Source organism: Acomys minous (genome assembly GCF_964271855.1).
Source record: "Acomys minous genome assembly, chromosome: 18".
Classification (NCBI taxonomy): domain Eukaryota; kingdom Metazoa; phylum Chordata; class Mammalia; order Rodentia; family Muridae; genus Acomys; species Acomys minous.
The window spans coordinates 21,692,078-21,764,166 of NC_140501.1; the positions used below are offsets into that span (position 1 = coordinate 21,692,078).

The window sequence follows — 72,089 nt, forward strand, 5'->3', positions numbered from 1 at the left end:
CTTCGATAGGAAAAGTCTCAACTATGCCACACTGGCTTTGTGTTAAGATTTTGGCAGAATGTTTCTATCAGAAGATTGCAGAAAGCCTAAGAGGAAAGCTTTTGGCACTCCAGAGTGGTCAAACCAGAGCAACTCATTAGTCAAAGGACAATGAGCTATCTCTTAATTCTAGACAAAGCTTATGTTCATGCTGTGCTTGGAACAGATGGAACACATGCAGGCTTTCAGGATGAAAATCAGAGGACACATTCTCGCAGCGACACCCCAGCAGAGTGAGGTGGGCTGAGGCAAGGAAAGATCCTGAGAGATGGAACTTTGAATTCTGTCCAGATTTCTTGGTGGCCCCTGATTCATGCGTGAGTGGAGACTGTAAGTATCAGAGGCATGAAGAGAAGGGCAGATATGTTAGTTAGCTCCTCCATGGGAGATGGTGTTGCCAGTGTGAGTCTCCCTAACCTGCCACTGACAATAAATGAAGGCAGAAAGCAGGCTTATTAAAGCAATACAATAATGCCCAGAGCCTCTATATGAAACATTCATATATTCACTATGCAATTCAAAAGAACTAAAAATATGAAGAAGCCAGGTAATACAACTCATCTTTAAGAGAAAAGGCAGCTTGTAATAAGTAACAGCAAAGAAAAATCTCAGTGGAAATACAGATGCTATAGAAACAAGCCTGAATTTACTGAGACAGTTGCCTGAGATTTTAAAATCTACTGCATGGCCTTAAGAGAAAAATGAAGATGGAAGACTTGTCGGTGAACTTGAAGATAGCCCCACAAACGTTTCCTAACCTAAAACCCCAAAGGAAAATGATTAGAAGAAAGTGATAAGAATGTCGGATGCCTATAGAGTAAGGGCAACAGCTAGACTCTGCGTAGAGCCACAGTATCAGCAGAAGATGCAAACAGAGCAGAGATGGTTATTTGGATAAACAGTGATCCAATTCCACCTTAATTGTGTAAAAGGTACAAATTTATGATTATAGAAGTTTGGTGAAATTCAACAAAGATAAATGCACGTGTAATCAAATTTAGTCTTCCTAGAGTTAAATGCTGAGGGAAAGAAAGAGAAAACCTTTTGAGGCCACTAGCAAAACCCTGGTACATTTCCTACCAAGAAACAGCAGTTCAAAGGACCTCATATTTAAGTCAGGACAGTAGAGGCCAGAAAATAATACAACAGAATCTTTAAAATGCCAAAAAGGCTTTTAGGAAAAGGAGGTACAGAGATGCATAGAGCCATAGAGCTTGTCAACCAAGAAACCAATCAGGCATTCATGAATCTAGGCAAAAATAAATATCTTTTCAAATAAAAGTCAACTGAAAACCACTGTGCAATAACTTGTCATTTGTGGTGAAATTAAAGGTAAGCTCTGTGCACACTGAGGCTGAGAGGGGACGGTGGTGGTAGGAAAGTCAGAAAACTGGCATATCCTGGACTTACAATTAGTCTTGCCAGGAAAATATTACAAGAAAAGTATACAGTCATGGAAGAGTTAGATGATTTAAATGCAAAAGTGGAAGATGCAGAAGGAGGAGGAACAAGAGAAGGAGAAAGATGCAGAGCAAAAGGAGGAGGAAGAAGTGAGGAAGAGATGGAAGAGGAAGAAAGGGAAGAAGAAGAGGGTAAAGGGGAGGAAGAAGAGGAGGAAAGGAGGGAAGATAAAAGCCTAGGAACTGAAGAACTTGGAAACCTAAACAACTACCTGGGGTTTGTTTGATTTATAAATTTATAAAATTGTTTTATTAACCCACAGAGATTTTGAGTTTTTACTCTTAAGAGCTCCATTTATCATAATTAATACAACAATTATGACTTTCTTTTGATGAGTATCTGCCTATGTGCATGTGTCACCTAGGATAAGGGGCCTGCTTATGCCATGCAATTCTGTTGTACAGTTTTGTGGGTGCTCAGTATATTGAGAATTGGGATAATAATTAGATAGTTTCCTTTTCACATTTATCTTGTCAACCCAATCATCTGTATGGAAATATGGAACTAAAATATGCCATTGATACAATATAACAAAGTGAAATGAAAATGTATTATATCTAAAACAGTCATCTCAAAAGTGGATTTTTTTTTCATTATCATCATTACCAAGATGCTACTTTTTATATTTACTTTTTGGTCTAAAGATTATAGGAGTAAAAATAAAGCTTCAAGCTTCTGAAATACCACAAAGAGTTATGTGGAAAGTGGGGTGGCTTTTGAGTACAACAAATTCTTTCTTCAAAAGTCTATAATATTTATTCTTGAGTACAGAGAAAATCATTTCTGTTTCTATCAGTCATATTGTCTACTACATATTCCAAAGGCATTACATTTTTGCCTTTTTTAAAGAAAAAGATCATTTTAGGCTCTGTAAAGCGATGTATGTAAATCAAGTTTAGTCTGTCCTTACAAACTAGTCAGTGGCATGTATAAGTCACGGAAGTTTACTCACCCATTTGGTTTCATGAAAGAGGAGAAATCCAATCTTATCACTAAATATAACTTAAATATTGTCAGTTGAATTAAAAGTTGAAATCTCTGACAGAAATAAAATACGGATTTTTTAATGACTAACTCCCATCTCTTCCCAAGCAGCTATAGCTTTCCAGTCAGGACTACTATTAAGATCTTTCCTCTTGAAATAAGTTATACAAATTAAATGTTAATAGATTAAATCATGGTCATGTCAATTGCTAGACTACTCTTATCACAAGAATATCCATCTTAGGTACAGCAGATAGATATGACTATATAGAAAATAAGGAATGATAGGTAGACAAGATCTTCAAAAGCCCCAGAGACATGCAGAATATGGCATTTAAAATGTTTTTGTTACTTTAAAGATTCAATGACAATGCAACTCCTGGCAACACCCAACCTACCTCAAAGAGGATGATGAACATCAAAGAACCTCCTTATGAAGATGGCCTCAAATTTGACAAACTATCCACTGGGCAAAAGGTCCTCATTTTTAACCACAGACAGAATTCTGCCCCCCAAAAGGGCAAGCTTGGATGCAGGCCAGACTCCTAAGATAGGGTAAGCAAGTCCTCAATCGTTCCTCTCTCATAAATATGTTTGTCAGGTATATTGGGCCAGAAGACTGAAGATGATGCTAAAATGTTATAGAGAGTTTTGAGTGACTATTCAGGTAGAAAACTGTCTCTGTCATGTTTTCATTTAGAAAGCAACTAACTTGTATTCCCGGCATACTCAGATAATCAAGTTTATTCTTTCTCAAGTCTTTGAGGCAGTTGAAGACCAGGTAGCTTAGTTTTACAATGAAGCTTGGTTGTTTAGGGCCTAAGGTGTTTTTAGGTCTCAGTAGGTGTTTTAAGTTGACAATGACAGTATGCGATAGAGACTGATTTACATTCAGAAATTTAGACGCACAAAGATAGGAAAGATGTCTTCTTCAAGGCTGTCAAATAAAAATAGCCAAAACACTGTGAATGTAACATTTATATAATTAGTGATTGTGTCATGGTTCTTCTTGCTATAGGTAGTTTATTTTATAGATGTGTAATAATATAAATGTATATGTAAAAAATTTTTAAAGTTTAAAAAAAACAAAACAAAAAAAGATCTCTCCCCTCCCTTCCCTTCTTCTCTCTCCTCTCTCTTCTCTCTGCACCCTACCTGTGTGTGTGTGTGTGTGTGTGTGTGTGTGTGTGTGTGTGTGTGTTTACCAGTGTGGGAAATGAGTGAAGTCTTGGCCACAGGCAAGCCCTTTGATCAGAAGGCAGATCAGCAGGCCGTGTGTAAGGAAGAAGAATGGGTGAATCTTTTGCACAGATCTGACTGCAAAGGAAGGGAGAAAATGGCGATTCTGCCAGTAGAACCAGCTGCTGCTGAGTGTGGCAACAAATCACCATTTTAACTGAAGCTCAGTCGTTTGCAATAGTTTAATGCTTTTAATGGATTATAAATCATGCCCTATGTTTTCTCCTAAAGCTACATCAAAGCTATAAAGTAGAAAAAGCAAATTTTAAAAATATTTCTTGTAATAACCAACACATTCAAGAATAGAAATTCACAAAATGCTGCACACGGAATTTCACATTTATGTTATGATAATGCATTAGGAAAAGCCATCTGATGCAATAACCCAAAGATGTACCTTGCTGATGTGCTTACATGATAAGTATGCTCTTATTACCAATATGTACTATGCATATAAAATAGTTGATATGGTCACTAACAAATTGTATACTCTGTAATCAAATGCTTTCTTCTTTTATTCAATAAACTAATGTTTTTCTATTTATACAATGTTTTACTGAAGATAAAGCAACTCCTTTAAAAATCATCACTCCATTAATATATCAAAATCTGTAAGAAAGATCTTAACACTCCATTGTCCACAGAGATTACAAGTAACTACACAGAGTTACATATTCCAATAAAAAGTTTAAATTGAGATTTAAGATTATATCTTTTCACACAAATGTTTGATCCAATACTAGCATTTTATCCATTAAGTGAATTTAGCAGACTAGGCTACTTTAAAATTCATTTTAGACATTCTGACATCAAGTTAAGAGGCTATTCATAGAAATAGTTCCTTAAACTTGGGATTATCAAATAAATGTACTAAGTAGGAAGCCATCCAGTGTGGAATATTGTATCACGTTGAGTAAGTCAGAGCTGTGCCTCCAAGTTCACGACTCACCTGTTGTCTGAGGAGGTCCATCAAAATCCTGCCTCAATGGAAAGTGCATGGAACTCACAGATGTTAGACATGGAGATTAACCCTGGCATTGTTGTTACCATTTGTATACTTAGATTCATACTTAAAGACATCAATTATATAATTTGTAAAATGATGTTATAAAAATAATGATCATGATGATGATGATTGTATGAACTGTCTTGGTGTTTCAAGAGAGCCAGTTCAGCTGGTCCTGGGCTGCCCAAGAGAGCTTTACTTCCATATTTGACAATGGTGCCTTATAATTTTAACAAAATCTTCAACTTTAAATTCACTTATATTCCTCATAGCTTATCACAAACAGGAACTTAATCAAAGCCATTTCAGATCACCATCAGGCCATTGGGGCATAAGTAAAATGGAAGGAGCGGAAAAGTCCCAGGATAAAATGTATTCAGGTCTCTGTCCACCTTGTGTTGCTGATTTCTTAATAAAGAAAGCAAATTGCCAGATAGACTACAGTTGTCTTGAGTCAGTATGGGACATACTGTAATGCTGCTAAGATGTGGAAAGGTGGTATAAAGTCACCAGAAGATGTCTTTATAGTCTGCTTCATTTTTTTTTTTTTATCATCTTGGAACTCACAGCACAGAGCCAATTTGTAAGCCTGCTTTATAATTTAACACCTGTTTTATCTAATCCATTTCATTGATATGGGACATGTCTTAATTCTCTTAATCCTAATTCTATTTTCCAGCAAACAATATTGTCCAGAGATTGTGATATTTGCATATATCCTATGTCCCTACAGCTTGTTTCTGGGAAAACTGAAGACAACGTACTAACAACTGTCCTGCCAGGTTGTAGAAACAGGTAAATATGTACTGTGTCTCAACACACACACACACACACACACACACACACACACACACACACACACACACTGTCCCAGTGAGTGACTATCAAAGCATTTGTCTAATGCCTGTTGCCTGGGCAAATGCTGTGCCCTTCTGCTATTTGAGGAATGCTGCTGCTTACTGCCGACAGCAATTTTTGTTCATATGTAGTTGCCCTGCCCTTGACTGCTGTATGCTAGCATGGTTGCAGTAGTTCCTCAGTTCTGTCCTCTGATGGGTCATTACTGCAGGCTGGGAATTCAGCGAACACTTCAAACACATCCTCAGGCGCTCTTGCTCAATCAACACCCTTAGCTTAGCTTACTCTAAGCTACTTTTCAGTCACTTTATTCTTCCCTCATAATCTTTAAATGTGTGAGCCTAGCAAGGGTCAATTTTCAATATATATTTTAGAGCCTATCTGCTGAAAGCTTTACCAACTGAGTGTTCCAAGGAGCAGTTCATGAGAGACAAAAGCAGAGCTTCCCTAAGCAACTCAGTGGGGGTATTTACAGGTGCCCCGAGTCAGTCACTAAATAAGAACGGACGCATCCACGTCACAGGTTAAACACAATTAGAATGTATGGAGGTCCAGATCCAAATCAGCTATGCCTGGCCCAGGGATACGGTGACAAGAATTTCAGGTGAAATTTAAAATGTAAGATTACTAGTGTGCTGTGCATGATGCTGTTTTCTATAGCTTCATAGCAAATGTGGGTTTAAGTAAAAAATTGCCTCTTCCTAGAAGACTGCTGCATTATTTACGGTCTCCGAAGACAGCGATGATTTGTCCTCTTGTGTCGGTTTATTTAAAATTGTGAAACATTTTAGCCTGCACACAAAGCTAGGCTTTCACTGTTCTCAAAGTTGATTTGACTTCAGTTTCCTGGGTTGGTTTTTTTTTTTTTTTTTTTTTTTTTTTTTTTTACTACTGCCTAGTCTAGGAACACCTAAAATTGCTTTGAATCACAGGAGGTCAAAGCAAGAAAGACTAGTCACAATAACAATAGAAAGGAAAATAATTTGGGGTTAGTAGGCCTGTCAAGCAAGCTAGCATGACAAGTCATGTGCTCTTGCAGTAGCCACAGAAAGGTGAGCTCGCTCCATCTCACTGCCTGTCTCCTCTGCTGCACCTGGCCTATCACTGATGGATGCCATTTGTCTTTGCCTTCACTGTGTACAGTACACAGTGGCACAGAGTTTTACCATCAGTGCCATTTGCACCAATAAGATAGGTGCATCACAATATTGCCTGAGAATACACCTTTGAATGACACCCACACAGGTTGTCTTTGCTCTGGGCTTGTTTCTGCTAATTCATAGCTCCTCCCTTAATCCCTTTCCTGGGTACTGAACCACCTAATCTCTCAAAATCCTCAATATCATTTATTCTATAAAAGTCAGGGTACTCCTGAGCTAGTAGGACACTTAAGGCAGTGGGTGTCTGTCTCTCATTTCTAAATAGCATATGGATTAGCTTGTCGGCTCCTGGACCCTCGTGTACCTGGAAAGATAATCTGATGTTTTTTCCTCATTCTCTTGGCACTAATGCCTCAGACAGTTGTCTACATGGAAGTGCCTTGTGCATCTCCCATAATTATATTTCACTGGATGAAACTGTAAAATGGTTTTCATTGTTATTGTTTGTAACAATAAAATAAAACACCCTTAAGGCCCTATGTGCATGTTTCCTTGGACCATACCTCTAGATTCAGCTCTGCCTTTTCTCCCTCTTTATCCTGTTCTTTTTCCTTTACATCTCCTTACTCACCTTTCCCCTCCTCTTGTAATTTTCCCCTCTCTGCTATAATTCTTGTTTCCTACCTCTTATTTTCTCTACCATTTGGGGCATCTCTACAGGGATGTTCTTGCAGTCTCTCCCTTCTTTGTTTTGTGTATGTGAAGGGATGCAGGAGCTGGTGCAAGGGTGTGTCACAAAGAAACAGAGTAGGAGCAGAGATGGAGAGGGGACTCAACTGGAGCGGAATGTTTACTAGTTCATATATGTGAGAATATTTGAAAATCCTTCCCTAAAGTAATCCAGTGGATCTTCCTTAGCTACAGATACCGATGAGAAATCCCTTCAGCTTTAACGCAGAATCCTCAAACATTTCATGTACTTTTTATTTGTCCCTTCAAGGCTCTTAAATAGAGAATATTTCAGCTTATATGAAATGTATAATTTACTTAAGTAATGATTATTTAATTTTTTCCTGTAAGGTAGATTTTCAATGTCCTGCTCCCATTTTCCTTGTTCTCTTCATTTGGAAGCGGCTTTCCCTACCTGATCTGTCATGTGCATTTTCAATGAGGCTCCCTGAGGTGCTAACAGTGATGAATAAAGGATTCCTACATTTGTCCTACACAGCCCTCACTGATTTAATGAGAGCCTTGCCAGGCTCCTAAATCAAGCCTATCATTTCTGGATGGCTTTGATTTTTGTAAGCATTAATGTCAATTACCATGTTGGTGTCAGAAAGACAATGAAAGAGCCAGGATAATGTTGGTCAAAATTATATTTATGGAAGAGACAAGCATCGTGTGGATTCAGATGTCACATCAGCCTTCTCAATGGGGAAGGCTTTTTTTTTCTCCCAGAGAGAAAAAAGAAAGAAGAAAACAAACTTTAGCTTCCCAGAAAAAGGAAATGCAGCTATGCTTTGATTTTTCATATCATTCAACCTTGGTGGGACTCAGCAGGGCAGGTCTCCCGGCAAGTCTCCAGTTTCCTGGTCTGGTTTCCTGAAGCCTATTAAGCTTTCAGGAGCATCAGTCGGGAGGCAGAGAATTGATTTTTGGGATTTGAGGTAAGAACAGAAATTATCTTATTGCTTTTTCCACTTCCTGTGTGATTTCCTCTCCCGGCTTACTGCCTGCTGTGTTGTTGCTTCACTTGTCCTCCCTTCAGCTTTTCCAAGCATAGTACAGGCTGCTTAGCTCTAGGGTGCTATAGCGTTCTCTCACAGCAGGAGTCAACACTGAGCTTTCTACTTAGTTGCCAGGCCACCCATTCACTTACTCTGTCAGTCTCCACTTCTTTCACCAGCTAAGAATGAGTTTTGTTTTGGTTTTCGAGACAGGGTTTCTCTGTGTAGCCATGGCTGTCCTGGACTCACTCTGTAGACCAGGCTGGCCTCGAACTCGCAGTGATCCACCTGTCTCTGCCTCCCTAGTGCTGGAATTAAAGGTGTGCACCACCATGCTTAGCAAGATAGAGTTTTCTTACCTTGACTACTTTGATGTTTTGAGAGCAACACTAAGTACCAACGCCTTTTGGAATTTCAAGACAATCTTTTTTTGTTTTACTTCTATGAGATTTGATCAGGAAAAGGTCCTGCCTTAGTGTATAGTAACCACTATTTCAGCAATGGAACACCATGACCGAAACCAAACTATGGAGAAGAGGGTTTATTTCACTCACAGTTGGGTAACACCTCATCATCAAGAGCAGTAAGGACAGGAACTCAAGCAGGGCAGGAACCCGGAGGCAGGAGCTAATGCAGACGCCATGGAGGGCGCTGCTTGCTTGCTCATCGTGGCTTGCTCGGCCTGCTTTCTTATAGAACTCAAGACCACCAACCCAGGGATGGCACCAACCAGAGTGGGCTGGGCCCTCTCCCATCAATCACGAATTAAGGAAAGAATTTACAGCTGGATCTTATGGAGGCATTTTCTCAATGGGGGTTAACTCCTTTTCAGATAACTGCAGTTTGTGTTAACTTGACACAAAATTAACTAGCCGACTTTTATTTGGCACTACTTCAGTTCAGCTATGTGCTGTTGGTTGCCGTGAGCATTTTTTCCCCCAGAAATTTATGGAGTAGCCTGGGATTCTACAAAGTAGATAAGAGGCCACCCTGGTGAATAAGACAACAATTCAAAGCTCCTTCAAGCCTTAGTGATTTCCATGATTCCCCCTTCTATTACCTCCACTCCAGGATTGGAATGAAAGGCAGCCAGGTATGGACTGAGAGGCTTGAAACACTCTGCTGGTCTGGTGAGAAGAATAATAAAGAGGTCATGAGCAACAAAACAAAATAAAAAGTTTCCTTGTTTTGGTTATCCTTTGGCGCATCAGCCTGCAGACAGTCGAGTTGGGGCAGGGCTGCAGCTGAGGCTAGGTGTGAGCGTGAACTCCAACAGGAGAATCTACTCTACTTAAGAGTGGCTGTGGTCTGGAGGTCACGGGGGCATTCTCTTCCCTCCTATCATCTGCCCTCAGATCTGCAGACATTGTTGTATATGGTAAAAAGGGGAAGCTGTTCTCTGGCTTATTTTTTTTTTTAACCAAAAGGGGTAAAATGGGAACTCAAGGAATCAGAAAAGTGTCAAGGAGATCCTAGAAAGAATAATATTTAAAAGTCACCATATGGAATGGTACATACGTTTCCAGGCTCATCACTGCTTACATTAGATTCTCAATAAGAATGGAACGATAGGACAGAAAGCTTTCAATGGGTTGAATATAGGATGAATAGCAGTTCAAATGCTAAAATATGAAGTCATGAATGCATGTTGATACCACAAGACAGAAAACACTGGAATAAGAAAGAAAAAACTGAAGGGCTGGAGATATGGCTCAGTGAATAAAGCTTTGGGCATATAAGAATGAGAAAATGAGTTTTGGATTCCAAGCACTCACTTAAGTGCCAGACAGGAGAGACCAGCAGGTGAGATCAGTACTTAGAAGGGGGAAAGAGGGGACCTCCAAGGCAAACTAGGTAGCTAGACTTGCCAAATCAGTGAGCGTTGGGTTCAGAAAGACGCTCTTTCAATATATAGGGTGGGGAACCTAGTGGAAGACACTTCCTGATGGTAACTTTAGTCTCTCTCTCTCTCTCTCTCTCTCTCTCTCTCTCTCTCTCTCTCTCTCTTTCTCTTATACACACAAGACACACACACACAACTCACACATACACACACAACAAACACACACACACTGACATGTATATATGACATGCATGCATAGCACACACACATATAATAATAATAATAATAATAATAATAAGAATAAGAATAAGAATAAGAAGAAGAAGAAGAAGAAGAAGAAGAAGAAGAAAAAGAAGAAGAAAAGAGTATATATATAACCCAGAAGGGATATAGAGAATCTAACCAATACTTTCAACCAACAAGACCCATCTGACACTTAAAGAATATTTTATCCAACACTGAGTGAATATAATCTGCACTACCTTCAAGTAAGAACATATGATACTTATCAAAGTTAAATTTTATCACAAAAAATTAAAAATCTGAGACATTTTAAGGAATTTATGTCCTATAAAACAGTCTCTGAACATAATAAATCCAAACAAACAACAATAAAAAACCCAGAAGTTGTGTTGGTTAATTTTTTGTTTGCCTGACACACACTTGAGTCATCTGAAAAGAAGGAAACTTGACTGAGAAAATGCTCCTATCAGCTTGGCCTACAGGCCAGTCTGTGGAACGTTGTCTTGAATTGTTTCTTAAATCATGATTGATACTGAATGGCCCAGTCCACTAGTGTTGGTACTTCACCAAAACCTGGTGGTTTCAAGAAAGAAAACAGATTCAACCAAGAGGAGCAAGTCAGTAAGCAGCCTTCTTTCACAGTACCTGCTTAAGTTCCTGCCTCCAGGTTCCAGCCTTGAGTTTCTGCACTGATTTTTCCTACAACTGTAAGCTGAAATAAGCCTTCTCCTCCAAGGTTATTTATGGTTGTGATCTATATCACAGCAGTAGAGACTTACTTTGGATAGAAAGTTAACTACTATATTTGTAGACATTTAGAACTGAATAGCACAGACTCAAACAATCCATGGAACAAAGAGAGCGTCTCAAGAAAAACTACATTGCCATTCTCCCATGCTTCTCTCTAGATGAGAGAAGCATGGGAGAATGGCAAAGTAGAAGGATCCAGAGGGTCCTAGAAACCTACAAGTAGAACATTATGATAGGCAGATTTGGGCACAGGGGTCCCGCTCAAACTAAGGCACCAGCCAAGGACAATACATGCGGTAAACCTTAAACCTCTACCCAGATCTAGCCAATGGACAGAACAATCTCCACAGTAGAGTGGAGAGTGGGGTTTGACTTTCACACGTACTCTGGTGCCTCACCTTTGACCATGTTCCCTGGAGGGGGAGACCTGGTGGCATTCAGAGGAAGGACAGCAGGTTACCAAGAAGAGACTTGATACCCTATGATCATATAGAGGGGGAGGTAATCCCCCTCAGGAACAGTCATAGGGGAGGGTAATAAGGGGAAAATGGGAGGGAGGGAAGAATGGGAGGATACAAGGGATGGGATAACCATTGAGATGTAACAAGAATAAATTAATAAAGGAGAAAAAAAAAAGAAAAGAAAAACGACAACATTTTCTGAAGTGAATGAAATAAAAAATACTATATATCATATCGGTGATATAGAAATGAAGGAATGTGGAAAGGGAAAACAATAAAGAGAAATAACTGAAGGGTGGTTCTTTAAAAAGTGAATAATAAAAAAATAATAAAAAAGTGAATAATAATGATCAACATCTTACAAAACAAAAGTAGAAATATTGAGATAAAACACAAATTACCAGCTCTAAGAGAAAAAAGAGCTTTCTAGTAGATTATAAAAAACATTAGAATTATGATAATAGAATTTTAGAATTAGCACAAAAGTCATAAACTTGGATGATTATTTCTTTAAGCATGACACAAACCCAAAATTCATACTTTTACTGTACTCATGACAAAAATGAAATCAATAACTTAAGAAGGCCTTTGCTGTAGTAACTGAATTCTTAGTTTTAAATGATCTTTAAAAAACATCAATATAAGGCCCCAGTGAGTTCATTCAAAGAAATATTATTTATTATATATAGTTACTTTCAAAAAACAGAAAAGAATGGAAAGGCACTTTTAAAAAATTTTATGAGGTCACTGTGACTAGGGCAGCAAAATCAATACTTAAAAAAAGTAAAAAATATAACCAACAAAGTCCTATCAAAGTTAATCCAGAAACATTCAAAAAGAGTAACATGCAACAAGAAAATAACTTGTTCTAGGAATCTACAAATCTGCTCTATTTCTGAAGTAATGTGTGAATTCACACAGTGTAAAGTGACATACCGAGAGATTGTATTGGTTACTGTTCTGCTATTGCAATTAAGTAGCATGTCCCAAGCAATTAATAAAAGGAAGCTTTTATTTGGGCTTATGGTTCCAAAACAAAAGAAGTTCATCACTACTGCAACAGGAAAGGAGATCAGACGCCATGCCAGTGGCTGGAACAGGCATGAGTAAAGACAGAAAACTGAAAATGGGGCCAGGCTTTGAAACCATAAAGTCCATTTTCAGTGAAGTGCTCCCTCCAGCATGCCACACCACCAAACCTTCCAGACAGCACTGTCAACTAAGGATCAAGTGTTCAAATGTTTGAGGCTGTGGGGACCATCTCATTCAAACTACCACAGGCATGGAAAGAAGAAAAAGTCATGCAGATTGATTCAGAAATGTCACTAGGCAAAATTCAACATTCATTCTTAGTCAAACATTCTGAGAAACCAGGAGTTGGCTGTGCAGATCAATTACCGCTCTATTTAGAAGAATAAGGTAATTATGAACTTTGCGCCAGCAAGGTCGGCTTGCACTACATAGCAAGCTCAAGGCCAGCCTGGACAATTTTAAGAGACCCTGGACTAAAACATGAGTACTGAGGGTGTAGCTCACTGGGAACCTGTTTGCCTAGCATATACAATATTGGAGTTCAAGACCTGTTCCTTTTTTTAAAAGTAAAAAAAGAAAAGGGCGAAAGGGCGTGATTGTTTTCATTTATTTGTTTGTTTGTTTGTTTTGGTTTGTTTTGGTTTATAATGCAGCACAGTATGTCCATAAGTCATGGTGATCTTCCTGTCCTGGCTGGGATCATAAATGCTGGGGTCACAAACATGAGCTGCCTGTGGTCAGTTTTATCAATGAATTGTAATTTCATGAACACTACCCAGAAAAAAACTCAGAGCTAGCATCATAGCTGCAGAATATTGGCTAGTTTCCCTCACATCAGGAATGAAGCAAAACACATTACTCTACCCATTGCTATGCTACACAAAATAAGTGTTCCCCAAAGTTATCTATGGTCTAATCCAGAGACACTGTGACTATGCTGAGTCTTATAGAAAATGAGAATGAAGCCTACAAATGGTGACGATATTCTGAAATATCCATCCATCCTGTGAATCCTGTTTTCCCGGCAGGCCCAACACTATTATTCCAAAGGCAACACTAAGTGGAATAAGGAAGAGAATAAGTCAGTGCCAAAGAGAAGTGAAACATGTTTACTGGTCAGATATGTTTGACGTCTGACCAGTAAAGCTAAGATAGCAAGTTTGTTTTCTTTAGCAACTACAATCGATCATTTATTACATCAGCAATAGTAATTATCAACAAAGTGATCAAAGATCAAGATAGTGTAATGAGGCAACATTCAGTAGCTGTTTAAATGCAGATCTAAGTTGAAATAACAAAAATGTCTCTGGTTGCAGATGATATAATAGTCTGGGTAGCAAACCCAAAGATAATCCTAAGGACTCTGGACGAAACCTCCACAGAAACTAAGATGGAAAATTTCCCCAAATTCATGTACAGGCAATGTGATTTTGCATTCCTTTTAGAAGATAAAAATCTCAGCCAGGATTTTCTTTTTTATATAGACAAGTTGGTTTTAAAGTCAGTATGAACAGGCTAATAAAATCCAGGACAGTTTTGAGAAAAGAATGAGTGTGGAGAAATTTCATCTTCTGACTTTAAGACTTCTACAAAGCTGCAGAATCCAAGTCAATGGAATATTGTTTAAAGAGTTAGCACATATGTCACTCACACAAATCAGACCAGCTAGAGCCAGAGCTGCATAATCTATCAAAGGTCCACCACCCATGCCAAAGTGAAAGGATACAACAAACAGTCATGGAAAAGTATCTATCTGTGTCTGATCTCTGTTTGAGATGTCAAAACATCATGGGCTGGCTATCTTAAATAGCAGACATTTATTTCTCACTGCCCCTAAGACTGAGGAGTAGTATAGCAAAGGGTCAGCAAGCCCCAGGTCCTGGTGAAAGCCCCTTTCTTGGCTTTCTGAACGCTACCTTTCAACTGAGTCTAAAGGCACACCTTGAAAACGTCTCATTAAATGAGGGGATAACAATCAAGATGTAATCTGAATAAATTATCATACAAATGATCACTAAGAAAAAAAGGAATCTGTGCTTCCGCCTTGTCATGTTAGAATATTAACATGTTAAGTGTTTCTCTTTTAAGATCAGGTATTTATGTAAAATGAATTTGATTATATTCTTTATCCTAATAAACCATTAAATATAATATTAATATAAAAATCCAAATCCCCCAAGGAAAGAAAGTGCATCTCTGCCTGATGTAGGGTTGTTGTCACTTCGAGGGACTGAGTTCTGAGCTCCAATGAAGGTGGAGAAAGAGTGATGTCTTGAGAAGTGAGTGACTGAATGCCTTATCTAACAGGAGAGGTCAACTTAAATTTTGGTGATGAGAAGGCAGACCTCGTAAAAGCGAGGATCTAGTGGAAGCACACATGACGAAGAATGATATAGCCAAACATTCTTTTCCCCTACTGTGCTGCAGTGACTAGAGTAGGCTGTGTGCAGACACAAGATGGTGGATCCTTAGGCCTGGGAGACTACATGGAGCATAGACCTCACCCTCCCTGACAGCCCTCTTCAGGCATGTAGAGAGAGTAATGTCTTCAGTATTAGCTGTGTCCTAACTCATTCTGCTACTTTTCTGGTAAACCAATAATCATTTTGACCATTCAAGGAAGAAGAATAGCTAGCAAAGGTTGAAAACACTAGCAACATGAGGAAAAAACACTACCTAATGACCCTGGGACCACAATACACAGATATCCATTCAAAATGGCACCATAGTACACAACAGTAATTGTTTTTTATTTTTTTATGCTTCATTATTCTGAAATGTGGAAGACAACCTTATACACTGCAGTGGATTGATGAGAAATGTCATCCGTTGGCTCAGGTACTGAACAGTTGGTCCCCAGGTATTGAAGCTGTTTGGGGAGGCTGGAGGAATACACCATTGAAGGCAGGCTTTGATAGTCTGCCACCTCACCCCACTTCCTTCTCTGATTTGTATTTGCTGCCGCTGTGATCTCTCTCACCATCACGGACTACCTCTAGAACCATAACCATGGAAAGCTGATCCTGGCATTTCATCACAGCAACAGAAAGTAACTAATAATAAAGACAGCTCATTTCAGAAACATTGCCACTTCAGACTAGAAACGTGAGAGGAATGGTCATAAACCAGGACTACTATGGAGGAGTGACTCTATCTGATAAGTTACATGAGGAGAGTAATCTGGGGTGCAGGCCACTGTTCACTCACCTCATGAATGCTCCCCATTTTAACATTTAGGCTAAGTCCAATAATTATCAGCAAGTCTCTGATAATAGAAGTCTCTGCATTTTGCTTCTTTCGTTTGGGCTGAATGCTTTCTCAAGTGAATAGAGGCAGTGCTGGAGAAGGCTGGCAATCAATGCCTTTTGGGGCAGACATTAGTTTTTATGAGACTGGTGCAGAGAAATTTTTGTTTCATTTTTCTGCCTCTGCAACTGGGACTGGGTATTAGTTTCATTTTGATAGATGACAAAGAGATGTACAAACCACAAGATATATTTTTTTAGAACATAGTTGATAGAATCAGAGACCTTTTGCTCTTTTATATACTGCCTGGAAAAGTCAAATAAGACAAATATAATAATTTAGTTTCCCCAGACTTTGTTAAAGGAGCTAGGTTTGAGAGATGAAACTGTATCTGGTCCCTTTGTTCTCTGTTATGAAACACAAACGTAAGACAAATTTATAGATCAAAGTCTACACAAAAGATGACATATCTGGTTTCCCTTCATAACAGATTTCCTGCTATGGTATAGATAATGTATACAGTCAGCATGAAATACATAAAATCTTGACAAGTTAAGACAACAAAGCAGCATCCTCCAAAGATTTATTCTGTTTCCAAAAGTTTTCTCAGGAGCAGTAGCTCCTGTTGTTAAGGACTGAATTAAAAAAAAACAACAAAAACCTTTCGGAGAGTATATCTCAAAGCTTCTCTTTGCTCTCGCTGAGGTCCCAAATCAGAAAGCAGAGGTTTTTAGATGTGTGAAAATCTTCTGGCGTCCTAACCACAGCTTGTTGTTTGAAGGGCTGATGAAATTGTAATTATAGACATTGCAACTCCATGGTTGGGGAGCCGAGTAATGAAAGTCTTCTTCGCTACCTGCTTGCCATCAGGGTTTTAGCCCATACAAACATAACATAAAGCAATGCTTTACAAAAATAAGTGAAATAAAAACCAAAACGGAGTGTATCTAACGTTATTGAATAGGTCACTCGGAACACCAAGTATTGCTCATGCAATCCTTCAGCTTCAGTGGTGTTTAGATCCTCAACAGTCCTTCTGGCTGGAGTGATTCCAGGAAGCATTTCTAATGGAGCTTGAGGCCGGCCATCCTCAGTGAGTCAGGATGTGCTCTGTGCCACCATCTCTTGTTTATGCTCTCTATCTTGCACTATTTCCTCTTTGCATCTCTGTGTGTCCTAGAACATCAGTTACACACTTTCTGGATGTTTACCAGGTGAAAAACATTGTTTTATGTACTTCGTGTTAAATAATTTGAACCTTAGGAAATGCTAGTTCCACTACTGAAACACTGAAGTGGGAGCCTGGTATCTGTAGGAAATTGGCTCTCCAACTCCCACAGACACTGAAGGTCACAGAAGTCCACAGCATGATGGCTGGGAAAGTGGCTCAGTCAGTTAAATGTGTGAGGACTCAAGACCAATCTCCAAGACTTGATACCCTATGAGCATATACAGGGGGAGGAGGTCCCCCTCAGTCACAGTCATAGGGGAGAGGAGTAAGGGGAAAATGGGAGGGAGGGAAGAATGGAAGTATACAAGAGATGGAATAACAATTAAGATGTGATATGAATAAATTAATAAAATATATTTTAAAAAAAAGACCAATCTCCAAAACATCCAAGTCTGCTGGTGTTTATCTGTAATTCCAATCCTGGGATAATAAAGCCTGGAGGATTCCTAGAGTTTGTTGGTCAACAACACCATGGGAGTTGCTGAATTATAAGCCAGTGAAAGACCCTGCCTCATAATAGCAAGTCAGATAGCCCCAAGAAATGACTCCACAATCATGTGTGTGTTCGCACAAAGGCAGGTATCAGTGTACAAATGTGCACAAGTATACCTGCACACACACATAAAGCACATACACAAAATAACATTTTCCATGTAACCTATGCAATCCTCCCCTAAATTTTATATACATCTAAATTTCTTATAACTGGTATAATATAAATGTTATATAAGTAGTTATTGCATGATTTAGGAAAAGTGAGAAGTCAGCACATACTTAATACAGATGCTCTTAAAAAACAGATATAATATCCATTTGCAGCTGTTAAATCCATGCATAACAGAGCCCATATGCACAGTGGACTGACTCTTCTGTCAGATTGGTTGTCACCTAAGAAATAAGGTCATCAAATGCAGAGGCACACTTTTGCTGAGCTTGTAAAACTACCAAGTGACAAAACCAGTGTTTGGAGTCAGTGGCTTTACTCAGTGTTTGCATTCACCAGGACAGAAAGCTGCCCAAGATAAGTCAGTGTTATTAAGGGGTTCTTTCCCCTACAAAACAAACAGTAACAAGTCAGCACATACCACTCCAGGGAATAAGGAGACAGACATCTTTTTCTCTTATGTTCAGGCCTAAAAATCTTCTAAAATAAAATGTTGTTATTTTCCAAGCTTCTGAGGCAGAGGAGAAAAATAAGGAATAAAAGAGTTAGAGTAGAAACAAGCAAGATAGAGACTAGTTGGCCATAGGAGTCTGGAAATGCATCAGGGAGAATTTGGGAAAGTTAGAATTCAAATTAGTAAGAAAATCTTACTACTGGACCACCTCCGAATTCTCTGTTAAGAGATAGCTGCCTAACCTTCGGGAAAGACACCGAGTAGAGGTTGGGGAGGTTGAGAAATGCGTTATCTTGGGAACTTACAGGGAGAAAAAGAAAGAAAGAAAGAAAGAAAGAAAGAAAGAAAGAAAGAAAGAAAAACAGAGGAAAAGAAAGAAAAGAAAATGCCCACAGAGATGTCTGCCCCATGACTTAGTAGAGAGCTTTCTGCAATTCTCATGATGTGTTTTTCTTTCAGAGCCCCTGCTTCTGTGATGGTCCTGATGGAGTCTAACATGAGCATCTCTCTGTGAACTAAGGGGCTTAGTACTAGACACGAGTCTGTATTATGTGCAATTCTCTATGTATGGCCGTACTCTATTTCTTGCCCATGGTCTATGCATTTATTAATATAGTGTAGGTGGATTCAGTTATATTTGGGCTTCAGAGAGACATTACTTCACCATTTCCAACTAGTACTTACGGCTTTAAAAGAGTACATAGCTGCTTTATTGAGTGACTATCAAGCATTTGACTTGAGAAAGTTAGGCTTAAAAATCACAATTTTATACATAATCGGATCAAATTATAAAAAGACATTATCATATGAAACTGAATAGGACATTAGCTGATAGCTTCTAAAGTAGCATTTTAAATGGCATTAAGTTTTTCAAATGTATTAACTACATCTAAAACTTATATTGAGTTCTTAATTGCTTTCCAAAAGAATGAAAACTTTAAAACTTATCAAGTGACTATAACTACACATCAAATTAATTTACTTTTTGCTGTACTTGAGTGAGAAAGTGAAAACTGATTTATTCTCTTTTCTCAGAAAAGGTAGTCATACTCCATCACATCTGGACAATGTAAAGACAGTGAAAGACTCTGGAGCACTCAGCCCCAAATGAAATGTCTTCATCAGACCCATACCTTCAGTGCTCAGGGAGCTATGCTGAAGAGGAGGTGAAAAGAGCTTAAGAGGGAGTGATGACTCCAAGGCAAAAGTGCCTTCCAGACATAAAAGGGCTGATACACATGAACTCACTAAGACTATGATGGTTTCTAGAGGACCTGCCTAGGTTCAAAACTGACTAAATCTTGGCACTAATGAGGGGAAGTGGGACACAAAGTCCCACCCTTAAGCAAGAATCTATTTACAATTGATATCTTCTGGGCAAAGATAAAATCAGTTTTCTCCAAAGTGTCAGTAGTTTTATCACCATACTCCAGGGCAGGCCCCAAATACAGAACCTAAGTTTATTTGTACATTTTTTTGTTGTTTTCTTAGGGGATGATTTTCTTATCTCATTAGGTTTTTGTTAATTTGTTTTGAAAGAGAACATGAAGCTTAGCAGAACTTGAGAAGATCAAGAAGAAATTATAGGAGGGTAAGGGATATGATCAAACACTGTATACAAAATTTTTAAATAAAAATTTTAATTTTTTAAAAAAGAATCATATAGAAAAAGATTGATTATATATTTTGATACATATATATATCATTACTTTGGATATCAGCATCTATTTATTATTATATAGCTAAATTATTAAATATATATAAGATATACTAATATATAAATCTATATTATGGTATGTAGATTTAGATTATAGTATAATTATAGTATAAAAGTAATAAATTAGGACACTATTTGTTGGGTAGCTATGTTATTTTTATTGAAATATTCCCTCCTGAAAGGAGCAGAGAGGTCCATATGTCTCAGGAAGTTCATGAAAATTGCAAGGCTCAAGGAGTTTGTAAAGTTACAATTTTCTGAAGGCTCCTTCCCAAGGTTATAAAAGCAGTAAATAGTAGCTTATGGGTGGAGACTCTGGTGTAACTAACCACAAATTCATGGAGACAGCTTTTGTGAGACATTAATCATTCAAGGGTGGACTTTTCAAGACATAGTTGTTGTTGAGTTACCTTTGTTCTGGAAGCAACCATGGTAAGTGTATAATTCTTTCACTAAGCTAGCCTCATTCAGAATCTCTTCTTTAGTCTACAGTAGATGCTCTACACATGATGAACAGATGTTTGTTCTTGTCTCCCCCAGGAGACATCAGGGAGCAGTAGTTACTCAGTTTTCAGAGGGACTATTTTCTTTTTTCTTTTTCCTTTTTTTTTATTAATTTATTCTTGTTACATCTCAATGGTTATCCCATCCCTTGTATCCTCCCATTCTTCCCTCCCTCCCATTTTCCCCTTACTCCCCTCCCCTATGACTGTGACTGAGGGGGACCTCCTCCCCCTGTATATGCTCATAGGGTATCGAGAGGGACTATTTTCAAATGAGAATCCTTTAAAAACAAACTTCTTTATTTCTATTTCAGAAGAATTCTACCTTTTTCCTATTTTACAGCTTACTTTTTGAGGGCTTCCATCTCTAAGATGAAGAATATCAACAGACAATACATAAGTAATATATGTATTCCATAATTTTAGGAGAGAATATTTTAATTCAGATCACATAGCTATGAAACACAACAGTGCCTTGATAATGCATAAATGTAGGTCTCAGGGCAGGCAGCAATCCATGAAAAGGTAAGAATGAAAACATGGTTTGGATTGATTTTGTCAATCTGGATCAAACTTCAGGCAGTCTGATTCCAGGCAGTTATTGCCAGTATATTTAAGTACAATATAATTTTGTAAAAAGTTTCCTGGTGTAATACAATTCCAGTGTACAAGCAAGCATAATTACGCACACACTCAGACACCCACACAGCATATGTGTCATTTCTTCTAAGAAAATAAGTTCTGGAGAAAGGCTATCTATATTACCTTAAGGGCCTACGAAAGGGCCCAGTATGGTCTTGGGCATACAGATAGTGTAAGAGGTCATTTGGGCTATTAACCACCTCTGTTCTTATTTGTGGGAGCTTTGAGGAGCCTCTGCCTATATAATGTAAGGGTCATTTATATTATTAGGTATCACCAGTCCTAGTTGTGAAAGCATGGGGACATTCCCTGGATATACAGGTAATACTTTGGTCATTTAGGACACTAGCCACCTCTGGTCTTGGTTGTAGGAGCTTGAATGGCCTGGCCCAACAGATAACACAGATCACCAGACTATTAATCACCTCCAATTCCCAGCTTTCTGAAAGAAAAAAACAGGTTATATATCCTTCCCTTTGAAAAGATAATCCCAGGTGCTTAACATTCCTGGCTTCCCTGGAGATCTGTGGGCACAAGGGCTTTCATGCTCACAACATGTAAGTAATATAATAGTATGCAAAGGACACAGATAATAAAACAAAGCACTCTCCTGGTTTTATTACAAACAGACATACTTTCTTTCATGTTTTTATGTGTACACTGCATCCATGTTATTTTGTCTGAACTGATTTTGCATCTTAGCATCTAAATTTCAAAAGTAGAAATCTAAAAGATGACACACACACACACACACACACACACACACACACACTTTGTACGTATATGTGTATATCAGAATTTATACCTGTTGAAAAAAATACACCTTTCTTCATCTTTAATTGTAACTTGATATGTGGCCATTCAAAGGTGAAACACTGTGAATAAAGTCACCATTATATAATCTGTACTACAAGTGAAGGACAGAAGCTGACTGTCAAAGTCATTTGGGGCCATCAAAAATGAGTAGGGCTAATACACTTGCCACCTCTGTACGCACAAGAGAGTTTTGACAGAGCTACCAACAAAATGCTCTTAGGCTGTATCATCATCATCATAAGTCTTTCGAAAACACCAACTTTGGTTATTTACTTAGCACTCGTCTTCTGTATTACATTATATTATATATGTCTGTGTGTTTACTATGCTTTCTTTATGTAAAATTAAGTCACATCAGCTTTTAAAACAAACACACAGACTACTTGAAAGCATATACTTCAATGAAACACATTTCAAAGCAGATTTTTATAGCTATGAATCGAGTATCAAGGCCATTTAGCATTTTATATTTTCTCGTTCATTATCCTATAATTCATCATCATAGCCAATGTGTAAATTATGGAATGTTGACTTATATAATCCCTTTCTCTTTTTACAAGGTGAAATATTTAATTATTTATACATTGTTAACTTAATCCTCTGCTAATTTTTACATATGTACATTCATATAAAATTTCACAATGTCAACAACAAAGATCTTACTGGCTTGTACTGGTCTTTTAGGGAATGGGCACTAGGAAGTCAAATCTGTGGATGAGACCGTAAGATGGGATCCTGTAAAGCAGTTTTCATGAGAATGATAAATCACACTCAACAGGCTGAACATTTAACTGCATATTGTTTGCAGTTACTTTCTTTTACAGGGTTAACTAAAGCAGAATGTCTTGTGGGGTTGGCTCTGGCTGCCTGAGACCTTTATAATTGGTTGCTGTGGATCTCTTGTGTTTATTGAAAAACATTCTGGTGTTTATATTTCAATCTCATTATATGGTATTCACAGTGAAATTTCTCATTCTGGTTTGGTCTGATCTACTGAGCCCTAGTTCAGGAGTTTAACACAAACCAATGGCTTCCCATACATTTCATTTGACTGTATCTATATCTTTCTGTCCATCCACCCCACTACCTATTCATCTAGAAATCCAAATCTTTTGAAGAAAGATGATGTGCTTCTTTTACCCAACATGTACTTACTTACACATATAGGGAGCTTACTCTCTTTTATAAATATGGTTCTCTTTTCCCCTGATTCACATAGACAAAACTTCTAACGTAGGTATGCCAAAAAGAATACATTTTAGAAAATTGGATATCATAGGCACTGGCAAGATGTCTCCACTCGTAAAGGTGCTTCCGTGTGGGTCTTACAACCTCAGGTCTATCCACAACAAACACATGATGGAAAGAAAGAACTGAATGAACCCCTCAGACTGTCCTCTGACCTCTGCATGGGTTCTGTGACAAAAACATGCCCACATACATAACCCATGTACGCACAAAATAAATATATTAAGAAACAACTAAAAGTTATATCTTCAGAATTTGTATTCTTTTATCATTAAAACCTTAACATATACTTTGATGGTTTGAATAAGAGTGGCCTCCATATGCTCATCATATGGCTCCCCAATTGTGGAACTCTTTAAGAAGGATTAGGGGGTATGGCCTTATTGGAAGAAGTTGGCCATTGGGAGTGGGCTTTGAAGTTTCAAGAGCCCACATCCTTCCCAGTTTGTTCTCTCTTTCTCTGCCTTGTGCTTGTGGTCCAGGTATAAGCTCTTGGCTACTTCTCCAACAGCAAGCCATGTTCTGTGCCCTAATGATCACGGATTCACCACTCTGAAACTGTAAGCCCAAATTAAAAGCTTTTAAAATATATATATAAATTGACCTGGCCATGGTGCTTTGCCACAACAATAAAAAGATAACCAAGACATCTACCTTAATCGGTCTTACTTTAATTTTTGTTATGAAATTGATTTGTGTTATGAGCTTAGATCTTATGCTCAGTAAAACTCATAGCACAATGTCATTTTGGTTTAGGTTTCTTCTTCACTGGCACTTTAATTGCATATACTTATAGGGTGATGTATAACATTTTAATGCATTTGAATAGTAAGGGTTCTGTGTGGTTCACACAAAGTGAATAGATTTTCCTTCATCATATATATTCAAGGAATGTTTCTTTTCTTTTAAGCTTTTTCCTTAATACATCATTGTGGTTTTTTTTTTATTTTGATCAAACTCATTCGATCAAATGTACTCCTCATTCTCTTCATCCAGTTTTTCCAGGCCCTTCCCCCACATCCTTCTCCAAATTTCTCTCTCTCTCTCTCTCTCTCTCCACACACACACACACACACACACACACACACACACACACACACACTCCTCCTAAGCCCACATGCCTGTATGTATGGGTGTCACCATAGCATGGGAAGCCTGTCAGAAGCTACACCCCTGAAGAAAATGGACTTTCCTTCTCCCAGCAGTCAACGACTGCTTCTCATCCCTCATTTAATTCTCAAAGAATGTGCAGTATCTAGACTTACTATTCGAAGATGGTTATGGCTCTCTAAATTTGAAGTCTGTGTATTTTATTTATAATTTATTTTAAATTGTCTCTATTCTCATGAATGAGCTAAGATTAAGTAAGAAACCTGCAGTGTTATGTTGATAAGAGGAATGGATAGGTGGTCTGGTCGTCAAGAACAGATAAGTAGTGTTATACTAAAAATGCTTCTATAAATAGTAATCTTTTAAATTTTAATTTGTGTGTGTGTGTGTGTGTGTGTGTGTGTGTGTGTGTGTGTGCGTGCGTGCGCACACGCACCTGTGTTTGCATATACGTAGCAGTGCAGGTGCTGGTGGAGTTTATTGGAGTCAGATCTTACTGAAGCTAGAATTACAGGTGGTTCTTAGCTGCCTAATGTGTGTGCTGGGACTTGACCCTAAGTCTTCTGAAGAGCAAAATGCTCTCTTACCTGCAGAACTAACTCTCTAGCTCCTTCTTTACTTTTAATTTTTTGCACTACTTATTGAGAACTAGACTTAGTTCTCATGACTAGACATGAACATAAATGGAATAACTGCCATCCTAGTTTATAGATATTTGAAGAAAGTCTATTAATCTTAATCTGGCAAGACAGAAATCATTGACCACATTATTCTGACACCATATAAATGAGGTTGTGACCACCGTTTTTACCTTTCCTTCTGTGATTTCTTTATTACTCTATGTCCTATTTTGGTTTCTGTTGCTGTAATAAACACCATGACAAAGATACTTGAAAAAAGGTTTTATTTAATTTATGAGTTATGTACTGTGGTTGAAGGAAACAAATTTAGGAGCTCAAGGCAAGAACTGAAATAGATGTAATGGAAGAAAGATGCTTACTGGCTTGCTTCTCCTGGTTTGCTTAGCTTTTTATGTGGCCCATTCTACATAAGAAAATTCCCACTGGTCAGTCTAATAGAGACATTTCCTTAACTGTGATGGCCTCTTCTCTAGTATACAAGTTGACAAAAACTAACCCACGTGCTTATTAATTTGTTAGTTATTAACTTAACTAGCAAACACTTCTTAAGATACCATTTTGTGCTCAGAACAACACAGGAAAAGAGTAATGTTATCAGCATGTCCTGCTAGGCACAAACTGAAGTGGGGAGACACTGTGGATCCTGTAGGCTTGCATTTTTTTAAAAACCTACTTTATTTAGGGTTCCCTTCCAACTCATTGACCAGAGGCAGGAAAGAACTAAGGTCAATAGGGGCAGGGGATGTATTGTTTTTTAGAAGTGGTTCTTTAGGGTGATTTCACTTTGTGTTGTCAAGATACCAGCAGGTCAGTCAAATAGCAAACACCAAACAACAACATGAATCAGTAGCAGCAGCACCATCCAACAGAAACAGCAAAACCCTGCCAAATTGACACAGGTCAGCAGATTCAGCCAGAGGGGCCTGAGGAGTTCTCTGGAGAGTTTCTCTCTGCAAAGTGAAGTGTTAAAGAACAGAGACCAAAGCAAGGCTTAGCGATGCAAAAGCGTTGTCTCACTATCCATGGGCTACTACTGTACATCTCATCTCAGAGTCCATACAAGGTGGGTTTTGCAGCTGGCAAAAAAAACCCACACCCCTTGCACAAAACAACATCATGCAACCTCTCATCAGACAGCTTCCAGCAAAGATTCACATTCCCTCCCCTGGGTCTGTTTCCACTAACAAAGGTCCCGAGGCTGTCTTCACCAGTGGAAAAACACCCCACATCCCATATTTGGGACCAAAAAACAAAAACAAAACAAAACAACAACAACAACAACAACAACAACAAAACGCATTCACGTGACACAAATTAGTCTTCAAAGAAACCAGAAACTTCTACTTCACTTTGCAATTCTATGTTTCAGTTCCCATCTTCCAAGAACCTGCACTGAGCACATCAGTTCACTTTCCCAGGTTGACATTTTCAAAATAACAAAATGATTTCGTGTCTCTCTGATCTTGTTCCTCACTAAAAGCCAAATGACTACTCTTGGTTTTTAGACACTTTCACAAAGATTATTCTTTATTCATAGGCATCCAACAAAAAGAGGGGAAAAAAAGAAGAGTAAAAAGTCATACACAGTGCCTGTTTTTGCAAATAGATAGTTTATTTCTACTTTCAGATACAATGGCTGATTCATCAGGACGGTCTTGAAGCTTTTGTAGTTTTCTTTTGTGCAATAACTGCCAAGCAGTGGGATCTAATGATGTACAGAGTTCTGAATGCCACCTTACTTCTTGTTTGCCTGTAGGAGTTCCATAGCAACAAACATCACTGCAGCAGCAGCAGCAGCTTCCCACAGTGAAAGGATTCCTATTCTCTTTTTCAAGAGAATGTATGGTTTGAGAACTATCCTCTTCATAGGTTGTTAAATACTTTAAATATGATGTAGATCCATTTGTTAAAACACAAAGAGATTTAACTAAGGGACAGAGAAGGAATGATTTAAAATTTTAAAATATATTTTATTAATTTATTCATATTACATCTCAGATTAAAATTTTTTTAAATTATATTTATTTTGTGTATTTTTAAAATGTGTGTGTGTGTGTGTGTGTTGAGAGAGATAGAATATGGATTGGGATGAATAGGCTGGAAGGTCTGGGAGAAATTCAGGAGGGGAAAGAAATATACTGTATGAAAAAAATTATAAAAAATAAAATTTTAAATAGTGTTTAAAGTAAGTATAAAGATGAGGAGATACAGTAGAGTGAACTTGGAAAACAAGGTAGAAAGGGGAATTGGAGGTGGAAGTAGTATTGTGCTTTTTGAGGTGTCTGACATAGTGATCTCAACAAAAGTAGCTCAGAACTAAGGTCCCTCTGACCTGCCCCAAACCTCCTGAGTCTGGACCCTCTTTTATCCTCTGTCTTCTTCAAAGCACAGAGACTCTGAAGTTTCTTTATCTAACTGTGGGAATATGCTTCCCTGAAAAAAAGGACATTGTTATAACTTCTTATTAAGCAGAGAATTTTAACAGGAAACTAGAGACTAAAAATCAAGCATCATATCTATGGCCCAGAAGAACTTTCTCTTAAAATATTTCTATTGTTAGAACCATTTATTTCCCCTAAAAAGGAATTTACTCCTTTTTTAGACTTGCCCATTGCCCCTTAGTTCTTTCCATCACATGAAACATGTTTTGTTTGTTTATTCTTTGTTTATTTTCAAGACAGAATTTCTCTGCCTAGTCCTGGCTGTCCTGGAACTTGCACTGTTGGCCAGAGTGGCCTCAAATCAGAGTTCTGCCTGCCTCGGCCTCCCAGATGATAGGATTAAAGGCATAAGCCACCATTGCCCATCACAAAAAGTATTTTAAGCTTCAATGATGTAGCCTTTCTTTGATCTTCTTATTTTGTATGACTCTTATACAAATGTGTACATTAAATGCCTTATTCTGTAAACTTTCAGAGAGATTCTTTAAACTTCACAACTATGAGTAAGAAAAACGACAGATGATTGTTCAGAAACTAATCCTATGTCTTTGTAGTCATGTTTGGGTCATTACAGCAAGTACCAAATTTGCAGCCGCAGCCATACTGGTTAGATTTTGTGAACTTGGCAAAACTAGAGTCACCTTGGAAAGAGAAACTTTTACACTATGGAATACTACTCAGCTATTCAAAACAAGGAATCTCTGAAATGTGTGGACAAATGGATTGAACTAGAAATGATCATAATGAGTGAGTAAACCCAGAAGCAGAAAGAGTTAAATGGTATATACTCACTTATATCTGCATACTAGCCTAAGGGGCATGCCCCATGAAAGTCTTCACTAGCCAGGAAACTGCGACAGAGGGGAGGACATCCTATTGGGACTCTAGATGAGAGAAGCATGGGAGAATGGCGAAGTTGAAGGATCCAGAGGATCCTAGAAACATACAAGAAGAAAATTATGATAGGTAGATTTGGGCCCAGGGGTCCCGCTCAAACTATGGCACCAGCAAAGAACAATATAGGCAGTAAACTTCAAACCCCTACCCAGATCTAGCCAATGTACAGGACATTCTCCACAGTTGAGTGGAGAGTGGGGTCTGACTTACACATGTACTCTGGTGCCTCATATTTGACCATGTCCCCTGAATGGGGAGACCTGGTGGCACTCAGAGGAAGGATAGCAGGCTATCAAGAAGAGACTTGATACCCTATGAGCATATACAGGAGGAGGAAGTCCCTCTCAGTCACAGTCATAGGGGAGGGGAGTAAAGGGAAAATGGGAAGGAGGGAGGAATGGGAGGATCCAAGGGAGGGGATAATCATTGAGATGTAATATGAATAAATTAATGCAATAAAATAAAATAAAAAAGATTTGTGTGCCATTTGCTCAACCTGATTTCTTATACTATCCAGGACTACCTGCCCAGAGGGCATCATAATGAGCAGAGCCACCCCTAAGCAGGTGACATTTCATGGTATAAGAAACCAAGATGAGCAAACCATTGGGAAGAAACCATTAAGCATTTCTTCCTCTACACCCTTTGCTTCAGTCCCCACCTCCAGGTTTCTGCACTGAGTCTGTGCCATGGCTTCTCTTCCCTTAAAAAAAAAATCTCCTTCTTTCCCATGTTGCTTTAAGTAATAGTGTTTAGCACAGTAACAGAAACTAAACTAGAACAGAACCTGAACACATAAGGCAATGTCCTGGACTGTATCATCAACTGTAGAAAGAACCTTGGAAAAACAATTGACACAAGGTGTATAAAAATAACAAGTTAATGTGGATCCCCTTTTAAAATCCACATAGTGGGCCAAAGATCCCAGCTGCATTGTCTATTCAAGAGCAAATAGGAGTTGAGAAATTACTCTAGACTGAAGAATAGGGACAGAAGATGATGTTAAGATGTCCCCTTTCAGCATATCTTTTTAAACTGAAGTCTAAGCACCATTGCTCTATTCTTCCCTGCTGTTGGAAGATACAGCACAAAACACTGGCACTAAGCCCAGGAGACAATAGGAACTCTAACAGGAAACTCATGCCAATAATGTTTGTTTGCTGGGTTTCCAAGCAAGTTGCTCTGGCACTACTCTCTTTATCCTATTTCAGAGTTATTTCAGACTATGATTTAAGAAATAGGGACTGGGGATATAGCTCAGCATGGGAGAGAACTTACCTAGCATGTGAAAAGGTGTGAATCCAATTCCTGTCACCACTGAATGAGAGACAGAGAAAAGAAGAGGGAGAGGGAGAGAAATGGGGAGAGATGGGGAAAGGGAATGATAAAATTCCAGTATATTTTGCCAGTTATATTCTCTGTGTAAAATGAGAGTGTGCTGTCAACTTGAGGTCATTGATGATTTTTATTTATTTGTTCTTGTCTTTTGAAAACTTATCAACAGTCCAGAAAAACCAAACAAACCAAAATTATTAAAATGAAGCTGGCAAAAGGAAGATTTGGCAGATTCACAAGTTGGCAAGGATGTTTAGTTTGTTTGTTTTTTATTCAGGATTTTCAAAAATGACTTTCATCTTAACAGCCCCTGGCTATTAGCTTTTAAAAAGAAGGAATAATAGTCAGTATTCTGGAAACCTATTAGAATTATAAAAATCCACTCACTGCAGAGGTTCTGGGCATATGTACAAAATAAACATGAGTCTGCTCCTAGGAAACTATTTTATGAAACCTCCATCTAATTTTATTCTTGCCATTGCCCAGGATAAGCCCTGCTAAGGGGTAATTATTGCATCAGACCCCACAAAGGTGACGGATACACTATGGTGAGATAAGACACATTAGAAAGCTTTAGACTCATCTCCATAGCAGATAGCCTGCCTTTATTTCATGAAATAGACTTCTGTGACATAAGACATGCATTTGGTCTCAATCTCTCTAGGTTCCTGCTACAGACTCCTTAAAACTGTGAAATGTTAAGGATGTAAACCTTTCAAATACACAGAGGGAAAAGATTTTTAGCATGCTAATGAGATGAATAAGGGCTGATCTGAAAAAAATAAAAACAAGCAAACCAAAAACCAAACCAACCAACCAAACAAACAAACAAAAAACATTGTATTATTAGAGGATTGGCATTTCAACCCCATGCTAAAACTCATGAAGAAGAAAAGATGTTGGATATAAATTTCATCACAAATAGCTAATAATTTGGTCAACTGAGCCTGAAAAATAAAAACTATATTAAAACCCTAGACAAGGTATCCCCTATTCCCCATTTCTCAGGCTACAACTCTGCCTGCTTTCCTGGAGGCTCAACAGGACAGGGGTCACCAGGTAAGACCACCCCCCACCAACTCCCACCAAGCCATTGCCCAACAAAGCCCATTAAAGCACATACAACAGTAGTAAACTGTACCCCAACCTGGACTCCATTTTCTGGTCCACAACCTTGCCTGTTTTCCTGGAGACCCACAGGCACCAAATAAGATCACGCACTCCCCCAAGCCATTGCCTGCTAAATCTTTTTAAAAGCCTAAACTGTGTTCATTCCACTGGACTCCATTTTCCTGCTCACATCTCCATCTCCATCCCCATAGGCCACTCTGACACCAGGGACCTCAGGCTACTTTAGGACTAGGGACCCCAGAGGCAACCTTGGTACTCAAAACCCCTGATGACATCCAGGCCAAACAACCCTAGGGGAGACATGCTACTGAAACTGAAGACTCACCTGTCACCAGAACCCCAGGCTACTCAGGTCAAAAGGCACAGAGGAAACAGAACCAAGAGAAAAACAAAAACAAAAACAACACCTATCCACTAAAAATTTCAGAAATTAGCACCTAAACCTATACTGACCACATAATCCACATAGGTAGAGGCCAGCATAATACAATCAACAACTGCCAGGACAACATGGTGTAACCAGAGCCCAGATATGTGACCATAGCAAGCTCTGGTCATCCTAACACAGCTGAAGCACCAAAAAATGACCTTAATTCCAATCCTATGAAGATGATAGAGGCATTTAAAGATGAAATGAATCCTTTAAAGAAATACAGGAAAATACAACCAAAAAGGTGAAGGGGATGAATAGAATGGTTCAAGTCCTGAAAATGGAAATAGTAGTAATAAAGAAAACAGAAACCGAGGGCATCCTAGAGATGAAAAACCTAGGTAAGAGATCAGAAACTAGAGATGCAAGCATCACTGTAAGAATGTAAGAGATGGATTCTTCCTGCTTTCTGCAGGCCTTATGATACCAAAAACACCAGGTAGGACAACCTCACCCATCTACCACCACCTCTACCAAGCCCTTGTCCACCAAATCCAGAATAAGACACCCAACTTCTCAACAGACTCTAGAAGGCAGAGGGGTCTGGACAGATGTCTTGTAGTCTCTAAGAGACCACAGTTGCCAGTCTAGACTACCATGTCCAGAAAAATATTAAATCACCATAGATGGGAAGATACAATAGAAGAAGTTAATACATCAGTCAAAGAAAATGTTAAATCTAAAAAGTTTCTGACACAAATATCCAGGAAATCTAGGACACTATGAAAAGACCAAATTTAAGAATAATAAGAATAGAAGAAGGAGAAGATTCTCAGTTCAAAGGTCCAGAAAATATTTTCAATAAAATCATAGGAAAAAATTTCCTAACCTAAAGAAAGAGATGTCTGTAAAAATACAAAAAGCTTACAGAACACTAAATGATAAATAATACTTTATTAGATATTAGATTTGACCAAAAAAGTAAATTTTTCTGTCACATAGTAGTCAAAACATTAAGGGGAAAAGGCTAAGAAACATATAAAGGCAGACCTATCAGAATTATACCCTAATTATTAGCAGACTTTAAAAGGCAGAAGGGCCTAGACAGATGTCTTGAAGTCTCTAAAAGACCACAGATGCTAGCCTCGACATTATATGTAGCAAAATTTTCAAACACCATAGACGGAGTAAGCAAGATATTTCACAACAAAACCAAATTTAAACAATATGTAGCCTCAAACTAACAAACATCATGAATCAAATAACCATAACAGATATCTATAGAACATTTCACCAAACACAAATTAATATACATTCTTCTCCATTCTTCTCAGAACTTAAAAGTACCTTCTGAAAAATTGACAACATTCTTAGTCACCTTCAGCAAAGTGGATGGATACAAAATTAACTACAAAAATTAGTAGCCTTCCTTTATACAAACAATAAATGTCTCAAGGAAGAAATTAGGGAAACAAAATTCTTTACAATAGCCACAAATAATATAAAATGTGTTGGTGTAACTAACCAAGCAAATGAGAATCTTGTCTGACAAGAACTTCAAATTTTTGAAGAGAGAATTTAAATAAGATATCAGAAGATTGAAAGATGTCCCAAACTTGTGGATCAGTAGGATCAACATAGTAAAAATGGACATCTTACCAAAAGCAACCGACAGATTCAATACAATTCCAATCAAAATGCCAACACAATTCTTTATAGACATTGAAAGAATACTACTCAACTTCATATGGAAAAGTAAAAAGCCCAGGATAGGTAAAACAGTCTTTTACAATAAAAGAACATCTGGAGATATCACCATTCCTAATTCCAAGGTGTAGTACAGAGCAAAAGCAATAAAAACCCCATAGTACTGGTACAAAAATGGACAGGTTGATAAAGATAATCAAATTGAAAAACCAGAAGTAAGTCCACACATCTATGGACACCTGATTTTTGACACTAGAAGCCAAAACCATATGATGAAAAAAAGAAAGCATCTCCAACAAATGGTGCTGATCTAACTAGATGTTTGCATGTAGAAGAGTGCAAATAGATCCACATCTATCACCCAGCACAAAACTCAAGTCCAAGAGGATCAAAGACCTAGACATAAAACTGGATACACTAAATCTAAAAGAAGACAAAGTGAGGAATAGCCTTGAATGCATTTGCACAGGAGACTACTTCCTGAACAGACACCAACAGCTCAGGCACTAAGATGAATAATTAATTATTAATTAATAAATCAGACCTCATGAAACTAAAAAGCTTCTGGAAGGCAAAGGAAACTGTCAATAGGAATAAAACAAAAGCCTACAGAATGAGAAAAATTTCACCCACTCCACAAGAAACTAGACATCACCAAACCAAATAAGCAAAATTTTTTAAATGGGGTATAGATCTAAACAGAGAATTCTTAACAGGGGAATATTGAATGGCTGAGAAACACTTAAGGAAATGCTCAGCATCCTTAGTCATAAGGGAAATGAAAGTCAAAAACCTCCTGAAATTTCAATCTTACACCCTCAGATTGGCTAAAGTAAAAACTCAAACAACCATTCATACTGTCAAGGATGTGGGGCAAGGGACACACTCCTACATTGCTAGTGAGAGTACAACATTGTACAACTACTTTGGAAATCAGTTTGACATTTTCTCAGAAAGTTGGAAGCTGATCTACGTTAAGACCGAATTATACCACTCCTAGGCATATATCCAAAGAATGCTCCATCACACTACAAAGACACTTGCTCAACTATGTTCATAGCAGCTTCATTTGTAATAGCCAAAAACTGGAAACAACCTAGATATCCCTCAACTGAAGACTGGATAAAGAAAATGTGGTACATACAAGATTTGAAGTTAACCTTGCTGAGTTTCTGTCTTGCTCTGGTCCAGCATTTTCTCACTATGTCTCCATTTCTCCTTTTGGGAATGTGCCATTATGTGTTTAATTATGTAATTTTCTTTCTAATTTTGATATTACAGGAGGTTACAATACAGAAATCACCTTGAGTCTCAGGAGAGACATTGAATGTTTTTTTGCTTTTAAACTAGCTGAGGCCCTGAAAGACTATGGGGACTTTTGAAGTTGGACTGAATGTGTTTTGCATTATGATAGGGCTACAAGCCTATGGGAGCCAGCAGTGGATTCAGTAGTTGGATTAAAATGGCCTCCAGGGGCTCCTGTATTGGAATGCTTGGCTCCCATTTGGAGGAACTGCTTGGGAATGATTAGGTGGTGTGGCCTGGTTGGCAAAAGGGTATGTTACTGGAGGTGGGCTTTGAGGTTTTAAAAGCCCATGCTACTTTCAGTTCTCTGTCCCCTTCTCTCCCTCAACCCTCCCTCCTTCCCCCCTCCCCCATCTCATGCCTGTGGATCATGATGTAAGCTCTTAGCTATTGTTTCAGCACTATTCTGCCTGCCTGCTCCCATGCCACAATGACCATGAACTGTAAGCCTCGGGAACCATGAGACCCAACAAACACTCTCTTTTATAAGTTGCCTTGGTTCTATTGTATCTTCACAGAAAAATAAGAAAAAGAAGCAATATAAATTATTATTTAGAGGGGTAGTGTTATATACATCTTTAAACCAATTATTCTTAGGCTTCTAATATCACAGCTGTTATCATGCTTAGTCAGGATCTGGACTTATAAAATCCTCAGTTCACTTCTTTCTTAAAAATATTTTATTAATTTATTCATATTACATATCAATTGTTAGCCTATCCCTTGTATCCTCCCATTCCTCCCTCCCTCCCATTTTCCCCTTACTTCCCTCCTCTATGTCTGTGACTGAGGGGGACTTCCTCCTCCTGTATATGCTCATAGGATATCAAGTCTCTTCTTGGTAGCCTGCTATCCTTCCTCTGAGTCCCACCAGGCCTCCCCATCAAGGGGACGTGGTCAAAAATGGGGCACCAGAGTTCATGTGAAAGTCAGTCCCTAGAAATCTAAAGAAGAACATTATGATGGGCAGATCTGGGCCCAGGGGTCCTGCTTACACTATTGCACCAACCAAGGACGATATGGGCAGTAAACTTTGAACTCAGTTCACTTCTTAATATCATAAGTTTATATTTGGATCAAGGGAGAAAGTACGAGATTGGTAACATTGGCTGGCAAACACAGATCCCATGAGAGATAGCTAGTTGTTAGTCTCACACAGTCTTGATTTATTTCTTCATGCGTACTTTGCTTGCTAGTCAAATATCATTTGAATTATTTTAGTGTTAAGTAAAATTACTGCATGATTTTCTTTTTACCTATTTTTATCTCCTTCAGGTCATCTTTTAAATTTTATTCTGTAATTTACAATACAACATGATGCCTCTCTGTCTTTCCATGCACAGTGTAAAGAAAAAAATAAAGAACAAAAAAGAAAAAAAGAGGAGAAAACACTTCTCAGAGTCATTTGAACTGATTTGGCTTCCCCTTACCTGACCCTGCCAGAAGTATGGACACTTCATTTTCTTGTAATTATTGCCTCTGTTGCCTCAAATCATAACATGTCACGAGTTTCATTTTCCTCAGTTGGATTTATGGACATACTCAAGAGCTGAAAATGCACCTTCTAATTCTGTTGTATGACATGTAACTGCAAGATACATAATTGATGTTTTTAGTTGTATTGGCACATACTCTTTATGTATGAGTGTGCATCTGAGTGCACAGTTTCCATACAAATTTAAGAGATCTAACAAATTAAGAAATCCATGTCCAGATGATAATTATTAGAGTCTGAAATATCAGTACTACCAGAACTGTTTCCACTTCCAGTCACACACACACACACACACACACACACACACACACACACACACCTTTAGCCAGTGGGAGCTGCTATCTTGACTTCTATAGACTAAACTAGATTATTTTTGCCTGGTTCTGAGCACCAACTAAATAATACTATACATGATGGTCTCTTTGCTGTTCTGGTTGCTTCTCATCATGTCTGTGAGATTCCTTTGGGTTGTGGCTCAAAATTTCTCATCTCTATAAGTCTGCTGAGAGCACACCTATACACTACAGTTTCTTTTATCTTGTCCACTGTTAATTGGCACTTGACAATTCTTGCTTTTGACTATTATAAACATTGCTGTCATAACCCTCTCTCAGTAAATATCACCTCATTTTAGGAAGCCTATAATTCAAAATGGCCTTTGTAAGTCACAGGATGTATAGATTTTCAGCTTAGCTTGTAAATCAGTTTCTGTGGTTGTGACAGTATGTATTAGAAGTGGTGTCAAAAGTCCAGTTTGCTCCACATTCTTGTCAGCCCTTGAGTTTTCTCAATTTTTAGATTATCTAAGTTTATCACTGCCCTACTCCTTAAATACATTTATAAGACATATTACATCAATTCAATAATGCATAAAATACATAACTATTAAATAAGTTTCTGCTCTTTCAACATTGATGAGACCCACATGTTTATAAAATTTGTTCTCTTCTAGCTATGAAAGTGTAGTGCATTTTTGTGGATTGTTATGATCACACTATGGTGTAGGGCACTGCAGGTAATGCACATTATCTCCTTTTATTATCAAGTCTGTCTTTGTGTGCACACATTTCTTTTTTTAAATTTTTTTATTAATTTATTCATATTACATCTCAGTTGTAAGCCCATCCCTTGTATCCTCCCATTCCTCCCTTCCTCTCACTTTCCACCTACTCCCCTCCCCTATGACTGTTCCTGAGGGGGACCTCCTCCCCCTGTATGTGCTCATAGTGTATCAAGTCTCTTCTTGGTGACCTATTGTCCTTCCTCTGAGTGCCACCAGGCATCTCCATCCAAGGGACATGTTCAAATATGGGGCACCAGAGTTTGTGTGAAAGTCAGATCTCCTTCTCTACTCAACAGTGGAGAATGTCCTGTCCATCAGCTAGTCTGGGTAGGGGTTGGAGGTTTACTGCCTATATTTTCCTTCTGTGTGCCCACATTTCTACCCTTCCAAGTTTCTACTGAATCCTGTTCTAGATACTTCTAAGAAAGCATTTATTTTAGTTATGAAATATCAGAGAAGATAAACAATATTTTTGTCTGGCTTATTTCAATTGATCATAATATTCTACAACTTTACCCATGTTGTCACAAATGGTGCTGCTTGCTTCCAAGCCTAAACACCTGAGTTTGATACCTAAGATCCACATGGACCCACTGCATTTATTTGTCTTTTTTTTTTTTTTTTTTTTGCTTTTCCTTCTTTTCTCTTTTCTTTTTTATTTCTTTTTCTTTTCTTTCTTTCTTTCTTTCTTTTTTTTTTTTGAGACAGAAATGGATATCCCCATGCTGACCTCAAACTCAGTGAGGATCCAAGGATGACCTTGAGCCTCTAAACCTCCTTCTTGCAGCTAATTACATAAACCTACTATTATAATACAGTTTATGTGTGTCTGGAGATAAACCTAGGAATTCATGAATGATAGACAAGCTCTACCAACTAAGCTACCTTCTCAGGTCTATTTTTGTTCAATATGGTTTCAAAGCCTTTTCCTTCCTCTTTTCCTTCTGGAAAACTCACTTCTCTTTGGTTAATAGCATCTTGTAAGAGCTTTCTTTGTTATTTTATTCCTTTTTCTCTTCATCAAATTCCACATCCAGTTGTTTCTTTTTTTCTTTCTTTCTTTTCTTTCTTTTTCTTTCTTTCTTTTCCTTATTGAGGTAGAGTATTGATATGTAGTATTGAAATGTAGTTTTATGAGATGTGCTAAGCATGGTGGTACATGCCTTTAATTCCAGCATTCTGGAGGCAGAGGCAAGCAGATCGCTGTGAGTTTGAGGCCAGTGTAGTCTAAAAAGGAAGTCTAAGACAGCCATGACTACACAGAGAAACCTTTCCCAAAAAACCAAAAAAAAAAAAAAAAAAAAAAAAGAAAGAAAGAAAGAAAGAAAGAAATGCATACCATCATGTCCAAGTGAAATCTTACTTTTTAAAATTGTATTCTTTCAAAAGACTTGTCTTCAAGTTCAAAAATTTAGTCCATTTTAATGATTCCTATCACTTGGCTGAATTTCGCATTCAGCTATATGTATTTCCCCATTTTTGTTAAATTTTCAATGTGTCTATTTGGAAGTATCAGGCTTCCTTGATGTCTCGTGCTTCATGAATCTATGATGATATCTACACATCTGGTGTAATGACCACTTCTAATTGTATTAAGTACATTTCAGTTAAAGGTATTCACATAGCAGATCATAGGGCTGATGAAGTAGGTGCTTTGACTTTGTGAATGGGGCAAAAGCATGAGCTCTGTGTAACTCTTTCAGATGCAGCCAATACTAGCAAGTTTTCTGAGTGCCATGTTGACAAAGATAGTGGTACAATTTACTCTAGGTTTTGACCGTGGCTAGGGTATGACCACAAGCCTCACCACAAACACCAACCTGTACGGCCTCTGAGGATGAGAGCAGCATGTGTGTCTTTTCTTTTTTAATGTGTGGTGGTATATAGCATCTTATTTTAATTCACATTACACACTTGCGGGCGTGCACCACACACACACACATATATACACACACACAGGAACACACATGTTAGATATAGTTTTTTAGACACATGAGTTAGAATGCCATATTCTAAAATTGGATTAACTTATCATTTTTTTTTAAAGAGGTATGCTAGTAAAATGAAGTTCCTAATCACAATATAAAATTAATTTATTTTCTCTGTTGGAATAACTTCTTTTCTATTCCATTTAAGAATATCTTTCTGGGGAACACTCCTCCATTGTTGGTGGGAATACAAACTTGTACAAGCACTATGGAAATCAATCTGGTGCTTTCTCAGGAAATTGGGAATAGCTCCATCTCAAGACCCAGCCTTACTACTCCTGGGTATTTACCCAAAAGATGCTCCACCATACAACAAGGGCATTTGCTCAACTAACTTCATAGCCACTTTATTTGTAATATCCTGAAACTAGAAATGACCCAGATGTCCCTCAACCATAGAATGGATAAAGAAACCGTGGTACATTTACAAAATGAAATACTACTCAGCTATTGAAAAGAAAGGAATCATGAAATTTGCAGACAAATGAATAAAATAAAAAAGATTATCCTGAGTGAGGTAATACAAACCCAGAATATACCAAACATGGTATATACTAACTTATAAGTGGATTTTGACCAATTAGTACAGGCTAACCATACTACAATTCACAGACCCAAAGAAGATAAATAACAAAGAGGACCCAAGGAAGGATGCTTAAATCTTACTCAGAAATCACAGCAGCAGTGGCTAAAGACAGGAAACAGGATGGGAGCCTAGCATAACTGTCCACCCAGTAGCTGCTGGAAACAGATGCAGAGATCCACAGCCAAACGTTGGGTGGAGCACAGAGTCTGTGGAAGAGTGAGAAGGTAGAAAGAATTCACATGGGACAAGAGCTCTTTAAGTCCAACAAAGCCAGCTAACCAGGGCCCAGTGGGACCTGTGGAGACTGAAGCTCTAACCAAGGACCATGCATGGACTGGACTTAGGCACCTGCACCGAGTCTGCACCTGCACTGAGTCTCCACTCGCACAGCTCAGTCCTCTTGTAGGTACCCTAGTCAGGGGTATGAGCACTGTCTCTGACATGAACTCTGATACTTGCTTTTAGATCACTTTCCTTTGACAAGGCTGCCTTGCCAGGCCACAGAGAATAAGGATGCGCTCAGTCCTGATGCAACTTGACATGCTGTGGTGGGTGAGTGGGAACTTTCGTTCTCTAAGGAGTAGGGAGGGGGTATAGAGGAAACAGGGAGGGAATGTGGGACTTGAAGGAGAGCAGAGAGGGGGCTATGACCAGGATATAAAGTGAATAATTAATAAAAGAAAGAAAAAAGACCTTTTCTATTTCGATATTACAAAAATATTCTCCTTTAATTTCTTATAAAACTCCTACATTTATACCTTTTCAGTGTGGAGCTATAATATATCTAGAACTGATCTTTTACATTGTGAATTCAAAAAGTGTTCAGGTGGGGGAAGGAAAGATGCCCCTAGGTAGATGAGCAAGATGGCCCCTAGGCTGTGGTAGCAGCTAGAGAGTTGGCTACACCCCTCACGGGCTGCAACGCATGGGAGAGCAGGCCAGGACTTCCCCACAATGAGCCTGTGAAAGCAGGAAACCTGGCCCTGCTCACTGCCTGGGGATAATGGGAGATCTGGTGGGCTGAGCAGCTTCCACCCCAGGCCCAGGGCTCTCCATCTTCCCACCCCAACATCCACTCCATCTATGAACTGCTGGAGCAAGAGAAGGAGCTGGTCTTGCACATCCAAAACAGCAGGATCTCCATGACACAGGGCAGCAACAGGCTACCCTAGAGGAGTCCCAGTGAGGATCCAGTATTGATAGTCTAGGCCAGAGGCCTCGAACCAGCTGTGTGGACAAATGGATATACTTTGCAACACACCACAGTTTCTATGAGGAGATTTTTGTTGTCATTTTATTTGTTTTGTGGAAGGAAGTTGTGGAAGGAGGGTAGATAGGAGGGCATGGGGAAATGAGTGGGGTTGGGTTGCATGACATAAAAGTCCTAAAGAATAAATGACAAGTTTAAAAATAAATTTCAAAGCAAGCATTAAGTAACCCAGCATCTTTCACCATTGAGCCAGGTATGAAAATGCCAACCCACATATTTAGGTGGTTCAGGAAGGAAGAATCTGACTGTAAACCCAGTATGGGTTACATACCAAGTTCCAGGCTAGCTCATGCCACACAGCAAAACCTTGTTTCTGTAAAATAAACAATGTGCCATCCAATATACTGCAGTGCCACCTTTGATACAAATCTGATGCCTGCACGTATAGGTTTATGGGAGAAAGTGAGGAAGAAGACCAGGAAGGAGTAGGTGTCCGGTCACTGAATCAACACCAGCTCTCTGAATTGGCTTTTAGTGGTTTTCTGTATCTGGTAAGGTCATCTTTCTTTTTTGAGTTTGGCATGAATTAGTCTTTGCCTTTGGATTTTTTTTTTTGAACAAATATTTAAGTGTCTTCATTTCCCACAGAAAACTTTTTAAGGGATTCCTTGATATTGTGATGATGCTACCGAATGGTGTGTGGTAAATTCCCATGTAAATAGTTTGGAGTCTTTTAAACTTGTGAACATGCATGTGTTTGTTTCAATCTCTTTAATCATTTCAGTAATATTATCTTCCCTATAGAAGTCATGCCCTTCTTAGACTTATAGTTACTAGATATTTTATTCTAATGTAAATGAAAGATTTTACATTTTATTTTCTATTGGTTACTCCTATATAAAACTAAAATTAAATTTTATGCTTATCTTTTACCGCACATGCCTATGTTCTTGGATCTACACAGATATTCTTTCAGATTTTGAATACAAAGAATGATGTTACCAACTAAACAAATGATACATATTTATAGTACTATTTCTCGACTACTTTAAGATGTAATTCATATGAGATATTTGTTTCCTTTCCTTAATATTCTAGCTTGAAACTCCAGTGTGTTATAATAGGGACTGTTATGGTCTCCTTTCCCTCCAGGCAAGATCATATTATAGATAGTTCACAATGTTAAGCACTATGTCTGGGATAATTTTTCCTCAACAGACTTTTAAAATGTTTAGTTATTTATATACATCTAATTTTTTGTTACCAGAATTTCTGGATTTGTTATATGCAAATACTACTCCATTTATGATGGGTTGTGCTCTTATAAGCCCAACCTCAGTTCAGAAACATTGTAAGATGGAGACATATTTAACACCTCTAAGCCTGTGAATATCATGACGAATCCTAGCCTGTATTAAACACATTCAGAACCTGTAACTATAGCTATGAAGATTGATTTAACACAATGACTATTTTACACTAAAGTTTATTGAATTTGTATTGAAAAGCAGAACAGTTGAAAAGATAAGCCTTCTCCTCACAGTAAAGATGAAAACTTTAAATTCAACTGTGATTGATAGTTTTGATGGGTATAGTAGTCACAGCTGGCATCTCTGATTTTTATGAGCCTAAAATATCTGGTGGGGTGGCCTTGCCAGGCCACAGAGGTAGAGGATGCAGGCAGTCCTTAGGAGATTGGATAGGCTGGGCTCAGATGATAGGGGATGAGAGCTCCTCCTTTTTGATGATTAGGGGAGGGGGCAGAGGGAGGGGGTTATGATTGGGATGTAAAGTGAATATATTTTAAAATAAAAATTTAAATTCAAAAAATTGTCCAGGGTCATCTGGCTTTCAGTCTCCACTAAAAAAAACTAGTTGCTATTTTAATGGGGCCTGCCTATGAGGATAGCTTTGTCTCTTTTCCTTGCAGATTTTAGTATCCTTTCTTTGTTCTGTACATTGAGGTTTTTTTTTAATTATTCTTTGTAGAGGGTAGTTTCTTTTCTGGTTCAGTCTAGGTAGTGTTCTGAATGCTTCAAGCATCTTGACAGGTAACTCTTTCTTTAGTTTTGGGACGTTTTGTTCTATGGTTTCATTAAAAATATTTTCTTTGACTCAGGTTTTTCCCCTTCTTCTATTCTGATTATTCATAAGTTTCGTCTTTTTGCAGGGTCTCAGATTACCTGGGCTCTTTGTGCATGAGATATTATAGATTTAATATTAAATTCCAAGTGAACTATTCAATTCTTTCTGCCTTGTCTTCAAGAACTGAAATTCTCTTCAACTTTATTCAGTATATCAGTGAGGCTTACCTTTCACCTTTTTGTTTGACTACTTGAGGGGTTTTATTTCAGTTTGTCTTTTCCTTAGAGATTCTATTTCTTTGTCAAATTCTATTTTCAAATCTTGAATTAGGTTTTATGATGTCATAGATGGTGGCTAACACAGAAAGAGATGCCCCCCCCAAGTGAACAATATGTAGAGAGTGTGAGACTTTGGAACACTCAGCTCTAAATGGGGTGTCTACATCACACCCCTCCCAGCAAGGCTCAGAGATCCATGTGGAAGAGGAGGCATATGGAATTCAAGAGCCAGCAATGGTAGAGATCTCCAAGGAAATGACATTTCCAGGCCACAAGAGGGTTGATACACACAAAAACTCACAGAGACTGTGACAGCATGCACGAGATCTGCACAAGGTCAAACGAGCAAAATCCCAGCATGGAGAAGTGGGGAGAGCTGGGTACAAAATCTCACAATAATTAGCCAAGCAGTTATCTGCAAGATGGCTAAGAGGAGAAAGCCAGTTTTTTTTCCAACAGAGTGACACTCAATATATCAGTATCATCCCAGGGCAGGCTCTATGCTCAGAAATACTTTGGCCAACACAAAGTGGATGCCACGGAGGGTTTGTTTTCATGTTGTATGACTTTTTTGTGGTTTTGTTCCTTTTTGTTTTTAAGAGAAATAAAGAATATTAAGTGAGGTAGACAGAGATGGGGGAATCTGGGAATATGACCTTAATTATAGTATAGAAACTTAATAAACAAATAAAATAACATGGGTCACCACTTGTGAAAGCAATTTATTTCAACACTTAATGCATTGTCAGTTCCATATTTCCTTTTGTTGCCTCACTAGCATCTGACCTCAATCTATCATTAAATATTCAATTGTACTGTTGGCCGAATGATGCAAAATATTATTTATGTTTGCATGTCACACTTGTATGAAAAATCAATTCATACTAAAAATAGAATAAAATAAATGATAGTGGCAAACCTCTGTCTATCCCCAGATTTTCCAGTAACCAGTGCTTTTCAACTGCCTTTCTGGCTTGTGCTTCTGTGGGAATTCCTGGGGGATTGACACCGTTAATTTGAACAATCTCCTATTCTCTGAAAACTTTCTGTCTCACTCATGTTATTGTGACCTGTGACAGAGACTGCTAATTGTCTGCCACTATCCATTTCCTCTTCGATCATTAAAGCAGAATCCCCTTCCTAACAGACTTCAGCAAGGCATATCATTGCTCAGACGTAGATTACACTCTCCTACCTATTTTGCAGGCAAGTGTGACTGCTTGATTAATTTCTGGTCAGCGATATTTGAAAGGAAGTGATACAGTGATCCTTGAAACCATTTCCTTCCACAAAGAAGCTGTTTGCCTTTCTGCTCACTGGCCAACTACTTGATTTCTGAACAGACCCAGCCTCCTTCAAGACATCATCTTTGTTGCTCTAAGAAACATTCCCTTTCTCAGGCTCACCAACATTCTCATAAGCAACTGCAAAAAAGGTGGATTCAAGAATACCAGCTCAGCTTGCATAATAGTGAGAGGGATTCCTTGAGTTTTGTTCCTATGAACAAAACTAGCTAGCTAGACAACGAAGGCAACAAAAAGGTTAATGTGGACCAAGAAACACTTGGTACTTGAGTACTTTGATGTTCATATGCAGGATTATTTTCATTAGCTGAAGGAAGGAAGGCTACCTGTGGACTGTAACTAGAAACTTGAACTTTGTTGTGTTTAAAGATATGCTATTTGTGTTTTCCTTGTTGTAAATCTTAGCTTACACCCTACGCTGTGCTACACCGTTTAGTATTTCAACCTGCTCATGCTCTGCATGGAACAAAGCGTGTTTGTGTTGGTACTGTGAAAAAAAAACTGTTCATATCAGCACAAAGGTGCAGAAGTTGAATAAAGACCAAGGAATAACACTAAAGATATATAGAGCATCTCAGAAGAGTCTTCAGCTTATTGTCTATGTGAAACAAGTCAGAGCTGCTGATGTGCTTTAAATTACATCCCACAAAACACATGTTGAGGCCAATGTTATGGTGCCTGAAAATGTGGCTTTACTTGGAATTAGGGCTTTTTGTAAATGTAATCAGGTTAAGCTGGGATAATTAGTGTAGAACTTCACCCAATACATACCCTTTTAGGTATAAGGAAACATCACATAAAGGCAAAGTACAAAGCCTGAATTCAGTGTCTAAGAAATTGAGTATTAAGCTAGGGAATGTCAAGGATGTCTGGTCAACATCAGAAGTCGGAAAAAAGAGAAAGAAGGGTTTCTCTGTGTGGTCTTGGCACTCCTGGACTGATTTCATAGACCAGGCTAACCTGGAAAACACAGAGATCCACCTGTCTTTGCCTCCCAGGGTGCTTGGACTATGGCGTGAGCCATCGCCCCCAGAGGGGCTCTCTTTCCTAATGTTTACAGAAAGAAGATTCTGCTGATACCTTCCCTAAGGTACCCCAGTCTCCAGAACCATACATAACAAGGTGTAGTTTCTTACCAGTCAGTTTCTTCCAGACATATTCAGCTTCTTTCAGCATGCTGCCTTTGCTCATCTGAAAAATGGTTGCTTTTTCCCAGCTCACCAATGTTCTTATAAAATTAACTAGAAAAAAAAAAGACAGAGTTGGAATAAAATTTCATTCTGTATAATCCTGGGGAAACTTTCTTCAGTTCTCATCCCTCAGAAGTCATAATGACAGAAAGCATCAAATGCATCATAGCTGTAATCAAGAAAATATTTAATTTTGCACAACTATCCCTATGCATATATTAGGCACATGCATTTCCCCCTGTCTTGTACCGTTCCTGCAATATAATCGCTTTCCAATTTTTCTAAATTCAAATCTAGTGTATTTTCCAACTATGATTATGTAGTTAAATACAAATTTTGTACTTAAAACATTGCTTCTTCAGCTGGGCGTGCCAGGGCACAGGATGAATCCCAGCACTCCAGAGGTAAACACACAGGCAGAGGGAGGAATGTGGTCTGACTTTGGTCCTTTTTTGTTCTGTACATTTAGCATTTTAATTATTATGTACTTGGGGGAGTTTCCTTTCTGGGTCCAGTCTATTTGGTGTTCTGTATCCTTCTTGCACCTTGATAGGTAACTTCTTCCTTAGGTTAAGAAAAAATTCATTCTATGATTTGGTTGAAAATATTTTATGTGCAGTTTATCCATCTTTCTTCTCCTAGCTCTACTCCTATTTTTCTTAGATTTTGTCTTTTCATTGTATTCCAGGTTTCCTAGATGTTTTGTGCCAGTATTGCTTTATATTGAACATTTTCTATGACCAGAGTATCAATGTATTTTATTGTATCTTTACTGCCTGGGATTCTGTCTTTGATCTCTTATATTTAGTTGATGAGGCACCTCTGAGTTATCTCTTCGATTCTCTAAATGTTTTCACGCCCACATTTCCCTCAGTTTGGGTTTTCTGTATTCATTCTGTTTCCACTCTCATGCCTTGAACTGTTTTATTCATTTCCTTTCACTGCTTGTGTTTTAATAGATTTCTTTAATTGATTCATTTGTTTCCTCCTTAAGGACTTCTGTCACATTCATAAAGGCTATGTTAAGGTATTTTTCTTGTGCTTCAGTTATATTGCAACTTGCTGGGCCTGCTGTGATGGGTTGCTGGGCTCTAGTTGAGACATATTTTCCTGAGTGTTACTGACTGTGTTTTATGTTGGCATCTGGACCTCTGGGTTTGGGAATTCCAGATATTGATATGCACTCTTGTTTTTGTTGGGTAGGTATCTGTTTGTTCCTCAGTTTCCGTTGCCCTAGTTCTTAGGAAAGTGAGTTGACTGTGTGTTGTCTGGTAATTTTCCTGGGATTCTGCTAGGTATAGCCACTGAGAGTTCTGGTTAACCTGTATTTCTAGGTACTGGGAGCTGAGTTAGAAATGGGATAGGAAGGAGTGCCTGAAAGGGTGCACAGGGGGAAGGAAGGCTGGGTGTTCCACCAGGATCTGCTTAATCCCATGGCATGAAGATAGTGAGAAGAGGCCACAACAACGGTGGTCTGCTACAGAGTTGGGGGTGGAACTGGGCGGATGGCCTTGGAGGAGAGGAGAGAGAGTGCGGATCTGAAGCTTGCCTACTTGCTCTTCTGCCCTCATTGCTTCTCTAGCAGGTTTGGCTGGCAGGCTCTCGGGGGATGCCTGATGAGGGTGGGGCCTGGGATAATGGAATGAGTGAGGAGACAAGTTAGAGAAGATGCTCTGCATGGAGATGGAGGCAGAGGGGAAGGGAAGACCAAAGCAGTTGGTCCACTAAAGGGTAGGGGGTGAGACTGAGGGAGTGGATTGGAGGAGAAGAGGCCAGTTGGCAGTAAGGCTACCTGTATACGTGGCCACAGTGGCCTTTGAGTTCCTAGGAAATGCCTGATGGAGTTAGAGGCTGGGAGAAAGGGATGAGTGGAGAGCAGGAAGGTAAGAGGGGAAGATCTTTGTGAGCCACTGGAGATGGGGTAGGAGGGGAAGGGAAGCTGCGATGGCAATGAGACTGGGGGAGTGCATTTGGAAGAAAGGAGGAAAAAGTGAACTGCACTTAGCTACCTGTTTCCCTGGCTGGTGTTGCTGCTGTCCTTGCAGGGAGTGCCTGAGGGAGTTGCTGGATGGCTCGTGCAATGAGTGGGGAGCAGAAGTTAGGAGAAGAAGGTCTAAGAGATCCATGGGAGGTGAGGTCAGAGAGGAAGGAAAAAATGTTATAACAATATGGAAAAACAAACCTAGGCGGCTAATTTATAATTGAACTAGAGAATGAGTGACTCTGGAGTGCCAAATTTTGATTGGCACATTTACAGCATAAGCCCTATATCTAATGCTGAGAGAACACAGCAGAAGAATTGTAATAGCCAGAGGAGCAGGATGTCTCCTGAGAAATAGTGTCCTCTAGACAAGACAAGGATGCTACAACCAGTATGCTTGCCTAAAGAAGAATAGTACCAGCCAAGGACAATACGTACAGTAAACTTCAAACCCCTACCCAGATCTAGCCAATGGACAGGACATTCTCCACAGCTGAGTGGAGAGCGGGGACTGACTTTCACACGAACTCTTGTGCCCTATATTTGACCACGTCTCCTTGATGGAGAGGCCTGGTGGCACTCAGAGGAAGGATAGCAGGTTACCAAGTCCCCCTCAATCACAGTCATAGGGGAGGGGAGTAAGAGGAAATGGGAGGGAGGGAGGAATGGGAAGATACAAGGGATGGCCTAACAATTGAGATGTAATATGAATAAATTAATAAAACATATTTTAAAAAAGAATAGTACAATGGTAACATTGGGGGGCATGACAACATCCATGCCTAATCTCAAAAAAATATTTTAAGTGTATCTGAAATTTTGCCATCTCCCTTTCTAAAAAGTGTACTTTTATTCTAAGGGTATATGTGTTTTTTCTGCACATATGTATATATACCACATGCATTCCTGCTTTCTACACAGGGCAGATAAAGACATAGGGTTTCTTTTCTTGGCGTAGAGTCACAGATGGTTGTGGGCTGCCATGTGGGTGATGGGAACCAATCCCCAGGTCCTCTGCAAGAGTAGCAAGTACTCTTAACCACCAAACCATTTCTCTAGCCCCAACAATACATTATTCTTATTTATTAAAGTGTACTTAAGGAAAACATCCCATCACACTCAGTTGTAGGTGTAACCATTCAGTAGGAAAAGGTTGCACTTTCTCCTCTACATTTTCTCTTTCCACAGCTCCTTGCTTACCTTGTTCATTCCATGTAGCTACTCAGCCACTCTCAGCTTTTTTCATTTATGTCTTTTTTTGTCCCTGTCCTTCACCAAAAAGAGTATCTGGATTCTGCTCCATATTTCCTCCTGTAATTTTTCACTCTTCAAATTTTTCAAGAGTTGTCTTTGTTATTATTGACTTCACATATGCCACTTACTCTAATACTTTATTTGTTGTGAGGGCTAATCTCAAATTGTAAAATTAAGAAGACCTAGGATCTCCTGAGAGATGAGCCTGTGGACATTCTTCGAGGGATTTTTTATTAGGTTAACTGAGGTGGGCTGACCCACCAACTGTGGGTGGCAACATTTTCTGGGCTGGAATCTTCAACCATATTAAAGGAAAAGGAGGATTGTGCACAAACGTCCATTGTTTTTGATTCCTGGTTGTAGATTCAACACCAGCTGCCACAAGCCCCTCTGCTGTGACTTCTATACCACAATGGACCTTAAACTGAATCAAAATAAACCCTTATTTTCCTGAAGTGGCTTTACCAGCGTATTTTGTCATAGCAACAGGATTAGGTAATTTCCTCCCTGAGCAAAATAGTTCTCAGAGAGATCACTGGCAACTTCTGAAGAAAGTACACACCTTGGTTGTTAGGACAGCTGCCATCTCAGCCACACTCAACATAATTTCAACAATTTCTTTTCTTGGCTTGAGTCACTACCACCATTACAAAAGTATGTCATCAAGTTTCCTTTTTATTCTGTGCCTCTTTCATGTGTTTTTTTCTACGTGTGTACCCCATGTTCCATTTAACATACACTCATATGTCAAGATGACCCCCAAAATCTAAGGAAACTTACTATAGCCAGATACCAATTGAGTTCCGCAGGTTAAGACTATAAAACCAACATCTGGGAGTGAAGCACTGATCTGCCAAAGATGAGAATAAACATTTCAGTAAATTGTGACAGGAAGGCAATCTAAAGTGGACCATAGTAAGGATATAGTGCTGAGGAAGAAGAAAGGATTGACAGCAGGAACAAGGATAGTGAGGCAGGGTTGTAGAATATGTTTCTCTTTCTTCTTGCAGCATCACGAATTCAAACACCAATAAGCTATGAAAAGGGGGTAATTAGAGAAAGTATCAAAAAATGTGTTGGGGAGTATATGATAGTGACAAGGACCTGTAGAGAGATGGCAATGACCTCAAATCTGCAACAAAGAAAGGAAAGGGAACCAGAACATGTAGCAGCCACATGTAGGATGCACAGTCTCTGCCAGGATCATCAAGTCCATGTGAGAAGTCCTTTGTATATGAATTACACTTGAAACAAATTAACTGAAAACTATGTAATGACTCATGTACAAGAAAAAAAATTTTCCCATTGATATTAAAAGCAAACATGTGCTCCCAGTTATCATATGGAACAGCTCTCTCTGAATAAAGAGCTAGAATCTCAGTTCAGTTCTTCGTAGTTCTTGCTTCTACATCTCCATGGCCACTGTGCTCACATGCGTGAAGCCAGTTGAAGAGTTGACATCATGGATATCATTCATGGAGGATTTGAAAGGGCCATGTGTAAAGTGTAAGACGTATACTGACATAAATGTCTATTGACATTTCTGGGACCAGGTATCATTTACAGGTTAGCCCTGTAGCTTAGTAGTGAAAAACATGCAGAGCTTAGGAAAGGTCCTGGGTATATTCTCTATCACTGCCTTTCTCAAAAAAAAAAAAAAAAAGGAAAAGGAAAAAAATACCATTATATGATTATATGGCAGCATTTGTCTATAAGAGATAGAAATAGAGTCTACTATATCCAGATGGTAAAAAACAAGGTTTTGAACAGGGTAGTAGGGAAGGTCTCCATTGCACGTTATAAAAGAAGAATTCAAGTGCTTCTTAAAAGAAGGCACTTTAAAAATGTGTTCAGCTCTAGCCAGTGACTTACCGGTGGCATGACTACAGTATGAGTTGCCACAGTGGCAAGATGGAATATTGCAGTGCATATTATCCCAGGGAATTCATTCATTACTTTATTGAAACAGAGGCTACACACACTGTTTTTCTTTAACCTTGATTCAAAACACCACATCCAGTTATCTATCACCACAGTGACATTTTGTATACAAAAATATTTGAAATTCCTCTCTCTCTCTCTCTCTCTCTCTCTCTCTCTCTCTCTCTCTCTCTCTCTCCCTCTCTCTCTCTCTCTCTTAGTTTAAAGCAAAATAAAAGCCTTTGTACTTCAGAAGAAGTACCTGTCAATCGTCAATCTTCAAGGTCTTAGGACTTCTTTTAAGCTAAGAGTCAATCCATCAATGGATTAACTAAGAAGCTGAAGACCAGGAAGGAGATGACCCCTCCACCTCTGCAGTGGCTATCACTCTCCTTTGGTGAAGGAAGATCATTTGGAACTGGGTTCTCACTAACTGAGTTGACAATGAAAACAAGTTAGGCCAGTGGAAGGATTCTGTCTTTCATGTGTAGCTTTGGCCAAAAGGCATTTTACCTCTCTCCCAGTGAACATGACATTTTACCATTTTGAAAATACACATGAAGAATACATACAGATCTAAGTCCACGTTTGCTGCAAATTCTGCACATATGTTTTAACATGAGCGGTAAAGCAGCACACCTGTTGTATGACAGATTTTTCCTGGGTAGAGGCAGCACTCACCTTAGATAGGGATCTCAATACAGACCAAAATACAGATATCACCAAAGTCAAAATTGGTGAATGAGTGAGTTTATTGGGGTTACTTACAGGAACAAAAATGACTCATGTTCAGCTGTATCACTGAAGCACACCCCAGCATGAGTGACAGCTTCCGAAAACTGGAGCCCTAGAGAAACCTAGGAATCACTACAGTTTACTCTTTGGGAATGAGGATGTCAAGTGAATCTGGTCAGATTCAGGGACTTCCTAAAGCTATTGTGCATTGTCTACTGTCTGCTAAAGAGCTTGGCTGAAGGATGGAATGTTTCTATCTCGAAGAAACTACTGCACAACAATGCCATGCACAGAGCAATTGATGGCAGTAACAGCCGAATAAGTCAAGGGTTGGAGTGCTGCAGAGTTGGCGTGGCAGGTAAAAGTCCCCACTGCTCTTTTAGAGGACCCAGATTCAGTTCCAAGCACTCACATTGGATCACTCTCGACATCCTGTACATTCAGTTTCAAGTGATTCTGTGCCCTCTTCTAGCATCTGCTGACACTCCCACGCACATGGTAAACATAACCTCATGCAGGCACAAATACATCACTAATGACGGTGACAATGATGATGACAATGATGATGATAATGATAAAACTGAGGTACCATAGTCTCAATAAGATAGTAAAAAAAAAAAGAGAGAGAGAGAGAGAGAGAGAGAGAGAGAGAGAGAGAGAGAGAGAGCCTTTGTTTTTAGGCATCTCTAAATGTAGAATGATTCATATTCACAGATCCTTATTATGTTTCAGATATACACACTGTTTAGTAAAATGAAGTTAATCTCCCTTAACATTGTAACATAAGAATAACGAGAGGAAATAAGTTTCACATATGCAGTGTTCAGTGGTAAAAAGAAAACAAATCCCCAACACTCCACAAGAGGAATCTGTAGATTTTAATTATTCATTCATTCAGTTAGTCAATAAATCTGTTGGGATCCTGTAGGACTGTGTTAATCAAAGTGTAGTCTGCAAAGCGGCAGTGTGGGCATCACTTTGAGCTTGTTAAGAAGGCACCACATTAGAATCCAACTCAGATTTCCTGAATTAGAACAGGATTTTAACAAGATCCCCAAGCGACTTTCACACATATTACAGTCTGAGAAACACAACACACCCTAGGAGAGAGAGAGAGAGAGAGAGAGAGAGAGAGAGAGAGAGAGAGAGAGAGAGAGAGAGAGAGAGACAGAGATAGAGACAGAGAGAGACAGAGAGAGAGACAGAGACACACACACAGAGAGAGAGAGAGAGAGAGAGAGAGAGAGAGAGAGAGAGAGAGAGAGAGAGAGAGAGAGAGAAGAAGAAGAAGGAGGAGGAGGAGGAGGAGGAGGAGGAGGAGGAGAGGAGGAAGAGGAGGGACACGGAGAGAGACAGAGAGGGAGAGAGAGATATGTGGGGGTACAGGGATGGGGTGGATTTTAACATTAGTAACTATTTATTTAAAGAAAACATGGGAGGGATGCTGCAAAGGTTCTTAACCAGATGCGGCAATGTCTGTGAATGCTGGGTATGGTTGCTACTAAGAAGACACTGTTGGTTTAGAGCGGCTAGTGGCCTTCGATGTTGCTAAATGCACCTACAATGCCCCAGACAACGACTTATCCTGCCCAAGGAAGCAAGAGCATGCTCATGAGAACCATGTAGTTGGTAAAATTTAGATTGAGTCAAAATGACATACAGAGTTCTGTTGAGACACGTTGCTCAGCAGGCCGAAGAACCACACACCTGTAATCCATAACTTGGCAGGATGACCTGTGAAGATCACTGAGTTCAGTGCCAGCCTGGACTACACAGTTAGACTGTCAAAGACAAGGAGAAAAATAGAGGAGAGTTCAATAGGTATGGCACTAAGCATGGGCGCTTGTGGTTAATCTAAGACCCTCGATAATCCCAGTGCGCTAGTGCAGAAGGCAATCCTGACATTTGAGTTCCAGGAGATGCTTAGTAGCCCATTTCCCCCTTTATCTTCTTCCTGGTTATGAAAGTTCCCGCATCCCAATCCCCTTGACATTCTTTTCTCTTCTTAGCCTTGGCTGTCCTGGACTCCCTTTGTATACCTTAACATTCTTAATCAGATTGTGCCAAGTTTACCCACAGCCCAAGATACATTGGTACTTACAGGTTGACAGAAGAGAGGCAGTGAGATGTTTGCTGGGGTGCCTGGGAGCAGGGGTCAGGATCCAGGCAGAGCCCAGTGAAGAGAGAGAAGATACAGTGTTGTTGTCATTTACAGATGACACCAGATGGCAGCTAAATTCTGAGTCCAGACTGCCTGAGGGGCTTGCTAATTACAAGAGGTTTCAGCTGCAGGAAACACCCTAATCGCCCCAGTGGCAGCTGGACAGCCCCAGGGAAGGCCCCACTGCCAGAAGGAAATTGTGTTTGTTAAAAAGTAGGATTTGAAGGGTACAAACCACTAGTGCAATTAAGACAGTGTTTAAGAGAGAGGGGCTGGGGTGGGGATGAGAAGATGGGAGTGCCAAGGAAACATCGGGGGAAACAGGCAGGTATGCTCAGGCTGAAATGAGAACCCAAGAGACTGGCAACAGAATCCAGGTCAGACTCTTAAGATGCCCCTCCCTCTTGACCCAGAGATCCTGGCAGAAAAGAACAAAGGCTTTGAGATAGAATTTATGGTTTCTGCTCACCGCCTGGTGTATGCTTTCTACTACTTGTTATTTCTTTCAAAGGAAAAAAAACCTATTGATTTATCACCTTTAGGAAGGTGAAAGGCATCCTTTGCTTTGTTTCATCAGCGAACTGCCTCTCTTTGATTGGCAACCAGCACTGAGATAATTTTGTTCAACTGGGTGGCATTTAGCAACACCCTAGGACTGTGAATAAGGAAAAACAGCGGGAATGGAAGGGCTCCAGCAGCTGCTTGGAGGCTACATCCCAAACTTTTGGGCATGGGCCAAGTTTGGGGATGTGGACCTCTCCTGGAAAGATTAATAAGGTTGCCCATAAACTTGGAGTAAATTGAAGAAATGCATCTACCTTTTTTTCCATAGTTTTATGTAGTGGCTTATAAGATCCTTATGTGGATTTTTTTTTCTTTTGAGATTAGATTGTACAGTGACAAAATTAATAGTAAATACCCGGGTAGAAGTCCAGCTGGAAAAACCACTGAGGCTCTTGGTGCCTCTCTACCATATCCTGTAATTTCCTAAAGCGAACACAAGAACAGATCATCTCCAAAGAGGAAAATACTTGTCAATAATCCTCCTCAGACACATTTTTTCACACATGGCTGAAACAGTTCATCTCGATATGTCTTTCTGTCTCTCACCTCTCTTCACGATTGCACTATCTCTCCGCAATGCCAAGAGGACTCTAGCCACAGGCTGAGTAAATAGGGTGCATGCTTGGTCTCAGGAAGCCAGGAGGAATACACACGTATGGGCTCGCAGTGCATGCAGGGACAGAGCCTTTGGATTCCTTAAGTGTTTGACTAGCAGTGAAAATTCCATTTCTGTTGCTTAGCTACCCCTATGAACTCATGTCTCATGATTAAGCTCTAAGTTTCATTCCTATACGCTGGAATAGCCATTCTCAGCTCAACAGCTAGAGATGCTTAGAAGTGACCACTCTATCCTAACCAATGAAAAGACAAATACGTTGAAAATGCACCAGCCCTTCTTAAATCTCTACAAGTAAGGCAAAAAAAAAAAAAAAAAAAAAAAAAAAAAAAAAAAAAAAAAGAATCCACTCTTCCCAAACTGATTAGACTCATCTTAAGTACAGAGAATCAAAACTTAAAACAGCAGACATTCATGGCATGAACAACACCTGGAAGAATAAAGTTAAATAGGAGTAGACAAACTTGAACTCTTAGCACACAGACATCAATGGACAGAAAGACGCAAAAGCCTCACCCTGCCAGCACGTTATTGATGGTGCAGCCCTGTGGTCCCCTATTACAGAGTCCCTGAGCACTTTATTGTGATTTTTTTTAAAATACTAAATTTGCAACCTCTGGATTGACAGGAAGGGGCACTCTTTATATAAAACTAATTCCTGATCTAACTTCAAGTTGTGTAAGTCATTCCAATCTATGACCAGTACGTTGATGGGACAACACTTGCTCTGTTTAACAGTGTTTGACAGGAGGGCAAGGCAGCATCAGGTTTTCCCATCCAGCCTGTACCGTTAAAACCTCTACTGAAGAGCTTAGGATATGGCTCAGGTGGTAAAGAGCTTGTCTTTGCATGAGGACCCAAGCTAACTCTCTCTCCGTGGTAGGAAAAAGGAGCTTAGTGTGGTGGCACATGCTTGTAATCCCAGAACTATGTGGATAGAGACAGGCAGATTCCACCACTCATTGTCCAGACAACCTTGGATCCTTGCTAATTCTGAAGTATGTAGGAATATTTTATAGGGGAAAACATAAATCACTTTGTAGTGACTCAGAAGTTTTCTTTCCTGTCATTCCTTTAAACCTGAAATAATGTTAGCTGACCAACCAGCAGAGCACACGTCTATGCACAGAGACTTGCCAAGAAGCAACTATGGCTCAATTGCACTTCCCATGAAAAGAACTTAAGAATTCTGCAAGAACAGACATTTTCTTTGAAGCTGTCTTGGGAGCTGTCCTGTTCTGATGAGGAACAGCAACTGAAGCACTAGGTGCTGGAACATGAAGGAGGCAGGATGTCAGTGTCCCGCATGCTGAGAGGAATGAATCCTGTCAGGTCTGATCCAGCTTCAAAGTCTGGTTCTTTTGTTCTGAAAACATGTAATTTCTCACAAGCATTATACCATTCTAAAATTATAAGTGGACGAGGTGTGCAAGGTGCACATAGCAATTAAGGCTAGTTCTCTGCTCTTTGTATAAGAAAGACATCTGTAAATCTTCATTCATGCCAAACGAAGAGCAGCATCTAGTCCTAAGTCATATGTATTCTATAGCCAATAAGAAGCATTGACTATGCATAGACATTCATGTCTCAGCCTGTCTCAGAACTATTCCCATGTAGTCAGATTAGGAATATATATTACCCGCTTGTTCTACAGTTTTAATTCTTTTTTTACATCCTGGTTGTAAGCCCCTCCCTCATCACTTCCAAATCCCACCCTCTCTCCCTCAGCCCCTCTCCCTTCCTCCATCAGCCCCTCTCCTTCTATCCCCTAGCCTCAGAGAGGGGGGCCCTACTTCCCTAATATCCGATTTCAGCTCATCAAGTCTCCTCTGTACCACCTGTATTCTCTTCCTCTGTGGTCTGGAAAGTCCACCCAGCTATGGGGAAGTGATCCACATTGGGGGAGCAGAGTCCATGGTAGAAGTAGTCCCTACTGTCCATATTGTGGGACCCCAAAGGCAACTGTGCTGCCTAGGTACTGAGCTGAGTGTCTAGGTCCTTGTCATGCATGGTCCTTGGTTGGTGCATCAATCTCTGCAGCAATCCCTTCCTCCATGCAGATTTTTAAGTGTATATTTTTTATTATGATTTATTCACTTTGCCTCACGTTTTGTTATCCCCTCCCTCTCATCTTCCCATTGCTACCCTCCCTCCTTCTTTTGCTTATTCCCCTCCTCTAGACCTCTGGAAACAGCTTATCATCAGAGTAGTCTGCATCCCTTCCACTGTGTGCCCATTAGGCCATCTTGCCAGGAGCAGTGTCCAAGTAGTGGACCCCCGAGTGCATGTCAAAGGTTCGCCATCAGTTCCCCCTTTCTCCTAATGCAGAGAATTTGCAGTTTATTGGCTACATCTGAAAAAGGGAGTCTTGGTTCTCTGTATGCATTGTCCTTGACTAGAGCATCAGTTTGTGCAGACCCCGCCATGCCTCCATCAACGAGCCTTGAAGGTCTCCCTGTGGAACATTTCTGACTGTCACATGCAGGATTTTATTAAGCTTGGAAGTTCTCAACATTTAGAAACTGGACCACAGATGATATTCTTACCTTTTTAAACCATTTTCCTCAATTTAATTTGGGCTCCTACAAAAGTATTTTCCATCCCAAATCAGCTGGATGAAACCCTAAGAGAATGACACCCCATTTTACTTAAGGAGGATTGGGTAGGTTGTTGGTTGCTTTCTTTGGCTTTACATGTTTATTGTCATTGGGATTTGGTTATAAGTTACTCTTGGTCTTATCCAGAAAGAAAACAAGATTGGACTCAGGGATGTCTCTCTTTTCTTTTATCTTTCTTTCTTAGGTTTGGAGATCGGGGCTAAAAAGAAAAGGGGGAAATACAGAAATATATACAGATGACAGGTCAAAAAGTAGATAATTGAGTTGATTCCTCAACTTAAGGCCTTAACTATGCTCACAAAGTTATTTTTAATCTATTGGTATAGAAATTTGTATATTGATACAAAATAAGTTTAATTTTGATACATTGGTATAGAATTCAAATTTAAGAGTATTCTTCACACATATTACAATATATATATATATTGTATATATATTGTATACTCATACTCTAATATGAGGTATTGAACCCACACCACTCAAGTAGAATATAAGGTTTACCTCTAATACTTTGAAAAGGCTACTGCAGGCTGTCTAGGATAAGTAAGTTAGACAAGTTAATTGTCAACTGATCAAATCATGGTCATTTCAATTACTAGTCTATTTATATCACAAGAATATACAGCCTAGATGTAACAGATAAGTGTGATTCTATAGAAAGATAAGGTAAAAGAGTTAGGTAAGGTCTTCTGAAACCTCAGAGTCCTACAGAATATGGCATTTAAAGAGGCTTATATTGTTTTAATGATTCTTTGACAATAAGACAGGTTAACTCCTGACAACACCCAGCCTACCTCAAAGAAGATAATGAGCGCCAATGAACCTTCTTATGGAGGTGGCTTCAAACACGGCAAATAAGCCACTGGGAAAATGCCCTTGTTTTGACCACTGACAGAATTCTGCATAAAACTTAGCAAGATTGGATACAGGCAGAGTTGATGGCCAAACTCTGGCAAGACACAGAAAGAAAATCCTCAATAGTTCCTGCCAGAATACTGGGCCAGAAGGCTGAAGATGATGCTCCAGTATTTTAGAGAGTTATGGGACTGTTCAGGCAGCAAACTGTCTCTGTCATTTTAAAAAAAAATTGTAAGCTGCTAAACTGCGCTTCCTGTTTACTCAGGTAATTAATTTTACTCTTTCTCAAGTCTCTGATGGAGTTGAAGACCAAACAGTTTAGTTTCACAATTAAGCTTAATTTTTTAGGGGTTTAAGATGTTTTTAGGTCTAGATAGATGTTTTAAATTCATAGAGATGAGATATGATAGATATTGAGTTACATTCAGAATTTAGACTGACTGAGATAGGAAAATGTTTTCTTCAACATTGCTAAATACAAACAGCCAAAACACTATGAATGTAACATGAATATAACTCCTGATTGCTCTGTGGTTCTTCTTTCTATATGTAGTATATATTATGTATGTGTAATAATATAAATGTATATGTAAAAGTAATAATTAAAAACTGTAAATAAATGAAAATTTAAATATAAAAAGGAACTCTGCAAGAATCCTAAGTGATGGCGTGATCAGAACTGGAACAGGAGCTTAGCCTATAGAGAAAGAAGGAGGAAGAAATAAAGATAAGAAATGAAAAGAAGAAAAAGTGGCTGCAGCCTAAGGAATGATTCTAAGTTGCACTCTGGCTTCCAACATGGCAGACACATGTATGTGTGCCTGGGTACATACCCAAACACACACACACACACACACACACACACACACACACACACACACACACACAGCTTTACTCAAGGATGTTATATATATAATGCCATAAACCCTATATTCTTGTGCTGTCTCCTCTATAAATCTTACATACAAACTAAATCCTCTACCCTTGTTTTGTGTCTATGCACACTGTATTTCTGGAACAGCAGTTAAGTACAGACATGTAACTCATTGAGATGAGCCATATTCAGGACCATCCCATGCCATAGGAATCAAGTGCCTGCTGTATTGCAGCCATCCTAGCTTGTACAATTTCACATTATTGGCACAACTGAACATTTCCTAATGGCATAGTTCTCTCAGAACTTGTCCTCATCATTAAGTGGTTCATGGCTACTGAATTCCTGCTATTACTAAACTCACGTTACTTTAGAAATTATATCATTTTGTTAATAAAAATCCAGATCTCACCATTATCGTTAATGTTTAATTATAAATACCACACGCACACCAATTTAACAATCTTGATATTTGAGGATAATTTTCCACTTTGAGTTACAGCACCATTTCTTTTTTTTTTTTTTTTTTGCTTTTTTTTTTTCTCCTTTATTAATTTATTCTTGTTACATCTCAATGGTTATCCCATCCCTTGTATCCTCCCATTCTTCCCTCCCTCCCATTTTCCCCTTATTCCCCTCCCCTATAACTGTTCCTGAGGGGGATTACCTCCCCCTGTATATGCTCATAGGGTATCAAGTCTCTTCTTGGTAGCCTGCTATCCTTCCTCTGAGTTCCACCAGGCCTCCCCCTCCAGGGGACATGGTCAAAGGTGAGGCACCAGAGTATGTGAGAAAGTCATATCCCACTCTCCACTCTACTGTGGAGAGTGTTCTGTCCATTGGCTAGATCTGGGTAGGGGTTTAAGGTTTGCCGCCTGTATTGTCCTTGGCTGGTGCCTTAGTTTGAGCGGGACCCCTGGGCCCAAATCTGCCTATCATAATGTTCTACTTGTAGGCTTCTAGGACCCTCTGGATCCTTCTTCTTTGCCATTCTCCCATGATGATCTCATCTAGAGTCCCACTAGAATGTCCTCCCCTCTGTCTCAGTTTCCTGGTAAGTGAAGGCTTTCGTGGGACATGCCCCTTGGGCTAATATGCAGATATAAGTGAGTATATACCATTTGATTTTTTCTGCTTCTGGGTTAACTCACTCATTATGATCATTTCTAGCTCAATCCATTTATCCACAAATTTCGGGAATTCCTTGTTTTTAATAGCTGAATAGTATTCCATAGTGTATATGTACCACAGTTTCTTGATCCATTCTTCTATTGAGGGACACTTAGGCTGTTTCCATGTTCTGGCTATTATGAATAAGGCTGCTATGAACATGGTTGAGCAAATTTTCTTGTTGTGTGCTGGAGCATCTTCTGGGTATATTCCAAGGAGTGGAATAGCTGGGTCTTGAGGAAGCCCTATTCCCATTTTTCTGAGATAGCACCAGATAGATTTCCAAAGTGGTTGTACTAGTTTGCATTCCCACCAGCAATGAAGGAGTGTTCCTCTCTCCCCACATCCTCGCCAGCATGTGGTATCGCTTGAATTTTTGATCTTAGCCATTCTGATGGGTGTAAGATGGAATCTCATTTGTCACCTTGTACAAAACTGAAATCCAAGTGGATTAAAGACCTCAACATAAAACCAGAGACACTAAGTCACTTAGAAGAAAAAATGAGAAAGAGTCTGGAACATATTGGCACAGGAGACAACTTCCTGAACAGAACACCAACAGCCCAGGCATTAATGTCAACAATAAATAAATGGAACCTCATGAGGCTGAGAAGCTTCTGTAAGGCAGAAGACACTGTCAAGAGAACAAAGCGACAGCCTACAGACTGGGAAAATATCTTCACCAACCCTACATCTGACAAAGGTCTAATATCCAAAATATATAAAGAACTCAAGAAATTAAACACCACCAAACCAAATAACCCAATTGAGAAATGGGGCATGGAACTAAACAGAGAATTCTCAACAGAGGAATATCAAATGGCTGAGAAACACTTAAAGAAATGCTCAACTTCCTTAATTATCAGGGAAATGCAAATCAATACAGCATCATTTCAAAAATTAGAGTGGAGGATAACTTCTATCAACTGGCACATATGTAAAAGAGTTAAAGAAACATTGGGCTACTGTGCAGCTAATAAAACTGCCGATTTTAGAGTTTTTGTATTTTGGATATAAAAAGCAATAAAAATGTAAGCTCAGGATCTTGTTCATAGCTATGAATATGTGCTTTAGTCTCTGTATGTCTTGCTAGGCATGCCCTCTTAGTGGGAGGGGTGGAGTAAATCTTGCGTCTTGAACAGAAAAGACATTTTGTATAATTCATCTTGCAATTATTTCAGACAATCTTCCTATGGTAGAAAGACCACGGCTAGGTCAACTGGTTTAAGAAAGCATACAAACACAAGATAGTGTCTGCGGAGCTGGAGAGATGGGGAAAAACATTCCTGGTGCTAGCTAGACCAGTTTAGAACCTACGGTGGATAGGAACATGTGGGAGTGTTTTATGGCATAAAACAGAAAGCATCTTGTGGTGACTCTGAAAGCTTTGGTTCCTGTCACTTCTTCAAAACTGAAAAGTGCTAGCTGGTTACTCAGCACAACACATTCCTGTGAAGAGAGACTTGTCTTAGAGAAAATGTAAAGCAATAGGGTCTCAGTTTTCCCCACTTGCCAGTCACAGATCTCTAAGAATTCTGCAAGACTCTTCAACAGGAGTGCAGTGCAGAACAGGAACGAGAGAGAGAGTCCTGTCATGAGGCAGAGTGGGCGACACCCAGTCTCAGAGTGTTCATCTTCCCTCAAGCTTTCACGACTTACTCTTGCTAATTCAGATCTTTGCTGCCATTCACATGTCTGGGTGTTTTTATGCTTGCAACTTTATGGCTAAGTGTAATAAGCTTGAAAGTAAAAAAAACTTTGACTTTGTGCACATATATTCATCCATTATTTTGTAGGAAACCATGAGAAGTGATTTAAAAGAAATCCTTATGCAATCCATTTAAAATGTGAATGGAAAAAGATAAAGGAAGAAAACCATGTTTTACATTCAGATCACTGGACAGTGACTTGCGTGCCTCCCCATTGGAGGTCAGCTGCACTGTTCCATTCTGTTCCTGTCTTCTCTCTATGTCTCACTCTGGAGACAACCTGTAACTTCCACTGACATGAAGACAAAACTCCAAAAGGACATCAGGCAAGAAAAGTACCAGGTACCCCGAGGCACTGGCCTCAAGTTCATGACTGCTCACTTTGTGTCACGGTCTCTTCTTCATGCCTTGCATTAACTCGGTTAATACTCCAGAGCCCCTGCAGAAATTAACATTACTGCTACACTCATGTGACAGACAAGGAAACTGAGGCAGGGAGAAGCAAGATGACACACTAAGAGGTGTGGAGTGTGATAGCTGTAAGGAGTGATTCCTGAAACTGGGAAGCAGGGGCATAAATTATATTGTTTATTTGAATTTATATTTAACTGGGCAGGGAAGAAGAAAAGATTATGTCTGCAGGACTATAAATGATTAGAGGCAGACACAACAAACTCAGGAAGGTTTCCAAAGTCAGTCTAAGAAGTTCGGCCAAGTAAACACAAAGCAGGTGATTTTTATCAGCGCTCATTTTTCTTTAGGATGTAGTTCAAATAAACCAATTACTTAGTTCCTGAAGAGCTATGGGGTCAGTTAACCTAGGTCGGTTTCTACATCTATAAAATGAGTACAGTAATAAATAATTCCTGTCTGGCCTCATTCCTAAGAGTTGTTGGGAGAATCTAATAGATAAAGTGTCGAGAGCTCTACTGTCTCCATGTGGGAGAGGCCCGTGTTCAGGTTATTTAACATGCTCCTGTAGGAAGATTCAGGGTCCATACTTAGTCAGGCCGCTATGTGGATATAGCACTTTAAGTGTTGATGACTTAGTTACAGCACAGCTATTAAAAAAAAACCCCACTGTGTGCCAGGCACATCAAGTGTTCAATCAGTGAAGCCCCCCAGGAATCCTGCCAGGTGAGTTATAGTTCCACTTTACACACAGGGAAATTGAGGCACGGAGAGGTTACTTGGCTCATAGTTACACTTCCACAGCTAAAACGTGAATAGGGAAGTTTTAAAATATTCTCTCCAAGGATATGTTCATAGTAGAATGATCAATGTGGCAGGAATCTGCCCTCTTATGAGAGGGAGTTCTGTGAAAGTGAACCATGCAATGCAACTGTGATAATTAAGATCTTACAACCATATACTCTCAGCCAAGAGTCACTGATATGCACCTTGTCCCTTTAATGGAGAGTGTACTACATACCATGCAGAGGAAATCAAAAGGGCACAGATGCTTCCCACCAGTTACAGCCCAACAGAGCTTTCAGAAAGCTTTTAGTATTGGTAAGTGCTTAAGTGCTGGGTGCATGCACACCTGTGTGCACTCATGTGTGTGTGTGTCTTCTGTGTGTGTGTGTGTGTGTGTGTGTGTGTGTGTGTGTGTGTCTTTGATGCATGAATTTGAGTGCAAAGGTGTGTAGATTTATGCGTGTGGATGTGGAAGCCAGAGCAGAATATCCAGGCTCTTCCTCTGTTGTTCTGTGTCACTCACCAAAGTGGAAGCTCCTGGTTTGAGCTGGTCTGGCTGTTTCGTAAGCTCTCAGGAGCCACTTGTGTCATAGACCTCATGATGGATTATAGAACTATGCAACCAGGCCCAGCTTCTTATCGGGATGCTGAAGATTTGTATCCGTGCCCCTACTCTTAGAGAGTAAGTGCTCTTACCCACTAAGCCATCTCTGCACCCCTTAAACATTACATTCCTAACCAACATCATGGATAGGAGTAAAATGGCAAATGTTAAGAGACAAACTAAATTTCTAAGATCTTAGCGCCATTCTATCTGTGGACATTTGTGCAAATACTTACTGGCAGGGAGGGACATGACCGCACCTACTTGTATGGAATTCAAAGATAAGTAAGATAAAATACTAGCAAAATCACTTCAATGAAACATTACAAAATTACATGTAAACACCAAGAGCGACTTATATTCAAGCTGCTTACAGAACACACAGAAATGAGGGCCTTCATAGCGTGCTTTGGAGTCACTTTTGACAACTAGAAGATTGAGAATATAAATTCATCTAAATTTTAGGTGAATCTGTTCAAATTCACCAGTTGTGTAGTTTTGGGGTTGATAGTGTGGAAGGAATGAGCAAAGGAGGAGACAGACAAACAGTAGAGCTACGAGTCAAAGGTGTTCGTTCTGTTTCTTCTCCTCCACATCACAGTCCACTCACTGCACTATTGTCCTTGCTTAACTTTTTGCCTGTAGCTTTCTTCTCTCCATCTCTAGGACTCCCATTATATTTGTTTTTTCTTTGGTAGTTTTGACAAGTCTTAGGTGTTGTCATTCTTTTACTTGATGGCTTTTATTAGGTGTGTTCTACATTTACGGAAAACTTAAGTAGAATGTCTCAGTATTTCCCATTTGCCTTCACTCTCCATCCCACATAGAATTGGTTTGGTGTTCACATTTTGTGTTCATATGCTACTTCTGTTATAAATCATAAGCTAATATTGGCATCAGGTTTCATTCTTTGTGTTCATCATTCAAGGCTACTTTAGAATACACACATATGTGTACACCATGATGGTATCTCACAGAGGACTTGTGATGCCTTAGCAATACCCTAGGTCCCACCTGCTCATCCCTGCTACCATTGGATCTTTTCTCTCTTCCTAGTTTTGGCTTTTCCAGTATGTTGCATAGTTAGAAGCATGTAATATGTAGACTTTGCTGTTTGTCTTCTTTCACTTAGCAACACATGTCTAAGGCCTCTCCATGTAATCTTGTAGCTTGGTAGTCCCTTTCTTGTAATTAATTGCTAAATACTGTTCTACTTGGCAGATATATCATAATTTACCCATGTGCTTTTGGAAGAGTATCTTTTTTTTTTTTTGGTTTTTTTGAGACAGGGTCTCTCTGGGTTAGCCATGGCTGTCCTGGACTCACTTTGTAGACCAGGCTGGCCTCGAACTCACAGCGATCCTCCTGCCTCTGCCTCCCGAGTACTGGGATTAAAGGCGTGCGCCACTACGCCCGGCCTGGAAGAGTATCTTGATTGCTTCCAAATTTTGACAATTGCTACTGAAAGTCCTATAAACATTTGTGTGTAGGCTTTTTGGATGCACATCCATTCTGAATGCATTTTGGAAAAATAATCAAAAGTCTAAATTTTGCAAAACTGAATTATAAGTCTTCAAGTTCGCAATCTTTTTTCTTCCATCTAGGTTCAGTACATTTCACCAGAATACATAGTAGAGGCTGCAGAGGCAGGCTGAGGGACAGAGTAGACTGAAGAAAGATGGCCCAGAAAGGAAGGGTCACACAAGACAGTTCCAGAGACAGTGACAAGTCAGGGGTGACTTAACCCTTGGATAGTGACTGTTCAGTTTTCTTAAAATTTTTTAAAATACATTCTTTGAAATTTTCACCTAATAATATTCCATATCTCTGTGACAGTGTGTGATGAATGTCTTTGCAAGACGCAGCTGACTTCCAGGGAAAGAACAGGGGTAATGCTTATGGCACTGAATGCCAGTCCCACAGAGGAGAAAGACACCACAATTCGATCACTGCTTAGCTGAGTCTATCAACTTGCATATAGTAAAAAATAGAAAAGAAAAGGGGAAAAAGGAAATTCAATGAATTTCAACTTAAGCCTATGAGATTTTGTTTTCATTTCAGATCTCTTTGTTGTCATTGTTTAATAAAACATTATCATCATTTTCTCCAATGCTTTAGATGTCATTTTCCTTGACATATATTTATAAAAGCTTGTTTAAAATACGTGCTTAATACATTAAACGTCTGCAATGCTGTTTATATTAATTGCTTTCTGGGCCATATTTTCTCATTTTTTCCATGTCTCATGATTTTTCTGTTGGAAGATAGACATTTTAATCAATTAAATGTGACAAATCTCAAAGTCGGTTCTTTCATCTTTATGGTTTGCTTTTCTTAATTCTTCTTCTTATTATTATTGCTGCTGTATTTTGTTTAGTGACTTGCTCGAACTAAATCTATAAAATGCCTTTTCATGTTTGGACACTAAGGACTCATCATCTTGGTTGCTAGCTAATAATTTGGACAGAGATTTCTTTAAGTGTCTTTATGTGGTCCAGTGTCTTCAGCTTTGCTAACTGGTCTTTGTGTGAGCCTTGGAGCACATAGGTAACTTGAGCAGCCCCTGAAAGGACAGTAACCTATACCCTGTCTCCTACTGAGAACCCCAAGGGTAGCCAAAGGTGAAGGGTCTCACTCTTAGATTTGGTATGTGGCTGGCTTTCTACTTTTCCAGGACTCTATCAGAGCATTTATATCTCCTATCAACTTCTTACACCAACCTTTCATTTTCCAGAGTTTTTTTTTTTAATCTATCCTTTGTTTGTCCCTAATATTTTATTTGTCACAGGTATCTAAAAAAAAAAAAAAAAAGCAATGACCACTGATTGCTTTCAGCAATTGTCTCTGAGACAAAGCTGTTCAACAGTGAGTGAATTTGGACTTGAGTCAAAGAAAGACTATGTGGAAGTGCAGCCTGGGAAGAGCTCCAAACCCAAACAGCACTGCCAAAGCTCTCTAATCTGCAGCTTTGCACAGACACTTGCATTGCAAGGATGTTGATTTCCCAGATTCCCACAAATCTAGAGAGAAGGCACTGGGAGGGAGGTGAATACGGGCAGTTGGTGTTTTTCTTGAATGGTCCTGACATTCTGTTCTTTGGTTAGTGTCTAGATGTCTGAAAAGGTTGATTTTAACCACTCCTACACTGTCTTCATGGGTTTCACAAAGTCAATTTTCAGAGAGCCTTTCTACACGGTTGCAAGTTATTTTGTGATTACTGATTCTTATATCCAAATAACAGTGCCTGCATTGCCCCCAAATTGGATGAGATAATAGACTATACCCATGTGGAATATAAAAAGAAGCCCCCAGAGAATATCTAGACACCAAGTGATTCAATATAGCCCATTCCTTGGATTTAACTCATTTGCTCATTTCTATATTGTTCATTTAATTTTAGTTACTGGTAAAAGTCTATTATTAGAATCATGGTCTTATCTTTGTTAAATTAACCAGGAAAATATTACACCATTTTCAGCTGGATGATAGGAAATACCTAGGTATTGAAGTGATGTGATGAGCCCATAGGGGAAATCACAGGAGCAGGGATAAACATACAATATGAGCTCCCAAAGAGAACTAAGTGGCAATTAATATGCTCATAAAGGAAGATATATTCACCATCATTTGCCCTACTTCTGAGCAGCCTTGACCACATCAGCTTTAGCAGTGACTAGGTGGCTCACTACAAATGGCCTTTTTAGAGGGAGAGAACATATTTTATTTCATCGAGGAGCTAGACAAAATAGAACTCTCTGAATTGTCACAGAGATTTCGGAATAAAACATTAAGAGATCTAATGCATAAATACTACAATAATCATTTCTTTGCCTTGACCCCATGCTGCCATGGTTTTCTTCGTTGGTCTTCAAAGCACAGCTTGAAACTGGTGTGAGTACAGCTCTTTCTTTCAGTATTGAGTTATTATAGTATCATGTCATTCATTTTTATCTGTTTGCTTCTAGAACTCTAGTTGATATAAACTACAGTGATTTGCATAATGCCTTACAGATAAAGCCTTTGTGAAATTTGCCTTTTAGTCTTGAATCTCATAAACTCCTCAGATACTAAAATATTGACATGCAATGATAATCAAATGACAGTGCTTACATTTGTGCACCATGGAAACCTGCAGTCTACTCTTCCCAGGGTAGATATATTCTAAAGTTTCCAGTGAATGCTTAGTAGTATCAAATCCTATCATTTCATGCTTTTTCCATCTTTTTCAACAACTTACAATACACTGTACTTTAACTTCTTTTGTTTGAGGTATGATTTGTAAAAAGGTGTTTTGAGCTGGATGTGGTGGTACATGCTTGTAATCCCAGCACTCGGGGAGGCAGTGGCTGGCGGATCTCTGTGAGTGAAGCCCAGCCTGGCTTACAAAGCGAGTTCAGGACAGCCAAGATTACAAAGAGAAACTCTGTCTCAAAAAAGCCAACCAACCAACTATTCAACCAACCAAACAAATGAAAGGTGCTAGGAATGTCTTTTTATTTCTTTACAATTTCACTGGAAAGATCTTAGATCTTACCACCTTCCACATGACTGCTTTTCTTTCCTTGTTAAGTTGGTACCTTTTATCTTTTCACTTTGAGGGAACACTGCACAGCTTAGCTTTCACATGTCTGAACTGCCAGTGTCATTGCATGTACTTTTAGGCCATTAGTACATAAAATAAGAATTACCAGAACACAAGCCCAATCAGAGTGGTGGGTCTGATAACTGAGATGACAGCTAAGGGACTTAACTGTCAGGCACCATATACAACATGTATGCACTAGAAAAACATATGATTTATGTCTGGAGAGAAATGGTGTGGGATAGTAAATGAGTTAATTGTGCTATTCTAATCAGCACATGGGGTTAGTAAAATGGTTCAGTTGGGTAATGATGCTTGCTGCCAAACCCAATGACTGGAGTTCAATCCCCGGATCCCACATTGTGGGTGGCAGGAGAGAACAGAAAAGCATGCAATTTAAAACTGACTGTTTATTTCTGGGATTTTACGTTTAAAATTATTGGCTCCTAACTGACCATAGTGACTATAAGAGTGGAAATTAAAACTGAAAATAAGGGGAGGCTGAGTTTTTACAGAGGTTTGTAAACTAGTGTAAGAGGCATGTGAATTCCAGCCCCAGTGTTAAAGGGTATGGTCCACAGAATTCATGCAAGACCCTTTTGTAGCCTTAAGAAGCCTTTATGGGAGATTAGAGCAATGTAAATACTATAATCACAGTTTTCTATATTCTCTATAGAATTTTAAAAATAATATTATGATTGCTGTAATCCCAACACCAAGGAGGTGGAGACAGAAGAATTTCTGTGAATTTAAGACCAGCCTGAGCTATAAGAGTACCAGGCCAGCCAGGGCTTCATACCATGACAATGTCTCAAGAAAAAAAAATGTAGCAATAATAATTGTCTTCTATTTTCTTCCAACTCTAATAATGTGAGGACATGTGAGTCTACCAACTTGAATACTCTGTTATACTCACAGTAGAGAGGTTAAAGCACATTTGAAGCAATAGAGAAGCCTTAGAAACAGTATGGAATTGCCAGCTGGACAGAGACCAGCAGCTGAAATAGGCTTTTACCCAGCTTCTGAAAGATGTGATGGAGTTCAGGCAATTTGATGAAGCACGCAAAGAGACATGGGAACTGAGTGATGGAGACCAGAAAACAAATATAGATGCAAATTTAGAACAGAGAAAAAGACAGAATTTTGGATGGAAAGTCTATTGACTTTCACTACATGGTTTGAAATATGTCATATTTAATGTCTGAAATGTTCTTGTCCCTGAACAAGCTGCTAACACCTGCTAGGACAAGCCATCTTCCACCTCTCTACACATTCAGTTCTCATCAACAAAAGACATGGTGCTTCATTATTGAAGTCTTTACAAGTGAGAAAACAATATTTTGTAGATTTTTCATGTTAAAATATTTTGGTACTTTGGGATTTTTCTCCACACTGTGAAGAATCACTGTGGTTAAAATGTATAAACAATATATTTATTCACATAATAACAAAAAACCCATAAATTCAAAAGGATTAAGGTATAGTTATAACAGAAAATGAAGGAAGACACAATGCCACAAATTAATGATTTGTTCTGCCTTGTCTCTCTTTGCCTCATCCAGTCATGGTTCCAGCTCCAAAGACAGAAGTAGACAGTCTTGGCTGAATAATGTTGTCTACCATGTCTGGAGAAGACTGACGATCTTTCTAGTTAATCTCACTATGTCTACACAATATAAAGGGGTCACAGCATAAGGGAAACCATTATCTAAAGAGAAAAGAAGTGAAGTTGGCAGGCAAAATGCCCACCATTGAGTAATGCTTTTTAAAACTTAACTCAAATAGAATTTCCTTTATAAAAGTAAGAAGGTATGATAGATTCAGGATGATGGGAGGGCAATGACAGCCCAGAATGCATCTCCGAGAACCAGGGCCAGGAGGTTAAATGAAACATATGAATGGAATATCAAGTTAAGTGGCATATGTCTACAGCAATGGGACAAGTCAATCACTAAAGGCAAAAAGCAATGTAAAAGATGCTATAAAGAACATGTAGAGGGCCAATAAACTCCTGTTCATCACCCACCATGGGGACTTCAGTGACCAAGAAGGTGATAGGGCGGGACAGGAGACTTGAGTACAGATGGGTGAGTGGGAATGAGTAGAAAAGAGACCAACCCTGAGCATCAATGAATGGCAAAGAATGGATAGCTCTTGCTTGCATTAGAATGCCAAGTAATAAAATAGAACAGGGAAATAGGTTTTGTTTAAAGCTGTTATCAAATGCTACAGTTTGCAATCATTATTTCTGGGAAGAATCCTCCTTGGACACTCAAATTAAATGGCAATATGTGATATTGAGTGGGATCATTCAGAGGGCTACACAATATTTTCCCACAGGTCTCACTGATTATGTGGAGGACTATAGAACTTTACGCCTGAGAACCAAGGCAGTTACTATCATTACCAGATGATCAAAGTGAACATCATTAATAATAAGACATCCAAAAGCGTGCTAGGGAGATGCGTCACTGGGTAAAATGCTTGCTTTATAAGGTGAGAACCTCAGAACCCACATAAAATCCAAGCAGACATGGTCTTCCCCCTGTAATCCCAGCACTCAGCAGGTGGAGACCAGGTTCCCCTGGGACAAGCTACCTATCTAGACAAGCCAGAGTTGGCAAAATCCAGATTCAGCGGAAAGAGTGACCTCAGAAAATAAACATGTAAGCATGTATATGCCTATGCATGAACATAAACACACAAAAAATTAAATGGATGAAAAGCATGCACTTTTCAGTAAGAATCATCAGGAAAGGCACCTTAATCTTCTTGCTAAATTGACAAAACTTCAGTCCTATTCAGGTTGTCTAAACTAACTAGGTATTAAACAGATAGCTTTATGAAGTAGATACAGAAAGGTTTTCAATGCTATTAAGTTGTTATCTAAGACTCATGGCACCTAACGGCAAACATGAGATCTTTGGTGAGACCCAGAACCTTGAGAAAGATACTAGGGGACACATGGAAAATTCAATTATGTCTGGGGATAAGTTCATTGCGTTGCTCCAGGAACTAATGTGTTAACATTAACCTCCTGGTTTGAATAAAGTTTTTTGAATGTTCCAAATATAGAGCAAGAACTGTAGGAAACAAAGACAGGAAGGAAAGAAAGAGAGGGTGAAAGAAAGAAAATTGAAAGAAACTCTTCAACTTGGAAAGAAGGGGGGAGGGAGGGAGGGAGAGAGAGAGAGGAGAGAGAGAGAGAGAGAGAGAGAGAGAGAGAGAGAGAGAGAGAGAGAGAGAGAGAGAGAGAGACAGAGAGAGACAGAGAGAGACAGAGAGAGACAGAGAGATGGGACAGAGGGACAGAGAGGATGAGGAGGGAAGTAAGTCTAGAAACATTTTTGTTAATGTTTTATCTGTTTCTGCTCTGTAGCCATCTCTTCCATCCCTCAGTGAAGCATCTCATACTGCAGAGAAGCTCCCTAAAGCAGAAACTAAACAACTCAAAATAGCTTCAGGAAGTCCCAGAAACTAACCAGATTCACTAGGCTCCTCCCTCTCAAAGAGTAAACAGTAAAGATTCCTGAGAGTCACTCTCAGAAGAGCCTAGCTTCAAAGAAGACTCTTGCAATCAGAGTAGCTGCCTGGAAGAAGAGGAGGCCTGTCTTGAATAGGTGTGGGCCACCCGAGACACGTGGAAAGGACTCTCTCCAACCTGTTGAGCTGCCTGCAGGCTGTGCAGAGTGCTCTAAATTTCCAGCTCTTTTGAACTGTCACCCATGCTCGGATGGGCTTCGGGGATGCAGTTGTCCTTGAGTCATTTCTTTTCCCGTATGTAACCCCCCTCGCCCAAATTCCTACAAATCAAACTCATTGTTTCACCAAGGTGGACTCTTCGGG

At 39.2% G+C, this 72,089-nt stretch overlaps 1 long non-coding RNA gene across 2 annotated transcripts; it reads right to left on the bottom strand.

The window, feature by feature from the left end:
• Positions 1 to 26,599: 26,599 nt before the first annotated feature.
• On the bottom strand, positions 26,600 to 54,682 carry LOC311589314. 2 transcript variants are annotated; one of them, XR_014776496.1, is made up of 4 exons: positions 54,562 to 54,682; positions 45,347 to 45,438; positions 35,632 to 35,789; positions 26,600 to 26,942 (listed from the first exon to the last, which is right to left on the bottom strand). It is a non-coding gene; the product is annotated as an uncharacterized lncRNA (long non-coding RNA). The 2 variants fall into 2 exon arrangements; XR_014776497.1 differs by having other exon boundaries at positions 45,347 to 45,569.
• Positions 54,683 to 72,089: the final 17,407 nt, after the last annotated feature.